The 64,207-nt window shown below is 32.0% G+C and overlaps 2 protein-coding genes and 1 pseudogene across 2 annotated transcripts; all 3 read right to left on the reverse strand.

Annotated features, from left to right (window-relative positions):
• Nucleotides 1-21,602: 21,602 nt before the first annotated feature.
• Nucleotides 21,603-25,936, reverse strand: LOC139840974 (cyclic dof factor 1-like; annotated as a pseudogene).
• Nucleotides 25,937-31,347: 5,411 nt separating this feature from the next.
• On the reverse strand, nucleotides 31,348-33,162 carry LOC139844668 (cyclic dof factor 1-like). The gene is made up of 2 exons (XM_071834895.1): nucleotides 32,916-33,162; nucleotides 31,348-32,347 (listed from the first exon to the last, which is right to left on the reverse strand). The coding sequence occupies exons 1-2, from the start codon at nucleotides 33,087-33,089 to the stop codon at nucleotides 31,403-31,405; spliced, it is 1,119 nt and encodes a 372-aa protein (XP_071690996.1). The 5' UTR covers nucleotides 33,090-33,162; the 3' UTR covers nucleotides 31,348-31,402.
• Nucleotides 33,163-34,223: 1,061 nt separating this feature from the next.
• On the reverse strand, nucleotides 34,224-35,201 carry LOC139840975 (uncharacterized). Its single transcript, XM_071831213.1, has one exon. The coding sequence runs from the start codon at nucleotides 35,199-35,201 to the stop codon at nucleotides 34,224-34,226; it is 978 nt and encodes a 325-aa protein (XP_071687314.1).
• Nucleotides 35,202-64,207: the final 29,006 nt, after the last annotated feature.

A 64,207-nucleotide genomic window follows, 5' to 3' on the forward strand; every position in this document is an offset into this window, starting at 1 on the left:
ATACCTATTTTCAAAACAAGATGCTAAATCAAGATTAATCCGTTGGATCTTACTCTTACAAGAGTTTGATATTGAAATCCGAGATAAAAGAGGAGCAGAAAATCTCGCCGCTGATCATCTTTCTCGTCTTGAAAATCCCGAATTAGAAGTTCTAAATGAATCTGCCATACAAGACAACTTTCCTGATGAATATCTATTGAAGATAGATTATAATGAAATTCCATGGTTTGCAGACTATGCAAACTACTTAGTTTGTGGATTCCTTGAAAAAGGATTATCGTACCAAAGACGAAAGAAATTCTTCAGTGATATAAAACACTATTTTTGGGAAGATCCACATTTGTTTAAAAGTTGTCCCGATGGAATAATACGACGATGTGTATTTGGAGATGAAGCTAGTAAAATATTAAACCATTGTCACACAGGACCAACAGGAGGGCATTATGGGCCTCAACTAACAGCAAGAAAAGTTTATGATGCTGGATTCTATTGGCCTACAATTTACAAAGACGCACACCTTCTTTGCAAATCCTGTGATGCTTGTCAAAGGGCCGGAAAAATAAGTCAACGTGATGAAATGCCACAAAATGTCATCCAAGTATGTGAAGTATTTGACATTTGGGGTATTGACTTTATGGGTCCATTTCCAAAATCTCATAATAATCTATATACAAACGTAGCCATTGATTATGTATCTAAATGGGCGGAAGCACAAGCTCTCCCAACTAACGATGCACGAGTTGTAGTCAACTTTTTAAAACGTCTTTTTGCAAGGTTCGGAACACCGAAAGCTTTAATAAGTGATCGGGGTACTCATTTCTGTAATAATCAACTTGAGAAAGTTCTTAAAAGATATGGAGTAACTCATAAAATCTCCACCGCATATCATCCACAAACAAGTGGACAAGTTGAAAATACCAACCGAGCATTAAAACGTATTCTAGAGAAAACCGTAGGATCAAATCCGAAGGAATGGTCCATTAAATTGGAGGATGCACTCTGGGCTTTTAGAACAGCCTACAAAACTCCAATTGGAACCACACCTTTTAGACTTGTTTATGGAAAAGCATGTCATCTTCCAGTAGAAATTGAACATAAAGCATTTTGGGCTTTGAAGACATGTAATCTTGATTTACATGAAGCCGGACGTCTACGATAAAGTCAACTAAACGAATTAGAAGAATTAAGACATGAAGCATACGAAAATTCGTTAATCTATAAAGAAAGAACGAAGATATGGCATGATAAAAGAATCAGAAGTTCAAAAGAATTTAAAGAAGGAGACAGAGTTCTTCTTTTCAATTCACGATTCAAGCTATTTCCTGGAAAATTGAAATCAAGATGGTCTGGACCATTCATAGTCAAAAGAGTTTTCCCATACGGAACAGTAGAATTAATAAATTCAAATGGGAATGAATTTAAAGTTAATGGTCACAGATTTAAACATTACATACATGGTCCGATGGAAGTCGACAACGAAGTTAATCACAATTTCGACACCACAGCTAACTAAGTGTGGGGAGAATCAAGTCTTTAAAGGATAATATGTATTTCTGTTAGAGTTAGATTGTCTGTTTTCGTGTAGTTCTCGAAAATGAAACCCGAATGGTCTTTCCCTAGCAGACCCTAAAGAACTAGTCTTCTCCCCCCATTCTGAATTTTTATTTTTTTTTAGGTTTTTACAAAATGAAGACTGCCTGTGAACTAAACCATGGTCTAATGCTACACGCTTTGATCACTAAACGTAATAATGACACACTTCCGAGTGAATTAGTATCAGTAATCAGAGAAAGAATGGACGGAGTTAGAAAAGAATCCAGATGCGAAGATAATAAGTTACAATTTGGTAAAGGAAAATCAAAATCCGCAGCAAAAAGAAGAGCACGACACCTAGAAAGATGTCACAAATGCGGAAAATGGTCACATGGAGGTAAATGTTCAAATAATCAAACCTATTCAAATACCGAATTTTTTACTTTATGTAGAGACAGACCGTTCATATGTTTAGAAGAAAAGACACTGAATGCTCGAGGTTACGCCTATGTCGCTATGGAAAACCAATTAAACCGACTATCTTATGAATGGGATAGATCATATAACTAAGAATACTATCTCACAGGTAAGTCTGTACAGTTTTTATTTTATTTTTTTTTATTTTTAATCTTTTGATAATAAACGCTAATTTGTTCGCTAAAAGTATTAAATTTGTATTGAATAAAATTAGGTTTGGCGACCGAAATTATTGATATCATTCAAAAAAATTTATTACATCACTGCGAAATTTAACGTTTATTCTTAAGGTATAAATATCTTTAATCAATCAACCCAAAATATTTCAAAAATTCGTCATGAGTTAAATTAGGTCTTGGAACCGAAATTACTTTACCGAAAAGAGGGGCGCATATTTTTGATAATATTTGATTGATTAAAGTGGGATAAAAAGCAAAAAAGATTTTTAATTTTATTTTTACCATGTTTTTAAAATTAATATATAAATCTTAAATTAATTTTGTAAACTTTGTAAAAACAATATATTTAAAATTGTAAATATTTGAAAAATTAATATAAGTTTGGTGTGAATTTATAATATGAATTTTTAAATTAAGTTTGGTGTTAATTTTTAATTTTTAAAATATGAATTTTTAATTTTATGCATTTCAACTTTTAAGTTTGGTGTGAATTTTTAATATTAATTTTGAATTTTATATTTAAATTGTGTGAATTTAAAAACAAAAATTTACTTTATCTCATTAAGTTAAAAATATGATTTTTAAAATTCGTCGTAAGTTGAAGACTAGGTCGTCGAACCGAAATTGCTTTACCCGAGGGAGGGACGAGAACTTTTATTATCATTATTTTTAATCTTATTGAATTAAAGTATGCCAAAAACATAAAAAAAAAACCCAAAAATCTTAGCTTTTAAAACAATCGCTACAAAAAGACAAATTTTAAAATTTTGTCGAGGGACGGACTAGGACATCGATTCGAAACGACCTCGTCCTAAATAACAAGAGAAACAAATTTTTAAAATTAATTAATATTTTTTTTATAAGTTAAAGATTTCTAAAAAAAAATAAAAAAATCCAATATGTTTGGAAACTTTGGTAAAATTTAATCATTTTTCTACGCAAATCACCCTCAATAATTTAAATTGTTACTGATTTCTTGCAAATGAGGGCATTGCAAGATCTTAAGTGTGGGAAGGGGTTAAATTCTTTCGGATTTTAAAATTTTTATCTTAAACACTGGGTTACCATTAAAAATACTAGTAAAGCAGTAGTTGTATTAGAATCTAGTGCTCTATGATAATAAAGAACAGCCCTAGTCTTATATACTGACTACCCAATTCTAGTAAAAATTTTCAAAATTTTAAATTAAATGAACTCAAAATCATGTTTATACATATTTATGAACGATAAAACTAGGTTTTAACACCGAAATTATTGTTACCTCGGAAAGGACATAAATTGAGAAACAAACCAAAATGTTAAAATTCATTTAAAATGGAATAGAGGACGATAAAAAGGAAAATAAAAGCCAAGTGTGGGAAAATTTACCAAGTTATCTTAAACATATGTCACATATATCTGTAACAAATAACTGAAAATACTTTTGCTTTGGACTAAACTAAACTGTTTTACCCGATGAAAGAAAAGAAGAGATGGATCTACACGATGAATCAATTCCATCATTAAAAGGAAGTAAAGTCTTCCGAAAAAAGAAACACGCTTCTTGATTTAGGTCAAGAAGTTGTCGTCCAGACCAGCTGTAGGTTGACGAAAAATCTAGAAAAGTCATCACTAAAATTAGCAGGAAATCCACGGACCACAGCATTAAACAGGGTCGCCAAGTGGTCAGATTTATCCTAACCATGAGAAGGATTTATCTCGTACAATGGGGGGGCACCATGCAAATTAGCTGGAAAAGACTAATGAATCAGATCCCCAGAAAGGATAATCTCCTTAAAAGATCAAAAATCAGCTTTTAAGACTGATATTACTCAATCCTTGAGATTGACCTTAAAGATTGAGAATTACAAACTCATGGAATTCAATGATATCTAAACTCGAGCTTGAACGAGAAAATATTTTGATCAAAATTACAAACCGATTTGTTTTCTGAAAACCCTATTTTCAATGCGTTCATTACCATTGAACGTGAAATCCTAGGAATTCACCTGGAATTCATTAGGTCACCTGAACTAAATCGGGTGTCAACCGTAAGAACGGTGGTTGCATAGTGGTCAAAGACAGGACCTTCTGCCAGACCGAAAAATTATAAGGGTGAACTTTACTATTGCTCCTACCAAGGATAATAATTGCGTCCGACACGTTATAGACCATAATTAAAAGCATGTCAGGGGACATTGCCTTAACAGTTGCTTGTTCAACGCTTTCCTTTACAACCGGACGGTAGTTTACCGAAAGGTAATATACGGGACAAGTAAACTGGACGTGTTGCTTTCCAAATACAAGGTTAGCAAGTGGGTGACACAAAACCATAAGTTTTGAGCTAAAATTTTCAAATCTGAAACCCACCAAACCCACAAAAATATTTTGCAAACACCGGTAAAGGGTTATTCCGGAAAACTTATCTAGGGTAAAAACTAGATTTAATTTTCAAAAGATCAAATGTTTTCATAAAGATCCAATTTCCTTAATGGATCTAAATTTTTATAGTCATGTGGGACTGTAAACTATATCGTTACTATCATTGTTTATACCGCCATATAGAAATCACTGATGTACAAAGTGTGAAGAATAAAGAAGTGATTCTTGTATTTCAAGACGATATTGCTTGAGGACAAGCAACGCTCAAGTGTGGGAATATTTGATAATGCTAAAAACGAACATATATTTCATAGCATTATTCCTCAAGAAAGACAAGCTTTTAGTTGCAATTGTTCTATTTACAAGTGATATTCGTTTAAATAATAAAAGGTGAAGACAAAAGACAGATTCGACGAATTGAAGACGCAAATGACCAAAAAGCTCAAAAGTACAAAATACAATCAAAGAGGTTCCAATTATTGATAATAAACGTCTCGAAATTATAAGAGTATAAGATTCAAAACGCAAAGTACAAGATATTAAATTGTACGCAAGGACGTTCGAAAATCCGGAACCGAGACCAGAGTCAACTCTCAACGCTCGACGCAACGGACTAAAAATTACAAGTCAACTATGCACATAAATATAATATAATATTTAAATAATTCTTATAATTATTTATATATTATATTAATATTTAAAACCGTCGGCAAGAAAGACTCCAAAAGGGACTGAGCTGTAATTTCAAACTCCGCGACTCGCGGAGTTTGAAGGCCAAAAATGCCGTGAGTCGCGGAGCCCCAAGTTTTGAAAATCCCTATAAAAGTAACCGAATTCTGAGCATTTTTAATCATCTTTTTTTCCTTCTTCTCTCAATATATACGTAATATATATTTATAATTTATATTTTAATTTTAATTTTAATTTTAAATTCTAATAATAAGGGTATGTTAGCGAATGTTGTAAGGGTGTAAGTCGAAATTCTGTCCGTGTAACGTTACGCTATTTTTAATCATTGTAAGTTATGTTCAACCTTTTTACATTAATTTCTCGTAGCTAAGTTATTATTATGCTTATTTAATCCGAAGTAATCATGATGTTGGGCTAATTACTAAAATTTGGATAATTGGGCTTTGTACCATAATTGGGGTTTGGACAAAAGAACGACACTTGTGGAAATTAGACTATGGGCTATTAATGGGCTTTATATTTGTTTAACTAAATGATAGTTTGTTAATGTTAATATAAAGATTTACAATTGGGCGTCCCTATAAATTACCATATACACTCGATCGAACACGATGGGCGGGGTATTTATTTGTACGAATAATCGTTCATTTAACCGGACACGGGAATGGATTAATAGCCACTAGAATAATTAAAACATGGGTGAAATTATGTACAAGGACACTTGGTATAATTGATAACAAAATATTAAAACCTTGGGTTACACTCAGTCGACATCCTAGTGTAATTATTAAACAAAGTATTAAAATCTTGTTACAGTTTAAGTCCCCAATTAGTTGGAATATTTAACTTCGGGTATAAGAATAATTTGACGAGGACACTCGCACTTTATATTTATGACTGATGGACTGTTATGGACAAAAACCAGACGGACATATTAAATAATCCAGGACAAAGGACAATTAACCCATGGGCATAAAACTAAAATCAACACGTCAAACATCATGATTACGGAAGTTTAAATAAGCATAATTCTTTTATTTCATATTTAATTTCCTTTATTTTATATTTAATTGCACTTCTAATTATCGCATTTTTATTATTCGCAATTTCATTATCGTTATTTACTTTACGCTTTAATTTAAGTCTTGTATTTATATTTATTATTTTACATTTGGTTTTAACTGCGACTAAAGTTTTAAAATCGACAAACCGGTCATTAAACGGTAAAAACCCCCCTTTATAATAATAATATTACTTATATATATATTTGTATTTTTATAAAAGTAAACTAATATAGCGTTAAGCTTTGTTTAAAAAGATTCCCTGTGGAACGAACCGGACTTACTAAAAACTACACTACTGTACGATTAGGTACACTGCCTATAAGTGTTGCAGCAAGGTTTAAGTATATCCATTCTCTAAATAAATAAATATCTTGTGTAAATTGTATCGTATTTAATAGTATTTCTTGTAAAAATAAGCTATTTTATATACACCTCGCACGACATCAGTAATGAATAGTAGGAACCTTTTTATGGTATAACTCATAAGGAGTTTTGCCATGTTTCTTCACAATCAAAGACCTGTTTTGAGTATAACAAGCTGTATTAACAGCTTCTGCCTAGAATCTGAGTGCAACATTTGATTGGCATAGCATAGTTCTGGCTGCTTCAATAAGTGTTCTATTTCTTCTTTCAGCAACTCCATTTTGTTGTGGAGTTCTAACAGCAGAGAAATTTTGACCAATTCCAGACTCTTCACAAAAGTCAATTAGAGTAACATTTTTGAACTCAGTGCCATGATCACTTCTCAATTGTTTAACAAGAACACCTTTTTGAACCTGCTCTCTCTTGATCAAATTTATGATTTCTTCAGGAGCATCACTTTTTGCAGCTAAGAAAATAACCCAAGTAAACCTAGAATACTCATCAACAATTACCAGAGTATATCTTTTCCCACCCAGACTACTAGTGTTCATTGGACTAAACAGATCCATGTGTAGCATATGAAGTGGATCACTAATAGTAGCTAGGGTTTTTGAGGGAAACTTTATTTTGGTCTGTTTACCCATAATACAAGCAGAACAAGGTTTATCTTTCTTGAAAGGTTGTTGAGGCAAACCTCTTACAAGCTTCTTTTTGGAAAGCTCATTAATGTTTTTGAAATTGAGATGAGATAACCTTTTGTGCCAGAGCCAATTAAGTTCAGGAACAGTCTGAGAGTACAAACATATTTCTATTCCAGCATCAACAGAATCTAAATCCAGCATATACACATTTTGAAATCTCCAGGCTACAAGTGTTGATCTTCCTTTATGATCATAAATAATACCAGCTTTCTTTCTTAATCTGATCTCACAATCTTCATCAGCAATTTGACTCACACTTAGCAGATTATGCTTCAACCCTTCAACTAAAGCAACTTTCTTAAATGAAACACTTCCAGCTTTAACAGTACCATAACCAATAGTCTTTGCAACTGAATTATCACCATATCTTACAGAAGGACCTTTTTCTTCAACAAACCCTACAAGATGCTCTTTGCATCCAGTCATGCGTCTTGAGCAACCACTATCCAAATACCACATGTTACCCTGTTACATAAGACACAAAACAAAAGAAAATGGTTAGTTTTTAAGGGGAACCCACTTTTCAGTAGGTTCAGTTGGAGTGCTCTTCACTCTCCAGACAAAAGCTTTGTTTTCAATCCAAATCAACTTGTCCTTAACTGTTTTCAAAACACTTTCACAAACTTTAGGTTTCCATACCTTTTCAATTTTCTCAGGAAAACAAGATGTTCTTTTAACTAAAGGTTTTTCTTGACTCTTGATTTTTTCATTGAGTTTTGAAATTTTTCTTTTGAGTTTTTGGATAGTCTTTGTTTGTTTTGACCTTCTTGACCGTATTGGATCTGGACAAGTGTCACTATCAGAGGATGATTCAGAATCACTTTTGCTACTTGACTCTTGGGTGTCAGACTCTAGGTCAGAACATACACTTTCACTTTTAGAGACTAAACTGTTAGAGTCTGAAGATTTTAAGAGTTCAGACTCTAGTGGATTTCTGCATTCTAGTATTATAGTCTCTGGGGGTTCAACAGGATCTAATGATCTTACAAATGCATTAGTTAAAATCTTTTTGTCACCATCAAATTTTACAAAAGTGTCAGGTAAAATGTCAGGTTTGAATACACTAGGATCAACTTCCACATTATTGTTTAATATGTAGTTTTCACCTAGTATAGCCTTAACATCATTTGGAATTTGTTTGGCAATAGCATCAGAATTCTTTTTGGAAGATGCACACCAAGATTTACAAATTGTTTCATAATATTTTGACCTTTTAATTGATCTTTCTAATTCAGTATTTAACCTTTTTGTTTCTTCCGTGTATGCCATTTTATAGGTGTCAAGTTCTGCCTCACATTCTTTTAATTCTTTAATTTTAGCATCTTTGTTTTCGATGATGTTTTTAAAATCAAAAATTTGTGTTCTTAACCTATCAATATCTTCTAAGCACCACTTAAAGTCAAGTAACAAATACTGAAACATTCTCACCTTTTCATTATCAAGATAGTTTACAAAATTTTGTACCTTATAGGCAGAAACTTTATTACAAGTAGAGTCTTTATCCATCTTTTCAATAGCTTTCAAATCTTCCTCAAACTTGCTAGAACCACTATCCCTTTCAGTTATAGCCATAAGACACTTATCCTCTTCCTCATCAGATGATGAATCTTCATCCTCCCATGCTTCTATGTACAAAGCCTTCTCCTGATCTTTGTTCTTTGACTTTTCTGCTTCACTCTTCAACTTCATGTACTTGAGCTTATACTTTCTTGCCTTGTCAACAGACTTGTTGGTATTTGAACCTCCTTCACTCTTAGACCAGCAATCTGCAGCTATGTGACCTATCTTGCCACACTTAAAACATTTAGCTTTCTTTGGATCAAAAGTACTCTTACCTTTACCCTTCTTATAACCAAACCTTTTCTGCTCAATCCTTTGAGTCAAAAGAGCCACATGCCCTTTCAGATCTTGAATCTCCTCATCTTCATCAGAATCACTATCATCATCAGAAGTTTCATCACTTTCAGATTCAACCTTGCTAGAATAACTGGAGAATATTTGCTTATTCTTCTTTGTGGTAGCCACCAATGCAGCTTCTGGATCTTTAACAACCTTCTTAGCATTAATCTTGTTCTTTAATTGTGTTTCTTCAAAATTTGATAGTATGCCAAATAGCTCACTTAATTCATAGTTGTCTATCTTCTCACTGATTACCATGGATGTAATCACAGACTCAAAATTTGAAGGTAACAATTCAATGAACTTTTGACACAATACCTGTTGTGTTTTCTCTACGCCAACACTTCCAAGATCATTAATTAGAACCTGAAATCTTGAATGGAGATCACTCAAAGATTCTTTAGGCTGAGCAGCAAAGTTTTCATAACATCTTATCAGATTCTTCTTCTTCTGAGTCTTAACAACTGTGACTCCTTCATAGTCATTAAGCAAAAGATCCCACATAGCTTTTGAAGTTTTGGCATGACTTATTGTAACGACCCGGAAATTTCCGACCAAATTTAAACCCTAATCTCTATATGTTTCCGACACGATAAGCAAAAACCCTAATGATGAGTCTAGAAAGTTTGAAATCTATGTTTGGATAACTAGTTACTCTTTTGACCATGCCTGACGATTCACGAACAATTGTTTTTAAATAACTAAATGTATTTAAATGTGTATATGTATATATACGTATTAAAATATATAAAAATTGATAAATGGTAAGTATCCTAGATATGTTGTTACATAATATATATAATTAGTGAAGATGACTAACAAGTTGAAATAATACGATATTAATTATAATTACGAGTTGAAAATATAGATATTTAAGTAGTATAATCATTACTTTCACTAACCTTAATAGTAATATTTATATTATTACTATTATTATATAAAGTTTTTATATATATATATATATATATATATATATATATATATATATATATATATATATATATATATATATATATATATATATATAGATAAGTAGATTTTGTTAATATTATTATTATCAATAAAATTAATGTTATTATAACTGATAATATTATTAGTATCATTAAGAATAAAGAATATCATTATTTAAGAAAAAAAAAAAAAAAACAATGTTAGATATATTATTAAAACCAATAGAAAATACATAATTGTATAACTATGAAAATGGATATATATGTATATATATATACAAATAAATATATAAGTATAGATATATATATATATATATATACTAATATACAATTAGATATAGAATATATACACCGATACGTACAGAGTACATATACATATACAGGTATATAAATATATCAACTCATTATACGTATACAAATAGATGTGAAAAGGTTTCAGTTGCAATCGTTGTCATACTATAGGGAAGGTTGAAATCTGTCAAAAATTAGTACTGATATATTCCAAACAATCAGAAGATAACAAAAGCAGTTAAAGAAATCGTACGACTATTTTTTTTTTATTTCATCTTTCTGTTCCTGCTGTTGGTTTTGTCGACTAGATTAGGATATAAATGAGGCGTCTCAATTCCTTTTCAGTATCATTATCAAATACCAACATAATAATTAAAATCCATTTGATGAAGCATAACAGAAGAAGCTGAACCAGTCGATATATATGTATTTTTTTTTCTGATATCTCTATTCTTAACCCGTCTTCTTTAAGTTTCGAAATCGAATCAATTTAAAAATTTATAAGTGTAGTTCTGTTAGGAACGTTCAAATAAATCTTTCTGCAAAATTTCATATATCAATTCTTTATATCAAGCTCTAATTTTCGAGTTGAAGTTCTAAATTGAAAAAGTCAAAACTTGTTTCTATGAACGAATTTGATGTCTCTGTTACGATTAAGATGCAATTGATGACGGAGAAAGTTTCTAAATGTGTTTTGAAAACTATTTTGTTTAGAAAACGTGGAGTATAACGGGCTAGATTTCAAAATCCCCATTCAAGTTCTTCGTATCCAACATGAACTAATACAGCGAGCTTCGAATTTTTTTATTTGTTATCTGTTAAACAAATACTGTTACATCAGTCCATTTCATTTAAATTGCAAACGAAACTAGAACTTTAATTTGTTATTTGGTTAATGGGTTGTCTCTGATCGATCCTGTGTTTGTTATAAAGAAGATGAAGAAGGAAGGAAAGATAAAACGGGTTATATAATTTTGAATTGGGTATTAATCAGAAAAACGAGCGCTGGTTCATTGGTATTGAGTGTTAGTGTGTTCACAAGGGGTCACTAGTTCGAGTCTTTGCTAGGGCGGATTGCTAATTTCTTTTTTTCAGCCTTTTATGCCTTTGAGGTAGTAATCAAATTCTTTTTATTAATATGAGTATTATTATTATCATTGCTATTATAAATTTTATTATTATTATTATTATTACAAATACTATTATCAAAGTATTATCAATATTATTATACAAGTATTATTAATATTAATATTAGTATTATTAATATTGATATTAGTATTATTAAAATTATGATTTTTATTAAAAATTTGCAATATTATTATTTTCATTATTAAAAATTAGTATTTTTAATGATAAAACAATCATTATTAATATTATCATAATTGTTACTATTATTATTGTAGTATTACTATAGTTATTATTTTAACAAAGGAATATATTTTTTAAACATATAATCTGATTACATTGATATTATATATAAAAAAAAAATATAGTTAACAAATTAATAAGACATATAATTCATTAAAATAACCAATATATCAGTAATAATAATACTATATAAATTTGTTCGATTACAATATGTTAATATATATATAAATGATATAGGTTCGTGAATCCGAGGCCAACCTTAAACTTGATCAGTGATGTTATATGTATTTTTACTACAAAATACAGTATGGTGAGTATATAGTCCCTTTTTGAACTTTAAATATTTTTGGGATGAGAATACATGCACTGTTTTTATAAATGATTTACGTTATGGACACAAGTGATTAAAAATGATATTCTGCGGATTGATGTGCTAGGTAATTTAGTTATATGTTATAATAGCATGTAAGCGCGAATCCTAAAGATAGATCTATCGGGTTTAACACCCCCATCCAGTAGGCTGCACTAGACATAAGAACTAGTGGGCGGATGTTTAGTACTTCGAGGATTATTTATACACTTGCGAGTGTACATATCCATCTTTGTGAAGATGACTTATTATATTATTGTTAAGGTTGGTTACTGAGGCCTCAACATAAGCAGAATGATTTTATACACTTGCGAGTGTATTAAATGTTTACATATGAAATCTTGTGGTCCATAGTTATAACGCTGCTAGCATCAAACCTATATATCTCACCAACTTTATGTTGACCTTTTAAAGCATGTTATTCTCAGGTATGAATTGAGTCTTCCGCTGTACAATAGCTCATATTAAGGACCTTACTTGGAGTCGATCATCGCGATGGAATCAACTGTTGAAAATTCCGTCCGGGAGGATTAGTCGCGGACGTTTCAGTTGGTATCAGAGCATTGGTCTTAGTGAACCAGGTCTCCCATTAGTGTGTCGAACTGGTGGTTGTTAGGATACATTAGTGAGTCTGGACTTTGACCGTGTCTGCATGTCAAAAAGTTTTGCTTATCATAACTAGTCGGAAACCATCTGCTTATCATCCTTAGGAAATTGCCTGCTTATCATTCATAAGTCTAGACACGTCTTACTGCATTTACTGCATCGATAGTGTATAGACAAAATTCATATCTTAGCGCATCTGTAGATTTTCCTGACATATGCCGTAAATTTCTCCGTAGTCTACAAAATCTTTAGTATTATATACATAGATACTCTATGAAGTTAGAATATCATCTTATAGTCGAAAATTATTTCACATCGAAGAACTATTCCATTCATCGACTTTCTTTTGGCATCGAACCTGAATGCATTTACCGGCGAACCTGTTCGAGAAACCATTTAACCTCTCATTTCTAGAAATATCCCGTTACAATTATATATTATCCTATATTTTTAATCTTACTCGCCCGCCCGTTTCATTCGTCAATCATCCCGACATGATATAAGAAGTTAACGAACTACGTGACCGAGTAATGGCTTTGGAGAATCTGGTGTGGAGACACCAGCAGCACCAGCAGCATAATCCTTACCACCATCATCAACGCCGACAATACTCTTATCACCCCAACCACAATCACGTTATAAATCTCAACGTCACGATCTGTACCTCGGATATCAACATCACACGCTTCAATATCATCATCTGTACTTCAAGTATACCCCTTGTTTTACATATCATTCTACATCGATTAATTTCGTTCTACGTATTGTTCTACCTCATTTATCTTCGTTTGACATGGCGATTATGTAATCCCTAATGTTCTAGAGATCATGTAATCTAGTACTAACGATAAATCAAATGAGTTTAATATTTTAGTGACTCATTAAATTCATAATTACATCCGAAGAAAATATATATGCAAGTATATTTTCATAAAGATTGTAATTAAAAATTCCTTCGTACAAACTATTAATGATGAAAATATTTTAACGGGTGGGTAGTACCCGAGGAATATTTAGAATTCACATTAATAAGTTACACTGTACATTCTTCGAATCTGATTCAACGATCATTTACCATCCTACTTACAATCACCGATAAAGGTATCCGTTCACCCCAGATTAACCATTTTCATTCAAATTTCATATTTGGATTTTTTTACCTATCCGAATCCAACAAGTGGCATAACGAAGAAAACATTGGACAAAATAAAATTTTGTTAGAAACAAACGGATTAACTAATTGGAATTTGGTTAGGATTCCACGCTAACTGTTCCGGCTAACTGTTCCCAGCTAACTGATTAACATTTAATTTATCGCAATTTACATTCTCGCAATTTTATTTATCGTCATTTAATTTCTGTTATTTACTTTTACGCACTATAAATAACGGGACACGTATGCAAGGTTTCGACTTATCATATCGACCCATCTATATATATATTTCGGAACAACCGTAGACACTCTATGTGTGAAGGTGGGAGTTGGCTATACAGGGTCGGAGTTGATTCCAAAATATATATATACTTTGAGTTGTGATCGACACCGAGACCGGTACACGGGTCACGATACGTATTAATTAATTCGAATATTATATATATTTAATTTATATACGAATTCATTGGACTGCTAACTTTGGATAATTAAAATGAATTAAAATGTTGATTACAACATATGAAACTAAAACTAATCTTCAAGTTTGCCACTTGATTCTATCCTAAACCTCATTTGTACCTCGACAATTACAATTTGCATTCAAATCTTTCATGATTCTTAAAAACACCTCGATTAAGAGAACCAGCCGCACCTCGTCTATGGAAGAAAGATTCATGCATACGGTTATGCACATGAAAAACTTTCAAAACTGAAGTTATAGTTAAAACCTATCCGTGTCAAATTCCATATCATTCCTTAGCAAAAACAATCATACGATTCCTTTTCAAGAAGCTAGTTTTGTCACAGCTCCACTTCGACTTCTCAGTAAGATTACTCTTAGTATAACCTCGATATTTATACCTTGTCCTTTCGCCGTCATTACCGGAGAACCTTTTATATTTCACAACATCATTAGCAGCAACTCATTATCTTTTTGGCAAAATCCGCAATCAGTATTTTGAAAATCTCATAGAAATTCTCCCGTTATACCTACAATGTCTAACCCTAAGAGTTACATATTTCGAATGTGAAGTTTACATATTTTGTAAAAACCGTAAACTACCTTAACAGTCAAAAGTTTACGATGAAGTAAAGTATGTTGGAAAAGCTCAGAAAAAGAGAAGGGTTGAATTTGAAAAACGGATTGAGCAAAGTATGAAGGAAACAGTGAACAAATCATGAAAACTAAACTCGACTTCAAAGGATCCAAATGATTCAGTGCTTACTGAAATCGTTAGTAAGAACCCTACTCCTTATTCTAAACCTTTTCGGATGATATTCTTCATCAACATTTTATCTTAGAGATTAAAAGATATTTCATATCTTCCGTTATGCATATTCTTCAAATTTCTGGAAATATTATTCCCATCTGAAATCATTTATCACTTCGTAACATCTGCGTTACAATATAAAAGAAACTGCATTAGTTTCTAAATTCTAAAACCTTCGAGTTTAAAATAGGAATGTTTTGAAGTAGTGTTGGGAACTGATGCATGAATTAGTATAATATAATGAAACTTGATCAACTTCATTATATTATAGTAAGCTATGTTAAGTTTCTAATGGTATATGATGATTCACAGTACCATCATCATGTGCCATGTTACACGGCTCTTACATTCTATCCAATTTCCAAACATATTAGGAACATATCACCTTGATAGTTCTATTTTTCCAAGATATTCTGGTAATTTGACAAATCAAAATCGTTCCATTACCATTGCTTCCTTAAGACCATCAACTATGTTCATTCCAAATCTCATACCTACGAATTCCGGACCATTGCTCGCTTGACTCGAGAATGGGAAGAAGAAACGAAGGGAGCATATTGACGAATGCCTTAAAGTAGGAATTAAGGAGAAAGGGGTGTGAGTTGTGGAAAATAAGGAAACGAAGGGGGTAGATTTATAGTGAAATATCCGACAAAGAAATCGAAACAGGTTACCGCATTAAATCAAAGAAGATCCTGATCGTCAAAGAACCAAATCCTATTATGTAAGATTTTATTTAAATCCCTTAAATCCCGGAAATCAATCATACCCACGTCATCGGTTAAGAATGAATCCATATTTACTCATTTCACTCTTTTGTGATAACTTCACTCGTGCGCTTCGTCTGATTGAATCGTTTAGTCTATATCTCTCAATAATGATAAAACTCTATTATTACCTCATATTCGTCATGAAAACATCCCTATTGTTATTTATGACAACCTCTACCAAATTTCGGGGACGAAATTTCTTTAACGGGTGGATACTGTAACGACCCGGAAATTTCCGACCAAATTTAAACCCTAATCTCTATATGTTTCCGACACGATAAGCAAAAACCCTAATGATGAGTCTAGAAAGTTTGAAATCTATGTTTGGATAACTAGTTACTCTTTTGACCATGCCTGACGATTCACGAACAATTGTTTTTAAATAACTAAATGTATTTAAATGTGTATATGTATATATACGTATTAAAATATATAAAAATTGATAAATGGTAAGTATCCTAGATATGTTGTTACATAATATATATAATTAGTGAAGATGACTAACAAGTTGAAATAATACGATATTAATTATAATTACGAGTTGAAAATATAGATATTTAAGTAGTATAATCATTACTTTCACTAACCTTAATAGTAATATTTATATTATTACTATTATTATATAAAGTTTATATATATATATATATATATATATATATATATATATATATATATATATATATATAAGTAGATTTTGTTAATATTATTATTATCAATAAAATTAATGTTATTATAACTGATAATATTATTAGTATCATTAAGAATAAAGAATATCATTATTTAAGAAAAAAAAAAAAAAAAAACAATGTTAGATATATTATTAAAACCAATAGAAAATACATAATTGTATAACTATGAAAATGGATATATATGTATATATATATACAAATAAATATATAAGTATAGATATATATATATATATATATATATATATATATATATATATATATATATATATATATATACTAATATACAATTAGATATAGAATATATACACCGATACGTACAGAGTACATATACATATACAGGTATATAAATATATCAACTCATTATACGTATACAAATAGATGTGAAAAGGGTTCAGTTGCAATCGTTGTCATACTATAGGGAAGGTTGAAATCTGTCAAAAATTAGTACTGATATATTCCAAACAATCAGAAGATAACAAAAGCAGTTAAAGAAATCGTACGACTATTTTTTTTTATTTCATCTTTCTGTTCCTGCTGTTGGTTTTGTCGACTAGATTAGGATATAAATGAGGCGTCTCAATTCCTTTTCAGTATCATTATCAAATACCAACATAATAATTAAAATCCATTTGATGAAGCATAACAGAAGAAGCTGAACCAGTCGATATATATGTATTTTTTTTTCTGTTATCTCTGTTCTTAACCCGTCTTCTTTAAGTTTCGAAATCGAATCAATTTAAAAATTTATAAGTGTAGTTCTGTTAGGAACGTTCAAATAAATCTTTCTGCAAAATTTCATATATCAATTCTTTATATCAAGCTCTAATTTTCGAGTTGAAGTTCTAAATTGAAAAAGTCAAAACTTGTTTCTATGAACGAATTTGATGTCTCTGTTACGATTAAGATGCAATTGATGACGGAGAAAGTTTCTAAATGTGTTTTGAAAACTATTTTGTTTAGAAAACGTGGAGTATAACGGGCTAGATTTCAAAATCCCCATTCAAGTTCTTCGTATCCAACATGAACTAATACAGCGAGCTTCGAATTTTTTTATTTGTTATCTGTTAAACAAATACTGTTACATCAGTCCATTTCATTTAAATTGCAAACGAAACTAGAACTTTAATTTGTTATTTGGTTAATGGGTTGTCTCTGATCGATCCTGTGTTTGTTATAAAGAAGATGAAGAAGGAAGGAAAGATAAAACGGGTTATATAATTTTGAATTGGGTATTAATCAGAAAAACGAGCGCTGGTTCATTGGTATTGAGTGTTAGTGTGTTCACAAGGGGTCACTAGTTCGAGTCTTTGCTAGGGCGGATTGCTAATTTCTTTTTTTCAGCCTTTTATGCCTTTGAGGTAGTAATCAAATTCTTTTTATTAATATGAGTATTATTATTATCATTGCTATTATAAATTTTATTATTATTATTATTATTACAAATACTATTATCAAAGTATTATCAATATTATTATACAAGTATTATTAATATTAATATTAGTATTATTAATATTGATATTAGTATTATTAAAATTATGATTTTTATTAAAAATTTGCAATATTATTATTTTCATTATTAAAAATTAGTATTTTTAATGATAAAACAATCATTATTAATATTATCATAATTGTTACTATTATTATTGTAGTATTACTATAGTTATTATTTTAACAAAGGAATATATTTTTTAAACATATAATCTGATTACATTGATATTATATATAAAAAAAAAATAAATATAGTTAACAAATTAATAAGACATATAATTCATTAAAATAACCAATATATCAGTAATAATAATACTATATAAATTTGTTCGATTACAATATGTTAATATATATATAAATGATATAGGTTCGTGAATCCGAGGCCAACCTTAAACTTGATCAGTGATGTTATATGTATTTTTACTACAAAATACAGTATGGTGAGTATATAGTCCCTTTTTGAACTTTAAATATTTTTGGGATGAGAATACATGCACTGTTTTTATAAATGATTTACGTTATGGACACAAGTGATTAAAAATGATATTCTGCGGATTGATGTGCTAGGTAATTTAGTTATATGTTATAATAGCATGTAAGCGCGAATCCTAAAGATAGATCTATCGGGTTTAACACCCCCATCCAGTAGGCTGCACTAGACATAAGAACTAGTGGGCGGATGTTTAGTACTTCGAGGATTATTTATACACTTGCGAGTGTACATATCCATCTTTGTGAAGATGACTTATTATATTATTGTTAAGGTTGGTTACTGAGGCCTCAACATAAGCAGAATGATTTTATACACTTGCGAGTGTATTAAATGTTTACATATGAAATCTTGTGTCCATAGTTATAACGCTGCTAGCATCAAACCTATATATCTCACCAACTTTATGTTGACCTTTTAAAGCATGTTATTCTCAGGTATGAATTGAGTCTTCCGCTGTACAATAGCTCATATTAAGGACCTTACTTGGAGTCGATCATCGCGATGGAATCAACTGTTGAAAATTCCGTCCGGGAGGATTAGTCGCGGACGTTTCACTTATCTTTCTAAGAATCGGAACAGTAACAGCATTGCCTATAATACTCCTTATCTTGCTATCAAGCTTAAATTTTATGGCTTGTGCTTCAGTCCATCTATCTCTTGGAGTTTCACGAAAATAAGCAGGTTGTGCAGCAACAGTATCTGTGGCAGGAACAGCTTCCACCATTGCACCAGGTATAATAGGTCCTGTTGTGAGGACTTGCTCAGCATCTTCATGAATGGAACCCAGAAACCAAAGAACTTTCAGTTTCTATGTTGCAAAGTCTGTGCCATCGAATATTGGCACACCTTTTCCAGCCATAACTGGGGTTGGAATGGTACTGGTAGACATCTTGATCAATATATGGATCATTTTAAAAGATTACCAAGTTGGATTTACACCTTTCCCGCTCTGATACCAGTTATTAGTTCACAGTATTTGATCTATGAACACGAGACTCTCAATTGAATAATAAATATGAATTATAAGAACAATAATTGAGAGAACACGATATGAAGATATATGAAAGATAATATTAATCGTGCAAAGATACATAGAATGAAAAGCACACGTCCCTATTTATACAGATCAAAACCAAATCTGGAGATTTGGTTTACTAAACAACTTTACTAATAATAAGGAAAAGATAAACTCTAAACTTAACAAATCTTCAAATCACTTCAAAAGTTTATCTTCTGGAGATAAGGCAGAATCAAAAACGTATCTTCTAAATATTTAAACATATCTCCAAAATCCTCCTTATCTTAGCCATCAAGAAAACCAAAAACGTTGACTTCACCAAACATCAGAGTCTGCAACTTCAGACTCTACAACTTCAGACTCTAAAAACCTGCAAAATATTTTTGACTCATCAGATTATTTTTCCAACATCGGGCTTTTTAAGTTGCAAATTCATTGCATCCGGTTCTATTTCAGTTGTTGCAGAATTATTGTCTTCGGCAGTGATGGAAGTATTAGGGTTTGTTATTAAGATCAATGTCTCACGAAAATATGTAATTTTATGTCTGCTAGTTTAATGTGCATGTTGGTATTTAAGTTTTAATTGATTCTGTATAATTATGTGCATTTGCATGATAGTTTGTATTTTATCTTAGTTGATGCATGCATGAATTCATACTATGATCTGGTGTGTTTTAGCATAAATTTTATAAAATACAAAAATATTTTTGGTTTTAATTTTTTTCTGGTTACTCATGTGAAATGAAATTGACGTGTCAGACTGAAGCTAAGTTTTTATTTGAAAAGCAAGTGTTTTTGCTGTTTGAAAGTTCAATGTGATTAAATGTTTAAACAATGTGAATTGAATGTTAAATGTTTGTGAAAAATATTGAGTCAAAATGTTTAAACGAGTGTGAGTTCGAATTGAAAGTTTTATATGACCAACATTTTGTCAAAGTTGATATACGTACGAGCCATGTTAACTGATATAAAGAGTTAAAGTTGGAGCTTCTGAAGTTCTGCTTAATATGAAGGAATGACGTACGTGAAAGAAAGCGACAAAGTTGCTTAATTAATCGTCACGATGTTTATAATGTTAATTTTCTAAAGAAACGGAATTATATCTAACGTGCTCATGATTATATATGTTATCGTACTTTATAATATTTACATGTGCAGGTTATGAAGCTTTAGAAAGAAATAGAAGTTACTGTGGGGTTATTTACGGGTCAAACTATGTCAAATCTTAAAATTCCGCTGCGTTTATGTAGATTTGAAGAGATTAAAGAACCTGAAGTCACAACAGTCATAAGTAAGGGTTAATTTGATATCTGCTAAGCTTTGAAGATCGTTGAGTATATCTCTCCGGATATCTAAAGAGATTTTACTCAAAGTTCCAACAAGTTGTATTTCTTGGTAATTGTATCGAATTGCGATTATCATTGGAATATGACAAAGATAAAGATGAAGTGAGAAGATATGTTCCATATAAGGTAGTTTATTGGTGCATAAAGGGTAATCAAGTGAAGCTAGATGTAACGCCACATTCTAGGGAGGGCATCTTGATCCTCAATGGAGTACGGTGGTGTTTATGTCCGAGATAAGAAGAAATGTTGATAGAACTAGGTCCTAGAGGGAGTTCGTTGGTGCATATAAGTCCCTAGTTCGTATCAACCAGAGCAAGTGAATACAGTCGACCGATTGGGGAGACAGTCGATCGACTTTTGGGCCAGTCGACTGACTATCAACCTGATACTATAAATACAGGCTGCCTTATACCATTTGTAGTTGATGCTCATTCCATCAACCCTAATCTGCAACCAGTCGTTCTTTCATCATCTGCTAGCATCCAAAACCCACCAAGTCGAATCAAGACTCTAGGCATCGTTCTAATCCGTAAGCCTCTGCGATCGCCCCGACTCATGGAAATTCACTCTGGACACATCCGGCACCTTCAAAACATCAACAATGTCAAAATTGATTAACGCATTAAAATATGGCATTCACTCAAAAAGTATAACACTACCTCGCAATAAATTCGTCCCTCAAAAGGTCTTCATATTCTCATGTAGAGTCATCCAACAAAAAATCCCGGTTAGATGCGAACTCGACAAAAAAGGAATTGACTTACACACCATCTTATGCCCTTTATGCGATCAACATACTGAAACCATTGATCATGCGCTGATAAATTGCCACAAAGTGACCTCAATTTGGTTACAAATACTAGATTGGTGGAATCAAAATAATACATCAATATCCAACATCAACGATGCCTTCATCTCCGACCAAGGTCTCTCATATAACTCCATCGGTTCCTCCCTATGGCAAGCTACTAAATGGATTACTTGCTACATCATATGGAAACATAGGAATCTAAAAGTCTTCACAAGAAAAGAATGGAACCCCGCTTTGATCATTTGAGAAATTCAAACGCAAAGTTTTAGTTGGATCTCAAACCGAGCGCGAAAAAAACTCCAATTGAATGGCATCAATGGCTCATCAACCCTTCATCATATGATGTCTCGTCTACAAACCGTACGGGCATCGGTTAACACGTCATCTTGATAAATCCGGCAGTCTTGTAGTTTCTAATTGGCTCATGAGGGTTAGATTAAATTGGTTGGTTGTTCATCAACTTTGTCGCCGCTTGATCGGCACGGTTGTCTCCTCCTTCCCTGTTTGTAATCTCAAGTTCGTTCCCTCATTGTGTTGATTAGTCTACGATGCTCCTGATTATTACCACTTAGATTAGATTCCTTCTTCTTAACATATCAGAAACCGAAAGACTGTCAACATCTTAAATACACGCTAACTCCTTCCGTTACAAACATATCAGAAGTCAAAGTCCCATATCGAGAATTCACTAATGTAGGGATATAATCACTTGAGAACCTTCTTCTATCACCAATTCATTTTAGAGCACTAGGGAACTCATGAGTTGATATGTTCGACTTCTTGTTGCCTTAAAGCGATCTTACATCATGCCCTAACTAGTATCTGGGTTGGTTTGAGTCATTAATAAGTATGTGGATCCAAGTTTCCTAAAAATTTGATTACAATTAAGTCTTGTTGGTTTGTACTTGTATTATGTACAACTTCAATACCAAAAAACAAGTAGCTAAATTGCACAAACCATAATAGAATGACAGTTGTAAACTTTTTAAGAGATCTTAGGGTTTTTAGGTTTACACATAAGATTCTATTTCAATGAAATGTTGCCTTTCTACATCATATATAGCTACACAACTTGATATGTGCTTGTCTAAAGAGAGCTATGGACAGATGGACATGTGACAACGAAAATTACGTCAGGGATATTTTTGCTAACATGCGGTTCAGATCGACCTATCGATGATTTCTAAAACTGAATAAAAGTTACTTTACCTACCAAGACTAGAATTGAATAAAGGCAAGTGAAGGGGTCCATTACAATAAAGTACAGATATGAGGAAGGAAAAATAGAGGTTAGAATAGAATGTGGGAAAAGCAAATAAAAGCAACAAGTGTCCATTTACAAAGAAGTAGAGATATGGCATTTTGGGTCCATAAAACAACTCACGTTAACAGAAAATGTGGCTTGAAATTGTGGACGATTTGAACATAACTTTCTTGTTTTTGGATGGTCAATTACTATTGAACACACATTTCTTCTTATTATGACACGCCCACCATATTTATCAAGATAAATATAATGCATATTTAAATTTATACTTATATACTTATTTACAATTCATTTGCCATGTTAGTGGACACTGGACTTGATCTGCGGTCTTGTAATTAAGAAGTTCCAATAAGTAATAGTTATGCATGTTTCTACTAAAAGAGAGCAAATTCGAACAAACTTTCTTCAACGATTCATCGAAAATAAATTACGTAGCAAAACATAGTATAGTATAAACTTATGAAAACAGAGTTAGATAAAGAATCTAAAACCCAATTTGATAAAAGCAAAGTCATCACAACTATGATTATTAAAAACACTCCAATCCCCTGACTACAATTTATAAAAGCAAAACAACCTTTACCGGTAAGAAAAGAAGATTTGGAATTTCACAACAATATTTTACAAAAGTAAAGTCACACAAACATGGATAAAGAAATCACTCCTAAGTGCGTCAAGGATTTTAAAATTGAATTTAACTTTAAAGTGAACTTTACTTGCCTACAATTGAATAAGAACATAAACTGTTAAAACAATTGTGAGCCACGGAAAAAAAGGTTCAAATATAAGAAGAGGGATTAATATAAAACTCTAAAAAGTCCAAGAAAGGTCCATTACCAAAGAAGTAAAGATATGGCATTTTGGGTCCACAATACAGCTCACATTATGATAATGTGGCTAAAAATTGCCGAGGAAATGAAAATATCTTGCATGTTTTTGGGTGGCCAATCCTCATAGAACACACATTTAGGGTGGCCATTCAGAGTTTTATATCAATATCAATATATTTGATTTAATACTCTATTATGGTATATTATCAAGGGAAATTAAACAATTTGCCATTTTTTGAAGTATATAACAAATACTCCACGATCTACCCAAATAAAAATTGTGAAAATGCCCCACAAAATCGCAAACTGCAGATTGCGGCCTGCTCTTTGCGGTTTGCGTATGTTCGAGGAAATTTTAACTTTGTCACGCAAAAAATAAAAAAAAATAAAAAAAATAAAAAAAAAACGCAAACCATAAATACAAGCTGGCAACCTCTAAAGATAAGATATCAGACACAAAAAGCAAAAAACCAAACCTTTGCAGTTTGCGGTATACATAGGTCGAAGTAAATAATTTCCTCGAACATCAAAACATAACCAGGACACCGGCCGCAAAATGCATTTACTTACTACAGGATCATTTTAGCATACTTATGAACCATTTCACTAAAGAAACTCTTTATGTAATAGTAAAAGAAGTTGATCTGGTGGTCTGCATTTCTGCTCAATTGTATCAAATTAATTGATGGATCTTGATTCAAAGAGTCTGTACCAATTTGTACCTCATTCATGTTTGGATCTTTATAATTTTATTCCTGTTTTCGCAAAAAGAAAAAGACAATATAGCCATACATTGCCTAGATTCTTTTTTTCCAAGTGAAGTTGCTAATTGAAATGAAGAACCTGTTGTGACAAAATTCATTGCTATTATTTATTCATACCACCATAGGAGTGGATATACAGCTACTTCTTAGGGCAAAAAACTTATGTATTAAACATATCAGAAACCGAAAGATTGTACTACTAAAATTCTTTCTGTTACATTGTACTACTTCTATCTAAAACAAATAACACCTATCTTAAACAATGTTACAAAAGAGAAACCAAACCTCTATAATCTGTACAAAACTCTGAAGAACCGAGTGATTAGCTCAAGATCGATAAACGATTATATATACACTCTTTCTTGAAAGCATAATGACCTAGAAAACGCAGCAGGATTCGCCTGCAAAACTAAATGTTGCTTGATATTTTCATCTTTTGGTTGAAAGGCCTTAAACATCCCTCGATTACTAATATTTTTGTTCTTGATTCCAAGTGTTGACCAAATAGAACTCTTTGCAGCTTCATCAGGATCATCAATTCTAAGAGTCTTTGGAGTCAAAATCGAATTTTTCTTTCTCGATGGCTCTTCAGAACCATCTGGTTTTACCATTTCCCCGTCTCTTGAACGTTTTCCCCATACAAACGAGTCCATATCGATTTGTGAAGGTGATGATGATACAGGTAACCAAGGAATATAATTCCAATAAGGCGAAGGGTATATTGACATTGGAACAGTAATATTAGCTGAATTCAACGGATTATAAGACCAAGTAACACCTGGTACACAAGGTACAAAATGAGAACGAAATCCATTTTCATCTTGCGGTTTCTCAACTACTGAATTAGATGTTGTTATTGTAGATCCACTTCAGCAATCGTCAACGTTCTCTTTATCGATACAAGAAACTGCAGTATCAACATGTGGTAAATCGGACCCAAATGAAATGAGTCTGGGAAGGACATTGTGATCAATCTGAGATGTTGGATTCTTGTTTTTTCGGCGACCCGATCCAATAGCCATGCTCCTCATAGTGCCGCCTGCAGTCCAGTACCGTTGACAACTCTTACAATAGTGACGAGGCTGCTTGACGTTGTAATTGTTATAATAACAGAATTTTGTATCCATGCTATTACAACGAGGACACGGAAGAAGCTTATCGGGCTTTTTAAGTTGCAAATTCATTGCATCCTGTTCTGTTTCAGTTGTTGCAGAATTATTGTCTTCAGCAGTGATGGAAGTATTAGGGTTTGTTATTAAGATCAATGTCTCACGAAAATATGTAATTTTATGTCTGCTAGTTTAATGTGCATGTTGGTATTTAAGTTTTAATTGATTCTGTATAATTATGTGCATTTGCATGATAGTTTGTATTTTATCTTAGTTGATGCATGCATGAATTCATACTATGAACCGGTGTGTTTTAGCATAAATTTTATAAAATACAAAAATATTTTCGGTTTTAATTTTTTTCTGGTTACTCATGTGAAATGAAATTGACGTGTCAGACTAAAGCTAAGTTTTTGTTTGAAAAGCAAGTGTTTTTGTTGTTTGAAAGTTCAATGTGTTTAAGTGTTTAAACAATGTGAATTGAATGTTAAATGTTTGTGAAAAATGTTGAGTCAAAATGGTTAAACGAGTGTGAGTTCGAATTGAAAGTTTTATATGACCAACATTTTGTCAAAGTTGATATACGTACGAGCCATGTTAACTGATATAAAGAGTTAAAGTTGGAGCTTCTGAAGTTCTGCTTAATATGAAGGAATGGCGTACGTGAAAGAAAGCGATAAAGTTGCTTAATTAATCGTCTCGATGTTTATAATGTTAATTTTCTAAAGAAACGGAATTATATCTAACGTGCTCATGATTATATATGTTATCGTACTTTATAATATTTACATGTGCAGGTTATGAAGCTTTAGAAAGAAATATAAGTTACTGTGGGGTTATTTACGGGTCAAACTATGTCAAATCTTAAAATTCCGCTGCGTTTATGTGGATTTGAAGAGATTAAAGAACCTGAAGTCACAACAGTCATAAGTAAGGGTTAATTTGATATCTGTTGAGCTTTGAAGATCGTTGAGTATATCTCTCCGGATATCTAAAGAGATTTTACTCAAAGTTCCAACAAGTTGTATTTCTTGGTAATTGTATCGAATTGCGATTATCATTGGAATATGACAAAGATAAAGATGAAGTGAGAAGATATGTTCCATATAAGGGAGTTTATTGGTGCATAAAGGGTAATCAAGTGAAGCTAGATGTAACGCCACATTCTAGGGAGGGCATCTTGATCCTCAATGGAGTACGGTGGTGTTTTTGTCCGAGATAAGAAGAAATGTTGATAGAACTAGGTCCTAGAGGGAGTTCGTTGGTGCATATAAGTCCCTAGTTCGTATCAACCAGAGCAAGTGAAGACAGTCGACCGATTGGGGAGACAGTCGATCGAATTTTGGGCCAGTCGACTGACTATCAGCCTGATACTATAAATACAGGCTGCCTTATACCATTTGTAGTTGATGCTCATTCCATCAACCCTAATCTGCAACCAGTCGTTCTTTCATCATCTGCTAGCATCCAAAACCCACCAAGTCGAATCAAGACTCTAGGCATCGTTCTAATCCGTAAGCCTCTGCGATCGCCCCGACTCATGGAAATTCACTCTGGACACATCCGGCACCTTCAAAACATCAACAATGTCAAAATTGATTAACGCATTAAAATATGGCATTCACTCAAAAAGTATAACACTACCTCGCAATAAATTCGTCCCTCAAAAGGTCTTCATATTCTCATGGAGAGTCATCCAACAAAAAATCCCAGTTAGATGCGCACTCGACAAAAAAGGAATTGACTTACACACCATCTTATGCCCTTTATGCGATCAACATACTGAAACCATTGATCATGCGCTGATAAATTGCCACAAAGTGACCTCAATTTGGTTACAAATACTAGATTGGTGGAATCAAAATAATACATCAATATCCAACATCAACGATGCCTTCATCTCCGACCAAGGTCTCTCATATAACTCCATCGGTTCCTCTCTATGGCAAGCTACTAAATGGATTACTTGCTACATCATATGGAAACATAGGAATCTAAAAGTCTTCACAAGAAAAGAATGGAACCCCGCTTTGATCATTTGAGAAATTCAAACGCAAAGTTTTAGTTGGATCTCAAACCGAGCGCGAAAAAAACTCCAATTGAATGGCATCAATGGCTCATCAACCCTTCATCATATGATGTCTCGTCTACAAACCGTACGGGCATCGGTTAACACGTCATCTTGATAAATCCGGCAGTCTTGTAGTTTCTAATTGGCTCATGAGGGTTAGATTAAATTGGTTGGTTGTTCATCAACTTTGTCACCGCTTGATCGGCACGGTTGTCTCCTCCTTCCCTACTTGTAATCTCAAGTTCGTTCCCTCATTGTGTTGATTAGTCTACGATGCTCCTGATTATTACCACTTAGATTAGATTCCTTCTTCTTAAGATTTCATGTTTCTGTTTATAATATTGTATAGATGTGTGTAGGGAATGTAATGTTATAATCCGGGTTATAATAATAATTCTTTTTGCTTTTAAAAAAAAAATCGTTCTAATCCGATCCAAAACGATATGGTTCGACTCATTCAATCCCAAACGTCAAGGATTCACTGTAAACCTTCGATCCCAAGATCTAAACGGCTCCAACACTATTGGGTCAGATTGTTATTACTTATATATTTCAGAAAAAATGTCAAATTGCTTATTTTGCCTTAACAATATACTGTAATAGATTATATAATATATTGATTTATTGATATTGATATAAACTCTTAATGGGGCATTACGATATCATAAAAATGTGTGTTCTATGAGGACTGGCCACCCAAAAACATGCAAGATATTTTCATCTCCTCCGCAATTTTAAGCCACATTTTCATAATGTGAGTTGTATTGTGGACCAAAATGCCTATCTTGGACGTTTTAGTTTTTTATATTATTCCCCCATATATATTTGAACCTTTTTTCCCCTTGGCTCACAATTGTTTCAATATCATGCAGTTTCTGTTGTTATTCAATTGTAGGCAAGTAAAGTTCACGTCACTTCAAAGTTTTATTCATCTTAAGAATCCGTGGATTGCTCCATCAATGTGAGCCGCAACATCAGCAAAAAGTATCACTACACTTTTTCTTTATTTGACACGTGGATATGACTAATTAGAAAAGCTATTTTTATTTAATTAAATAATTACTCTTATCTACTAATCTACATACAAAGCAAACCAAAAGTTGTATTAAAATCTCTAAAAGCTTACAATGCCAAATTCTCATGTTTATGCAAAGTTTGCTTCTTGTTTGGTATTGCTATTGTACAGTAGAAACTACAAGTCAATAAAAGTCAATGGTCAATTTCTTTTGAAATAGGTAACAATTTGGGTATCTTCCATATCTATTCTTCATGTTTCTCAGATACTTCATACAAGTAGCAGTTCAGGTTGCATCCGGTAAAATAGATTTTGGACAACTTTCTACGTGAATGACCCGTTCCCCAATTAGCTTGAAAGTGGCTGATATTCAGCTATAAAGTGATTGAACTAAGTTGTCATTATGAACACCAACCCGAAGTTAATTACGATTTTTAAAGATTGTTAGATATAATCAAGTCAAGTGTCCATGTCTGATAGTAAATGAATCATAATCATAAATTAACTAAAAATATACTCCGATATATAATTATTTATCTTGATAACTTATGGTGGGCATGTCATAATCAGAAGAAATGTGTGTTCAATGATAATTGGCCATCTAAAACCAAAGAATGATATGTTCAAATCCTCTACAATTTCAAGCCACAATTTCTGTAAATATATGAGTTGTTTTATCATTTATGGACCCAAAATGCCATATCTCTACTATTTGAAAAAGACACTTTTGCCTCTACTTGCTTTTCCCACATTCTACTCTAACCTCTATTTCCCCTTCCACATATCTATATTTCATTGTAAATGGACCCTTCTCCCTTCACTTGCCTTTATTCAATTCTAGATAAGTAAAGTTCACTTCTTTTTGAAGTTTTATTCAGTTTTAGAATCCATGTTTGCAAAAATATCTCTGAACTATTTTCTGTTGTCACGTGTCCATCTGTCTATGGCTCTTTAGGCAGGCACATATCAACCACTATAGCCATAGATGACGTAGAAAAGCCACATTTCATTGAAATGGAATCTTATGGCGGAGCTTGAACAATGGTTTTGGAGGGGTCAAACATGACATATTATATCGAGATACCAAATGATTTTAGTGAAGAACAAAACAACCTTTATTGGTAAGAAAAGAAGATTTGGAATTTCACCACAATATTTGACAAAAATAAAGTCACACAAACATTTTTTTTCAAGCTCCGCCATAAGAAAAAAAAAAAAAAAAAAAAAAAAAATTGATAAAGAAATCACTCATAAGTGCGCCACACAGATTCTAAAATTGAATATAACTTTAAAGTGAAGTGAACTTTACTTGCCTACAAAATTGAATAACAACAGAAACTGCTATTAAAACAATTGTGAGCCAAGGAAAAAAAGGTTTAAATATAAGGGGGACTGATATAAAACTCTAAAAAGTCCAAGAAAGGTCCATTACCAAAGAAGTAAAGATATGGCATTTTGGGTCCACAATACAGCCCTCACACTACGAAAATGTGGCTTAAAATTGCCGAGGAAATGAAAATATCTTGTTTGTTTTTGGGTGGCCAGTCCTCATAGAACACACATTTAGGGTGGCCATTCACAGTTTTATATCAAAATATTTGATTTAATACTCTATTAGTAGTATATTATCAAAGGGAAATTAAACAATTTTTTATTTTTTAAAGTATATAACAAGTACTCCGTAACAATTTACCCTAATAAAAATTTTGAAAATGCCCCATAAAATTGCAAACTGCAAATTGCGTGAGGTTTACGTATGTTGGACAAAATTTCAACTTCGATACGCGTATATATATACACAAACCGCAAAGACAAACCGGCAATTCTCTAAAGATAAGATATCAACAGAAAAAGCAAAAAGCAAACCTTTGCGTTTTGCGGTATACACAGGTCGAAGTAAATAATTTCCTCGAACATCAAAACATAACCAGGACACCGGCCGCAATTTGCGGTTTACTTACTATGGGATCAATTTAGCATACTTATGATCCAATTCAATAGAGAAAATTCAAGTGCTCACTTGTTAATATCAAATTAATTGATGGATGTTGATCCAAAGAGTCTGTATCAATTTGTACCAAATTCATCTTTATATCTCTCATAATTTAATTTCTGTTTTTAGCATACTTATGAACCATTGCCTAGATTTTATTTTTCTAAGTTGCTAATTGAAATGAAGAACCTGTTGTGACAAAATTCATTGCTATTATTCATACCACCATAGGAGTGGATATACAGGCATACAGCTACTTCTTAGGGCAAAAAGCTTATGTATTAAACATATCAGAAACCGAAAGATTACATCCTAAAAATCGTTCCGTTACATTAATTGCACTATTTCTATGTAAAACAAGTAACACCTATCTTTAAAAAATGTTACAAAAGAGAAACCAAACCTCTATAATCTGTACAAAACTTTTAATAACCGAGTGATCAGCTCAAGATCGATAAGCGATTATACATACGCTCTTTCTTGAAAGCATAATGACCTAGAAAACGCAGCAGGATTTGCCTGCAAAACTAAATGTTGCTTGTTTTTTTCATCTTTTGCTTGAAACACCTTAAACATCCCTCTAGTACTAATATTTTCGTTCTTGATTCCAAGTGTTGACCAAATGGAACTCTTTGCAGCTTCATCAGGATCATCAATTCTAAGAGTCTTGGGAATCAAAACCGAATTTTTCTTTCTCGAAACCTCTTCAGAACCATTCGGTGTTACCGTTTCCCCGTCTCTTGAACGTTTTCCCAATACAAACGAGTCCATATCGATTTGTGTAGATGATGATGATGATACAGGTAACCAAGGAATATAATTCCAATAAGGCGAAGGGTATATTGACATTGGAACAGGAATATTAGCTGAATTCAACGGATTATAAGACCAAGTAACACCTGGTATACAAGGTACAAAATGAGAACGAAATCCATTTTCATCTTGCGGTTTCTCGACTACTGAATTAGATGTTGTTATTGTAGATCCACTTGAGCATTCGTCAACGTTCTCTTTATCTGTACAAGAAACTGCAGTATCAACACGTGGTAAATTGGACCCAAATGAAACGAGTCTGGGAAGGACATTGTGATCAATCTGAGATGTTGGATTCTTGTTTTTTCGGCGACCCGATCCAATAGCCATGCTCCTCATAGTGCCGCCTGCAGTCCAGTACCGTTGGCAACTCTTACAATAGTGACGAGGCTGCTTGACGTTGTAATTGTTATAGTAACAGAATTTCGTGTCCATGCTATTACAACGAGGACACGGAAGAAGCTTATCGGGCTTTTTAAGTTGCAAATTCATTGCATCCTGTTCTGTTTCAGTTGTTGCAGAATTATTGTCTTCATTAGTGATAGATGTATTAGGTTTTGCGTCTTCCTTCTGATAAGACTCACACTCTTGATTCTGTATATGCAAAACATATTTATAATTAAATAAGCATAATTATAAGCATTAAACATTAAAGGAAAACACAGAAACGGTGGTAATTCATAAATTAGAAACTGCAGGACATACAATTTATCATGAATTCGCAAGGTTATGAATACGAAATAATAATATACTAATACTAATACTAATTGGTGTAATTAGTAATTACTATGAATGATTCGAAAAAAGACAGTAATTTTACTATAAAGTACAGCTCTTAGCTAGCAGCTAGTCCGAAACTGACACCAAAAAATTTGGGCTAAATCAATTTCTTCGATTGAAAACACAATAATAATCAATCGATTTAAAAACTTAAAGCAAAATGAAGCCATAACATATAAAAATCTATTTAATTCCATAATCAACAAATACTGAAAGATGAATTACATTACATGAACATAAAATGATATCACATAAGTTGAGTTTCATGAAAATTAATTAACGCAATCGTGTTCAGAAACATACATGTTATAAATCGATCGAGTGTATATATGGATTTAATTATATATGAACTATATATATAAAACAAACGTAGTATACATACCTTTTCTGAGTGTTGATTATTGTATGTGCTATCTTGTTGGAAGGCATGAACGGTATCGTAACCTGCAGCCTGTTGTTTGTGATGACGACATTCTCCGGTGGAGGTGACGGTAGGATTAATTTTCGTTTGGCACCTTATGCTCTTGCCAAACAGTCTGATGCCGGTAGCTTCCATCAATTGTAAAATTTATGATCACAGGTGGTTGCCGACCGGTAATATATTAGATTCAAATGTGAAAGTACAAATAAAGTGTAAAAAGGTGCAAGTAGCGAGTGTTGTTGGCAGATGGTAGCAGTATGGAAGGACCAGGGCCTCTCTTTTATAAGCAAGTAAATAAAACTAAACAATTACGGAGTACAAATATTATTATTAATTAATTAATTGATTAATTAATTAATTAATTATTAATTAAAATTAAATTAAATTAAATTAAAATACCCGCTAACAACAACCAAAAAGTTGGTCGTTTCATTCCCAACCATTTGTGTTTTGGCCCAGGAAGGCTTTTGTCATATAGCCAATAATTTAGGCTAAAATTTGTAACCTTTTTTCCATGTAAATGTTATAATTTGAGGGACTAAACTTTACCTCTACAATTTATTATAATAATAACTAAATAAACTCACCCAAATTTTTTTAACGGGATTTATCTTTTTTCCCGTCGCGAGTTAGGTTTCTCCGTCACCATCGTTCAACTCGGAATAATTTTACTAAAAAACGCAACTAATTATTTTCAAAACGGAGCTTTTTTATTTTGGATAAATTATACTTCGTATGTGTATATATATATAATTTTATCAAATGGATGACTAGAGTAAGTAGTAAGTTCATGAGTTTGTAAGGGAAAATACTTGGGTTCGAGTACTCCTAAAATTTTCTTTCTTTTTACGTAGTCATTTTGTACATAAATATCGTCAGATACTAAAAACGAGTATCAAACAACGTATATCTAAATGAAACCGCTGCAACGCGCGGTCCAAACTTTCTCTAGTTGACACTACTCGCAATTAGATTACATTACATAAATTAAGAAAACATATATAACAATTAATTATATAGTTTTGGTTTTTTGTGCCAAAAAATAATATTTAATTAATATTAATATATGCGGAGTATACAGTAAACTTTTATTTTAATTAGTTTTTATTATAAATCATTTTTTTTTTTTTTTTTTTTTTTTTTGAAAACCAAGCGAAATTTTATAGATTAATAAGATAGTACAATGTTCGGATGAATATCATCCATAAGCACACGAAGATGATTACACACTACAAAGGTTTGCAAAGATAGCAAACCCGAAAAAAAGAATTAAATTGTAAGATACACACTCGGGTTGTTTAACCAATCGAACCAATCTAGTTTCTTTCCTTTCGATCTATGCGATATCCATTCGAAGGATTTGGATTGTATTTCATTTAGAGCAATCGGAGTATTCCACATTTTACCGTGGAAAACCCTATTATTACGATTTTTCCAAATGAAATAAACACAAACCCATTCGACGGCTTGCCAAATTAGCCTTCCGAGGTTTGACATTTGGGATGGAGCAATACCACGTAGAATTTCGTTAGTACTAAGGTTTGAGAAATTGCCCAAACCCCACCACTTAAAAATACGGTTCCACACGTCCAAGGAGTGTTTGCAAAAGATTAATGCGTGATCAATGGTCTCTAAATCGTCATCACAAAGAGGGCATCTAACGCTATGAAGGTCAATGCCCCGTTTGTCGAGTTCGAGTTTGACGAGAATGCGTTTTTTGATAACTCTCCATGTGAAAATTTCCAACTTTTTTGGTACCAAGTTGTTTCGGATTGTTTCATAATTATTGGTTCCAATTGCTAGAAGGGACTCGTCTATGATGCTTGATAATATTTTCACAGTAAATCGCTCATTTCCAGACATGATCCACAACCATTTATCTTTGGTTTCGCTGCTCAGACTTGTACCTGACAACAATTCAGTTAATGAATCAAGTTTACCCATGGTTCTGCCGCAAGGAGTTCTTATCCAGTTCCAGTTGTACGTCATAGTTGCGTTGCAAATCTGAAGTCGATCGCTAACCATAGCATTCTGCACACATTCCAGCATATATAATCTTGGGTACTTGTCGCAAAGTTTGCTGCTTCCAATCCACACTTCTTTCCAAAAAGCTGTTGAAGATCCATCGCCCAATGTTTTCACGAAAGAATTGCTAAAGGGAATATTCATCTCATCAATTTCCTTTCCTGCCAAAATAATGTTAGTCCAAGTGCCAAGAGATGAGGAGTGAGGTGAGTCACTTCTCATCAACAAGCCACCACACGAGCCATGAATACTACGGATGATTTTGACCCAAAGTGAGTTGGTTTCAGTTTTGAACCTCCACCACCACTTTTCAAGTAACGCAAGATTTTTACTTTTAAGAGAACCAATATTTAACCCCCCCCCTTTCCCATAAGAAGTAATAACGTTATCCCATTTGACCCAATTAATTTTTGAACCCGAATCCCCCCGCCCCAAAAAAAGGAGCGTCTTACACTCTCAAGGATTTTTAGCACGCTAGGCGGGGCACGAAAGAGATAGAAGTAATACAATGGAAGACTAGTAAGAACCGATTTAATAAGAACCACCCGTCCACCAAATGACATCGAGCGCATTCTCCACTTCGATAATCTATTTTTAAACTTTTCTATCACCGCAGTCCAATCTTTTGACCGTTTCATTTTACATCCAATAGGCAACCTGAAATGACCCGTCCTAATCCATCCGGACGAAGTCCATATCGATTATAAACGATTCACAACAGTTGATTACATCGCGAGGTACTTGACCTCTATATGATACATTTTACAAACATTGCATTCGTTTTTAAAAGACAAACTTTCATTTACATCGAAAGTTGACGGCATGCATACCCTTTCATAATATATCCATCTATAATTGACTTAATAATAAGCTTAATGAACTCGACGACTCGAATGCAACGTCTTTTGAAATATGTCATGAATGACTCCAAGTAATGTCTCTAATATGCGCAAATGCACAGCGGAAGATTTCTTTCATACCTGAGAATAAACATGCTTTAAAGTGTCAAGCAAAAGGTTGGTGAGTTCATGTAGTGACCCGAACTTTTTCATGTTAATATATATATTAAATGAAATTGTTATTTACATGATTAAGTGTTTCCAACATGTTAAGCAATCAAACTTGTTAAGACTTGATTAATTGAAATAGGTTTCATATAGACAATTGACCACCCAAGTTGACCGGTGATTCACGAACGTTAAAACTTGTAAAAACTATATGATGACATATATATGGATATATATATATAGTTAACATGATATTATGATAAGTAAACATATCATTAAGTATATTAACAATGAACTACATATGTTAAAACAAGACTACTAACTTAATGATTTTGAAACGAGACATATATGTAACGATTATCGTTGTAACGACATTTAATGTATATGTATCATATTAAGAGATATTCATACATCATAATATCATGATAATATAATAATTTAAAATCTCATTTGATATTATAAACATTGGGTTAACAACATTTAACAAGATCGTTAACCTAAAGGTTTCAAAACAACACTTACATGTAACGACTAACGATGACTTAACGACTCAGTTAAAATGTATATACATGTAGTATTTTAATATGTATTCATACACTTTTGAAAGACTTCAATACACTTATCAAAATACTTCTACTTAACAAAAATGCTTACAATTACATCCTCGTTCAGTTTCATCAACAATTCTACTCGTATGCACCCATATTCGTACTCGTACAATACACAGCTTTTAGATGTATGTACTATTGGTATATACACTCCAATGATCAGCTCTTAGCAGCCCATGTGAGTCACCTAACACATGTGGGAACCATCATTTGGCAAATAGCATGAAATATCTCATAAAATTACAAAAATATGAGTAATCATTCATGACTTATTTACATGAAAACAAAATTACATATCCTTTATATCTAATCCATACACCAACGACCAAAAACACCTACAAACACTTTCATTCTTCAATTTTCTTCATCTAATTGATCTCTCTCAAGTTCTATCTTTAAGTTCTAAGTGTTCTTCATAAATTCTACAAGTTCTAGTTTCATAAAATCAAGAATACTTCCAAGTTTGCTAGCTTACTTCCAATCTTGTAGAGTGATCATCCAACCTCAAGAAATCTTTCTTATTTACAGTAAGATATCTTTATAATACAAGGTAATACTCATATTCAAACTTTGATTCAATTTCTATAACTATAACAATCTTATTTCGAGTGGAAATCTTACTTGAACTTGTTTTCGTGTCATGATTCTACTTCAAGAACTTTCAAGCCATCCAAGATCCTTTGAAGCTAGATCCATTTGTCTCTTTTCCAGTAGGTTTATCCACAAAACTTGAGGTAGTAATGATGTTCATAACATCATTCGATTCATACATATAAAGCTATCTTATTCGAAGGTTTAAACTTGAAATCACTAGAACATAGTTTAGTTAATTCTAAACTTGTTCGCAAACAAAAGTTAATCCTTCTAACTTGAATTTTAAAATTAACTAAACACATGTTCTATATCTATATGATATGCTAACTTAATGATTTAAAACCTGGAAACACGAAAAAACACCGTAAAACTGGACATACGCCGTCGTAGTAACACCGCGGGCTGTTTTGGGTTTGATAATTAAAAACTATGATAAACTTTGATTTAAAAGTTGTTCTTCTGGAAAAATTATTTTTCTTATGAACATGAAACTATATCCAAAAATCATGGTTAAACTCAAAGTGGAAGTATGTTTTTCAAAATGGTCATCAAGACGTCATTCTTTCGACTGAAATGACTACCTCTTACAAAAATGACTTGTAACTTATATTTTTGACTATAAACCTATACTTTTTCTGTTTAGATTCATAAAATAGAGTTCAATATGAAACCATAACAATTTGATTCACTCAAAACGGATTTAAAATGAAGAAGTTATGGGTAAAACAAGATTGGATTTTTTTATTTTATTTTTGTAGCTACGGGAAATATTAACAATACTATACAAATCATATACTAGCTAACTTATATTGTATTATGAAATATCCCATTTAAATTGATTATAAACGTTCCATATTAATTGATTTTGTTGCGAGGTTTTGACCTCTATATGAGACGTTTTTCAAAGACTGCATTCATTTTTAAAACAACCATAACCTTTATTTTATCAATAAAGGTTTTAAAAAAAAAAACATTACGTAGATTATCAAATAATGATAATCTAAAATATACTGTTTACACACGACCATTACATAATGGTTTACAATAGTAATATATTACATCGATATATGTTTCTTGAATGCAGTTTTTACACAATATCATACAAACATGGACTCCAAATCTTGTCCTTAGTTTAGTATGCAACAGCGGAAGCTCTTAGTATTCACCTGAGAATAAACATGCTTTAAACATCAACAAAAATGTTGGTGAGTTATAGGTTTAACCTATATATATCAAATCGTAACAATAGACCACAAGATTTCATATTTCAATACACATCCCATACATAGAGGTAAAAATCATTCATATGGTGAACACCTGGTAACCGACATTAACAAGATGCATATATAAGAATATCCCCATCATTCCGGGACACCCTTCGGATATGATATAAATTTCGAAGTACTAAAGCATCTGGTACTTTGGATGGGGTTTGTTAGGCCCAATAGATCTATCTTTAGGATTCGCGTCAATTAGGGTGTCTGTTCCCTAATTCTTAGATTACCAGACTTAATAAAAAGGGGCATATTCAATTTCGATAATTCAACCATAGAATGTAGTTTCACGTACTTGTGCAATTTTGTAAATCATTTATAAAACCTGCATGTATTCTCATCCCAAAAATATTAGATTTTAAAAGTGGGACTATAACTCACTTTCACAGAATTTTACTTCGTCGGGAAGTAAGATTTGGCCATTGGTCGATTCACGAACCTATAACAAATATGTACATATATATTAAAGTATATTCAAAATATATTTACAACACTTTTAATACATTTTGATGTTTTAAGTTTATTAAGTCATCTGTCCTCGTTAGTAACCTACAACTAGTTGTCCAACGTTAGATGTACAAAAAAAATTGATATATATTATCTTGAATCAATCCACGACCCAGTGTATACACGTCTCAGGGTAGATCACAACTCAAAGTATATATATTTTTGGAATCAACCTCAACCCTGTATAGCTAACTCCCTCATTACTGCATATAGAGTGTCTATGGTTGTTCCAAATAATATATACACATGGGTCGATATGATATGTCAAAACATTTGCATACGTGTCTATGGTATCTCAAGATTACATAATATATTAGAATACATGTATAATATAATATAAGTTAGCTAGGATATGATTAATATAGATTTGTTACCAATTTTCACGTTGCTACAACAAGAAAAATTATCTAATTTTGTTTTACCCATAACTTCTTCATTTTAAATCCGTTTTGAGTGAATCAAATTGCTATGGTTTCATATTGAACTCTATTTTATGAATCTAAATAGAAAAAGTATAGTTTTATAGTCAGAAATATAAGTTACATGTCGTTTTTGTAAAGGTAGTCATTTCAGTCGAAAGAACGACGTCTAGATGACCATTTTAGAAAACATACTTCCACTTTGAGTTTAACCATGATTTTTGGATATAGTTTCATGTTCATAAGAAAAATCATTTTCCCAGAAGAACAACTTTTAAATTAAAGTTTATCATAGTTTTTAATTAACTAACCCAAAACAGCCCGCGGTGTTACTACGACGGCGTATGTCCGGTTTTACAGTGTTCTTCGTGTTTTCAGGTTTTAAATCATTAAGTTAGCATATCATATAGATATAGAACATGTGTTTAGTTGATTTTAAAAGTCAAGTTAGAAGGATTAACTTTTGTTTACGAACAAGTTTAGAATTAACTAAACTATGTTCTTGTGATTACAAGTTTAAACCTTCGAATAAGATAGCTTTATATGTATGAATCAAATGATTTTATGAACATCATTACTACCTCAAGTTTTCTGGATAAAGCTACTAGAAATGAGAAAAATGAATCTAGCTTCAAAGGATCCTTGGATGGCTTGAAAGTTCTTGAAGCAGAATCATGACACGAAAAACAAGTTCAAGTAAGATTTCCACTCGAAATAAGATTGTTATAGTTATAGAAATTGAATCAAAGTTTGAATATGAGTATTACCTTGTATTAGAAAGATATCTAACTGTAAATAAGAAAGATTTCTTGAGGTTGGATGATCACTCTACAAGATTGGAAGTAAGCTAGCAAACTTGGAAGTATTCTTGATTTTATGAAACTAGAACTTGTAGAATTTATGAAGAACACTTAGAACTTGAAGATAGAACTTGAGAGAGATCAATTAGATGAAAAAAAATTGAAGAATTAAAGTGTTTGTAGGTGTTTTTGGTCGTTGGTATATGGATTAGATATAAAGGATATGTAATTTTGTTTTCATGTAAATAAGTCATGAATGATTACTCATATTTTTGTAATTTTATGAGATATTTCATGCTAGTTGCCAAATGATGGTTCCCACATGTGTTGGAGTGAATATACCAATAGTACATACATCTAAAAGCTATGTATTGTACGAGTACGAATACGGGTGCATACAAGTAGAATTGTTGATGAAACTGAACGAGGATGTAATTGTAAGAATTTTTGTTAAGTAGAAGTATTTTGATAAGTGTATTGAAGTCTTTCAAAAGTGTATGAATACATATTAAAACACTACATGTATATACATTTTAACTGAGTCGTTAAGTCATCGTTAGTCGTTACATGTAAGTGTTGTTTTGAAACCTTTAGGTTAACGATCTTGTTAAATGTTGTTAACCCAATGTTTATAATATCAAATGAGATTTTAAATTATTATATTATCATGATATTATGATGTATGAATATCTCTTAATATGATATATATATACATTAAATGTCATTACAACGATAATCGTTACATATATGTCTCGTTTCAAAATCATTAAGTTAGTAGTCTCGCTTTTATGAAAGGACCCGTTCATATACATTATAAACGATTCACAATAGTTGATTACATTGCGAGGTATTTGACCTCTATATGATACATTTTACAAACATTGCATTCGTTTTTAAAAGACAATCTTTCTTTACATCGAAAATTGACAGGCATGCATACCATTTCATAATATCCACTATCCAACTATAAATTTATTTAATAATAATCTTTGATGAACTCAATGACTCGAATGCAACGTTCTTCGAAATATGCTATGAAAGACTCCAAGTAATATCTTTAAAATGAGCAAATGCACAGCGGAAGATTTCTTTAACACCTGAGAATAAACATGCTTTAAAGTGTCAACCAAAAGGTTGGTGAGTTCATTAGTTTATCATAATCATTTATTTCCATCATTTTAATAGACCACAAGAATTTCATTTCCAGTTCTCATAAATATACGTCCCATGCATAGAGACAAAAATAATCATTCATATGGTGAACACCTGGTAACCGACATTAACTAGATACATATAAGAATATCCCCTATCATTCCGGGATCCTCCTTCGGACATGATATAAATTTCAAAGTACTAAAGCATCTGGTACTTTGGATGGGGTTTGTTAGACCCAATAGATCTATCTTTAGGATTCGCGTCAATTAGGGTGTCTGTTCCCTAATTCTTAGATTACCAGACTTTAATAAAAAGGGGCATATTCGATTTCGATAATTCAACCATATAATGTAGTTTTGATTACTTGTGTTTATAAAAATTGCGCATGTATTCTCAGCCCAAAAATATAAAGGGTAAAAAGGTAAATGAAACTCACGCATATAAATATTGAAAAATAGTTATTAAAACATTGCATGTATTCTCAGCCCAAAAATATATATAAAAAGAAAATAATGAAACTCATGCATATAAATATTGTAAAACAGAAATTAAAGCATTTGCATGTATTCTCAGCCCAAAAACGTAAAGAGTAAAAGGGAGCAAATGAAACTCACCATACTGTATTTCGTAGTAAAAATACATATAACGTCATTGAACAAGTGCAAGGTTGGCCTCGGATTCACGAACCTAAATTAATTATATATATTTATGTGTTGGTCAATATTTGTCTAACAAATTAGGTCAAGTCATAGTGTACCACAATCCTAATGCTCGAGACTAATATGCAAAAGTCAACAAAAGTAAATTTGACTCAAAATAATTTCCAAAAATCTATACATGATTAATATATAGTTTAAATATCGTCGTTTTATATTTTTAAATATTTTTAAAAGATTTATTAGAGTAAATAATATAATTTATTTATTAATAAATAAAATTTTATATTAAATTTATATAATAAAATATACTTTTATATATATTAAGTAATAAAATTTATAGGGTTCATTTAATATCATAAAGATAATATGATAGGTATTATTAAAGTAAGTTATTACACGTAGTAAAATATGTTTGTATCACATATTTATTTGATAAAATAATATCTATAATGATAGTAAGTAAAAGTTGTATTATTTTGTAATAATAATTATTATTATAAAAATATCAATATTTATAATTACTAAGATGACATTATGATAAAACGATGATTCTAATTATGATAACTTTAATATTTATGATAATTTTAATATTATCTTTAAAATAATAATTCTATTTAAAATAATAATAATAATGATATTTTATAGTAACAATGACATTTCTATTAAAATGATAATTTTTGTTAAAATGATAGTTTTAATACTAACGATACTTTTAATAATAATAGTAATGATAAAAATAATAAGAACGATAATCTTATCTAAATCAATATCTTATAATATTTTAATTTCATCATGCTACTCTTACCCATTATTTCCTAATCGTTTCGTTTAATAGCTTTTAATCGTCTTTTATATCGTGTTCATAATAATGATAATAATAGTAATCAAAATAATTAGGTGTTACAAATATTTGTTTTAATTACACTAATATTAATAATGATAGTTACTATAACATTATTAACGATAATACTAATAATTATCTTAATGATAATATAGTAATAATAATAATAACAATAACAATAACCATTTTTAAATAATGATATATATATATATATATATATATATATATATTAATAATGATAATAATAATAATACCAATATTAATAATAATAATAATAATAATAATAATTGGATAATAATAATAATACTAATTATAACTTTAACGATAATAACGATAGTAATAAAAAAAATTAACAATTTTTAATGATAAATCCCTTTTATTGTTAAAGATAATAATAATGATAATAATAAGATAAAACTAGAACGACGATAAAAACGACGATAATAATAATCATTTTTAATAAAAATATCGAAAATTCAATTGATTATAACTTCTAATCCGTTCATCGAAACCATTCGATATCTAAAGGAAAAGTTCTTAATTTTTCGCTAGCTTTCCAAGGACATGCATATCTTATACCTTATCTCAACCGCAAGTGTAACTAATTTAAGATTCAACCTAACCTGTCTAAGGGCAAAATCAAAAGTACAAGCATGCATAATCCTAAATACTCGAGCACTAGTCAGGGATACACTATTAGTATGTAAAAGTTAAATTATGAGTACTCACGTATCAATATTGAGATTCAATATTGCAGGAAAGGTACGTGGACGCAACGGAAATGATAAACACTATATTGACCTCACGAGCATACCCATGAACCATACTCAATCACCTCCATAGCTATAACCCATAATTTACTTAATCCTATCCCATTTGAAAAACAATTTCGAAATCACTCGGACAGCACTCCATCGTAATATTTTATGTATACTAATAATATCTTGAAATAATACGGAGTAAATATATATATGTAAATCGATTGAGAGAGTTTAGAGAAAAATATTTTCAAGTTTCTATGAAATAATGAAACCTATTGAATTCTATTTATAATAGATTTTTGAATTATTAAAGTGAATTATTAAAGCATGAATTATTAAAATATGAATTATTAAAGTGAATTATTAAAGTATGAATTATTAAAGTAAATTATTAAAGTATGAATAATTAAAGTGAATTATTAAAGTTAAAGTAAAGTAAAAATAAAGTAAAGGTAAAGTTTAAGTATAGTAAAAGTATAAAACTATGTACGTATAATACGCGTATAAATATATATAATATTAATTTAAATCGTTATATATATTTAATAAAATAAAATATAAATATCTTTATCTTTATCATACTAGTTAAGTAATGAGTTATCAAAAGTGGTTCTAGATATTTATAAAAGTTATATACGTTTTAATAATAAAGTTCTTTTTAAACTGAAAACGTTTTTGTACGTTTGAAACTAAATAGATCAATCGAGTCTTTATGAGATTCAATCTTCCACTATCCTTTGTCTAGTTCTCAATGATTGGCAATTTGTTCTTATTTATAAATCACTTTACCATTTTTCGAATATTGTTAAAATAGAAAGATTTCTCAAATCAACGTGGGCCTTTCAACAGAGACTTGTAATCATAATTCAATATATCTGATAATTCAATCATTTGATCTTATCTTCTAATTCCATTGATAAACATTTTGAAACAGATACAATCATATAAAGTATTTAATCTAATATTTTGTTTACGTTTCAAGTTATAATATATATACACATATACATATATAATCATATTCGTTTAATGGTTCGTGAATCGTTGGAACTTGGTCGAGGTTGAATGAATGTATGAACATAGTTTAAAATTCTTGAAATTTAACTTAACAAATATTGCTTATCGTGTCGGAAATATATAAAGATTAAAGTTTAAATTTGGTTGGAAATTTCCGGGTTGTCACAGTACCTACCCGTTAAAGAAATTTCGTCTCGAAATTTGAGTGGAAAGGTCGTGAATGATAATAAGTATGTTTTCATGATGCATACGGGCTGAAAATTAGAGTTTTATTATCAGCGAATAATTTGGATAAACAATCCATTTATATGAAGAGTACGAATGAAGCTAACATAGAAGAGTGAAATGAGTAAGTGTAGATTCATCTTATCATTTGACGTAGATATGATTGATTCCCAGATTTCAAGGAATTTGAAGAAAATCTTCTTAATAAGATTTGACTCTCCGATAATCAAGGGAATTAGGATCCGCTTTAAATGCGATCGTCCATTTTAATTGTTCTGTCGGAGATTTTCTTATAAATTCACCTCCTTCGTTTCCTTATAACTCACACCTTCTGTTGATGCATTTTATGCAAGTCCCTAGACATCTACCCACGTCCATTGTAGGTACAACAGTTTACAGGCCACCATGATTGCTCGTTATTATACTATCCGTGTTTGTATGTGGTTACAGGAACTGCAGGAACGAGATTTAGATGTTTAACTATGTTAGACTTAGTCAGACGTATGAGTGAAGCCTCACTAGTACGGCTGACAGGATCATACGCACGGTTGATGCTGAGCTAAGTCACAATTACAACCTAAATGAGAAGACACGAGTGAGTGATCACCCGTACGGCTGATGAAGCCAACTCGTACGTGTGATGAATGAATCGTATGGGTGAGTCAATAGCAGGGGTATATAAAGTCTTATGTTCTTCATTTTAGGTTAAGCCTCTCATTTGTTACACACACTCAGATCTAGTGAGCTCCTCCGATTCTCTATCAGTCCAAATCACCCAGGTGGTGAATAATAGCTCTAGGTGTTGATCTAATCACACTTGATTTAGTTGTGGTTTGACTAAATTAATCAAAAAAACTTAACCTATTCACTAGAGGGTTTGATTCACTTATTCCCATTGTGTGAGTTAAATATGTTGATTTCTAAGTTCCTAGTCATGTTTCATCACCTTCTATTCTTTCCCCCCCAACTCATATTTTAAAGTATTCATCAATATGCTCCATCCAGTTCTGATTCTCGATAAACTTCTAACTTTCATATCGGTCATTCTTCTTTTTCATCTACCGCTGGAAGAATCTATTTACTTCTACTATACTCTTGGGTTTATAGTGTTTCTAGTTCTCCCGTGTCTTTATATTGCTATATGCATCGATATATATGGTGTATAATTTCTGGTTTATCGTTGGGCTTTATATGTTCCCTTATATTTTAAAGTCTCTGCTTCTGTCTTCTATAATCATTATCATTCACAGTTAATGCTCTCTTTTATTTGCTGAAATTTATACCCCAATTTCTATTTTGGAGTTTTGTCCTTTCGTTTCTTCTTCTTGCGATTAAGCACCGCTTGTAATGGTCCAGAATTCACAGATATGAATTTCGGAATGAACATTGTTAATGTTCTAGGAAGGAAATTGTGATGGCACGATCTTGACTTGTCAAATTACTAGAATACCTTGGAAAAGGCCGAATCATCAAGAAATATTTTCTTGATATTTTAGAGGTTAAATAGAATACAAGAGTCGTATAACATGGCACGTGATGATGTTATGATCTGTGAATCATCACGTTCCATTTAGAAACTCAGCATGACTTACTGTAATATAATCACGTTGATCAAGTGTCATTATATTATACTAATTCATGCTTCAGTTCCCAACACTACTTCAAATTATTCCTATTTTAAACTTGAATGTTCCAGAATTTAGAAACTAAAATAGTTTCTTTTATGATGTAATACAGATAGCGCGAAGAGGTAAATGATTTCAAATAAGAAAAATTAAGAAAATATCTTTAGAAATATGGAGGATATTTATAATGAAAGATATGATGATATTTTATAATATCTAAGATCAGAGGATGATGAAGAATATTATTCACAAGGGTTTAGAGTCAGGAGTAAGGTATTTGATAATAATTTCAGTAGACACTGAATCATTTGGATTCTTTGAAGGCAGGTTTAGTCTTTGTGATTTGTCCATAGCCTCCTTCATGGTTTGCTTAATCCGTTTTCCAGTTCCAAACCTTCTCTTTTTCTAAGCTTTTCCAACACACTATCCTTTATTATCAAACTTTTGACTGTTAAGGTCGTTTACAGTTTTTGCTGCTTCATCAGCATTTTCCAAACTTCGGAGAACTAGTTCGCAGTTTAGGGTGTTTTCAGAAACTTCACATTCAAAGTATATAAGTCTAGGAGATAGACGTTATATATACACCTATAATCGTTGGCAGAGACATGCTGCAAGATTTCAAAATACTAGTTGCTGATTCCCAGTAATTGGCATGACAATTCTTGTTACAAGATGCGGATGAGTAAATGATGGGGTTTCGATAAATATAATGACTTTTCGGAAAGTCAAAGATCAGTGAAGTTGTTGGTAAGTTTATTTTTAATGTGGTGAGACATAAAAGGTTCTCCGGTAACGATGACGAAAGCGCAACGTCTATATCAAGGTTATAATAAGACTGTTTCAACTGAAAAGTCGAAGTTGACTTGCTAAAGCTGTGACAAAACTGACTAATTTGAAAAGGAATCGCAAAGTTATTTTTGCTAATAAATGCCAAAGGGTCTGATACGGATACGTGTTAAATTATGACTCTGGTTTTGAGAGCTTTTCAGATGCAAGACTGTGGTTAATATGTGGTTGGATCATCATCTCGATTATTCATTATTTGAAGTGTCTTCATGAATTTCGAAGGGTTTTGAACACAGATTGTAATCGTTAATATACATATGATGTTCTAACACAGTTTTGAAGTCAAAGTATAGCTTGTGAAAAATGTAAGGATCTAAGAGTGATGATTTCGGTCATATCTCAAGTTGAATTCTGAGATTTCAAAATCAGAATATGTAATTAAATTTTGAATGAGTATGGTTTTTTTGATTTCTATAAAAGAATATATATTGTTTGAGAAAATAGTGAGTATAGTTGATGATTGCTAAATCGGATTCAAAAAATGTAACATATTAATCGTGAATTTATATATCTCTCGGGTATTACCTACCCGTTAAAAAAATATATTTCACAATTAATATTTTGATTTTATCTAAATCAATATCTTATAATATTTTAATTTCATCATGATACTCTTACCCATTATTTCCTAACCGTTTCGTTTAATAGCTTTTAATCGTCTTTTATATCGTGTTCATAATAATGATAATAATAGTAATCAAAATAATTAGGTGTTACAAATATTTGTTTTAATTACACTAATATTAATAATGATAGTTACTATAACATTATTAACGATAATACTAATAATTATCTTAATGATAATATAGTAATAATAATAATAACATTAACAATAACCATTTTTGAATAATGATATATATATATATATATATATATATATATATATATTAATAATGATAATAATAATAATACCAATATTAATAATAATAATAATAATAATTGGATAATAATAATAATACTAATTATAACTTTAACGATAATAACGATAGTAATAAAAAAAATTAACAATTTTTAATGATAAATCCCTTTTATTGTTAAAGATAATAATAATGATAATAATAAGATAAAACTAGAACGACGATAAAAACGACGATAATAATAATCATTTTTAATAAAAATATCGAAAATTCAATTGATTATAACTTCTAATCCGTTCATCGAAACCATTCGATATCTAAAGGAAAAGTTCTTAATTTTTCGCTAGCTTTTCAAGGACATGCATATCTTATACCTTATCTCAACCGCAAGTGTAACTAATTTAAGATTCAACCTAACCTGTCTAAGGGCAAAATAAAAAGTACAAGCATGCATAATCCTAAATACTCGAGCACTAGTCAGGGATACACTATTAGTATGTAAAAGTTAAATTATGAGTACTCACGTATCAATATTGAGATTCAATATTGCAGGAAAGGTACGTGGACGCAACGGAAATGATAAACACTATATTGACCTCACGAGCATACCCATGAACCATACTCAATCACCTCCATAGCTATAACCCATAATTTACTTAATCCTATCCCATTCGAAAAACAATTTCAAAATCACTCGGACAGCACTCCATCGTAATATTTTATGTATACTAATAATATCTTGAAATAATACGGAGTAAATATATATATGTAAATCGATTGAGAGAGTTTAGAGAAAAATATTTTCAAGTTTCTATGAAATAATGAAACCTATTGAATTCTATTTATAATAGATTTTTGAATTATTAAAGTGAATTATTAAAGCATGAATTATTAAAGTATGAATTATTAAAGTGAATTATTAAAGTATGAATTATTAAAGTAAATTATTAAAGTATGAATTATTAAAGTGAATTATTAAAGTTAAAGTAAAGTAAAAATAAAGTAAAGGTAAAGTTTAAGTATAGTAAAAGTATAAAACTATGTACGTATAATACGCGTATAAATATATATAATATTAATTTAAATCGTTATATATATTTAATAAAATAAAATATAAATATCTTTATCTTTATCATACTAGTTAAGTAATGAGTTATCAAAAGTGGTTCTAGATATTTATAAAAGTTATATACGTTTTAATAATAAAGTTCTTTTTAAACTGAAAATGTTTTTGTACCTTTGAAACTAAATAGATCAATCGAGTCTTTATGAGATTCAATCTTCCACTATCCTTTGTCTAGTTCTCAATGATTGGCAATTTGTTCTTATTTATAAATCACTTTACCATTTTTCGAATATTGTTAAAATAGAAAGATTTCTCAAATCAACGTGGGCCTTTCAACAGAGACTTGTAATCATAATTCAATATATCTGATAATTCAATCATTTGATCTTATCTTCTAATTCCATTGATAAACATTTTGAAACAGATACAATCATATAAAGTATTTAATCTAATATTTTGTTTACATTTCAAGTTATAATATATATACACATATACATATATAATCATATTCGTTTAATGGTTCGTGAATCGTTGGAACTTGGTCGAGGTTGAATGAATGTATGAACATAGTTTAAAATTCTTGAAATTTAACTTAACAAATATTGCTTATCGTGTAGAAAACATATAAAGATTAAAGTTTAAATTTGGTTGGAAATTTCTGGGTTGTCACATTTTACATATGTAGTTCATTGTTAATATACTTAATGATATGTTTACTTATCATAATATCATGTTAACTATATATATATATATATATATATATATATATATATATATATATATATATATCCATATATATGTCATCATATAGTTTTTACAAGTTTTAACGTTCGTGAATCACCGGTCAACTTGGGTGGTCAATTGTCTATATGAAACCTATTTCAATTAATCAAGTCTTAACAAGTTTGATTGCTTAACATGTTGGAAACACTTAATCATGTAAATAAAAATTTAATTTATTATATATATAAACATGGAAAAGTTCGGGTCACTACAGTACCTACCCGTTAAATAAATTTCGTCCCGAAATTTTAAGCAGTTGGAGGTGTTGACGTATCTTCTGGAAATAAATGCGGGTATTTCTTCTTCATCTGATCTTCTCGTTCCCAAGTGAACTCGGGTCCTCTACGAGCATTCCATCGAACCTTAACAATTGGCATCTTGTTTTGCTTAAGTCTTTTAACCTCACGATCCATTATTTCGACGGGTTCTTCGATGAATTGAAGTTTTTCGTTGATTTGGATTTCATCTAACAGAATAGTGAGATCTTCTTTTAGCAAAACATTTTTTCAAATTCGAGACGTGGAAAGTGTTATGTACAGCCGCGAGTTGTTGAGGTAACTCAAGTCGGTAAGCTACTGGTCCGACACGATCAATAATCTTGAATGGTCTAATATACCTTGGATTTAATTTCCCTCGTTTACCAAATCGAACAACGCCTTTCCAAGGTGCAACTTTAAGCATGACCATCTCTCCAATTTCAAATTCTATATCTTTTCTTTTAATATCAGCATAGCTCTTTTGTCGACTTTGGGCGGTTTTTGTCATAACCCGACCTTAACCATAAGGACGAATACAATAACATATGATTTCATCGCGAGGTATTGACCTCTATATGCGACGTTTTTCAAAAACTGCATTCGTTTTTACAATACAAACCATAACTTTTATTACAAATACAAGGTTTAAACAAGATAATAATGATTATCGTTTAGCGATAATCTTAGACTTACAAACTTTACATGTGATAATAACAATACGACTTCCAACATATTTTACATTACAAATCCTCCGATATGCAGTTTTATTTTTGACACAAATATGCATACTCAAGATCTTGTTTAAATTTAACATGTTACAGCGGAAGCTTTTAGTTATCACCTGAGAATAAACATGCTTAAAACGTCAACATAAAGTTGGTGAGATATAGGTTTAATGCCGGCAGCGTTATAAATATAGACCACAAGATTTCATATATAAACGTTTTAATAAAAATATTCTAAGTTGTTGAGCACTTGATAACCATACTTAACATTTAATCAACGTCGCATATTCCCTTTATTATGAAATCTTACTACACCGTACCAAGTGTAGTCACCGAAACGAAGTAGTGTGCAACCGTTGAATACTGGTCGTCCAGTCTGGTTGGGGTTGTCAGGCCCGATAGATCTATCAACAGGATTCGCGTTTACAATACCGCATGTAAATAGTAGTTACCAAGTTACAGGGAGATATGCCAGTGGTACAACTCAACGTAGAATATATAATTTTAATCACTTGTGTCAATAACGTAAATCATAAAATGCATGTATTCTCATCCCGAAATATTTAGAGTTTAAAAGTGGGACTATATACTCACCTTTGCCTTGAAGGTATTTAACTCGACTTGGTCTCCGATAGATATCACGAACCTAACCATATATATAATATATCAACATATTTTCTTTTCAAGTAATCGTTACATATATATATACTTATAATACTTTTAATATTTTCTTAGCCCGTAGTTAGCAGTCTGTTGTTAATGGTCCACAATTAGTTGCTCAATAAAATAAATAAAGACCCCATCGTATTCGTATTGATCAGAATTAATCTCGACCCATGGTACCATGTTGTCAAATGACGTGTTGCGTACATAAAGTACCGTGTTGTCAGATGATGTGTTGCGTACAATCATGAGGTCTTATGATTAATCTTCTCGTGTTGTTTACGGGTGGTCCTGAAATATATAAAATCAAATCATAAGTAAATATATATTAAATATTATGTTAATTAGCCAATATATGATTAATCCGATTTTGTCATAATATGATATATTACAGGTTTTGAAGTGTTTTAAAAATCAAATTAGAAGGATCTATTTAGTTTGCGAACAGGTTTGAAATCATTCAAACTATGTTCTTGTTGTTAAAAATTTTATAACACAAAAAAAAGATAGCTATATAAATATGAATCGAATAAGATTATGAATAAGGTTACTACCTCAAGTTACTTGGATAAAGCTACTGGAAAAGATATAAAATAATCTTGATCAAACTTTCTTATAATGATTATAGGTTGTTCATGAAGCTAGTTCTTCATGAGTATTTGCTGAGATTGTGAAGAACACTTAGAGTTCCTAAGAGTGTGTTTTTGGTTAGAGAAAGATGGTTGTAAGAATGAAATGAAAAACCAAGGTGATGGTGATACTTATAGGACAGTCTGGTTGTTGAGGGAACAAGGACAAATTTTTGTGTTGAATTTTTGAGTAATAATGTATGCTAGCTTACAAATAAGATTTCCTCTTATCTAGGGCAGATCTAAGGCTTATAAGGATATTGATTTGATGTGTATTTACCAATAGTAGATACGTATAGATGATGGGTATGATACAGTAAAAGAAGCTCAAAATTGGGCTTTTATTTTGGGTCCAACCGGGCCAAAAATAAAATTTTAAGACCCCGCTTATCGGGGGAGCTGCCCCCGAACCCCCGTCATAATCAAGATAAGTTCAAACAAGTGTGCACTCCACACTTCCCCAAACTTGTTCGATATTTATCAAGATTATTTTGGTTACAAATTAATCCCATTACACTTAAATCATATTGGTGACATAAATCACAATACATTATAGATTGTAAGTATAAAGTGCTTCAAACGGCGACCTGCACTTTCTACCATAAAGTGCTTCAAACGGCGCCATCTCAATGCTTGAATGGTAGCTGTTGTTGTAGGAAAATTCTGCTAATGGTAGATGTCGATCCCAACTGTTTCCGAAATCAATAACACATGCTCGTAGCATGTCTTCAAGCGTTTGTATCGTCCTTTCGCTCTGCCCATCAGTTTGTGGATGATAGGCAGTACTCATGTCTAGACGAGTTCCTAATGCTTGCTGTAATGTCTGCCAGAATCTTGAAATAAATCTGCCATCCCTATCAGAGATAATAGAGATTGGTATTCCATGTCTGGAGACGACTTCCTTCAAATACAGTCGTGCTAACTTCTCCATCTTGTCATCTTCTCTTATTGGCAGGAAGTGTGCTGATTTGGTGAGACGATCAACTATTACCCAAATAGTATCAAAACCACTTGCAGTCCTTGGCAATTTAGTGATGAAATCCATGGTAACGTTTTCCCATTTCCATTTCGGGATTTTGGGTTGTTGAAGTAGACCTGATGGTTTCTGATGCTCAGCTTTGACCTTAGAACACGTCAAACATTCTCCTACGTATTTAGCAACATCGGCTTTCATACCCAGCCACCAAAAATGTTTCTTGAGATCCTTGTACATCTTCCCCGTTCCAGGATGTATTGAGTATCTGGTTTTATGAGCTTATCTAAGTACCATTTCTCTCATATCTCTAAATTTTGGTACCCAAATCCTTTCAGCCCTATACCGGGTTCCTTCTTCCCGAATATTAAGAAGCTTCTCCGATCCTTTGGGTATTTCATCCTTTAAATTTATCTCTTTTAAAACTCCTTGTTGCGCCACCTTTATTTGAGTAGTAAGGTTATTGTGAATCATTATATACATAGATTTTACTCGAATGGGTTCTCTGTCCTTCCTGCTCAAGGCGTCGGCTACCACATTTTCCTTCCCCGGGTGGTAACGAATCTCAAAGTCGTAATCATTCAACAATTCAATCCACCTACGCTGCCTCATATTCAGTTGTTTCTGATTAAATAAGTGTTGAAGACTTTCGTGGTCGGTATATATAATACTTTTGACCCCATATAAGTAGTGCCTCCAAGTCTTTAATGCAAAAACAACCGCGCCTAATTCCAAATCATGCGTCGTATAATTTTGTTCTTGAATCTTCAATTGTCTAGACGCATAAGCAATTACTTTCATTCGTTGCATTAATACACAACCGAGACCTTGCTTTGAGGCATCACAATATATCACAAAATCATCATTCCCTTCAGGTAATGACAATATAGGTGCCGTAGTTAACTTTTTCTTCAATAACTGAAATGCTTTCTCTTGTTCATCCTTCCATTCAAATTTCTTCCCTTTATGCGTTAATGCAGTCAAGGGTTTTGCTATTCTGGAAAAGTCTTGGATGAACCTTCTGTAGTAACCATCTAGTCCTAAAAACTGGCGTATGTGTTTCGGAGTTTTCGGGGTTTCCCACTTTTCAACAGTTTCTATCTTTACCGGATCCACCTTAATACCTTCTTTGTTCACTATGTGACCGAGGAATTGAACTTCTTCCAACCAAAATGCACACTTTGAAAACTTAGCGTACAATTCTTCCTTCCTCAATACTTCTAACACCTTTCTCAAATGTTCACCGTGTTCTTGGTCATTCTTTGAGTAAATAAGTATGTCATCAATGAAAACAATGACAAACTTGTCAAGGTATGGTCCACACACTCGGTTCATAAGGTCCATGAACACAGCTGGTGCATTAGTTAAACCAAACGGCATGACCATAAACTCATAATGACCGTAACGTGTTCGGAAAGCAGTCTTTGGAATATCATCTTCTTTCACCCGCATTTGATGATACCCGGAACGTAAGTCAATCTTTGAATAAACAGACGAGCCTTGTAGTTGATCAAATAAGTCATCGATTCTCGGTAGTGGGTAGCGGTTCTTGATGGTAAGTTTGTTCAACTCTCGGTAGTCGATACACAACCTGAATGTACCATCTTTCTTCTTGACAAACAAAATAGGAGCTCCCCACGGTGATGTGCTTGGTCGAATGAAACCACGCTCTAAAAGTTCTTGTAATTGGCTCAGAAGTTCCTTCATTTCACTAGGTGCGAGTCTGTATGGAGCACGAGCTATTGGTGCAGCTCTCGGTACAATGTCTATTTGAAATTTAACGGATCGGTGTGGAGGTAGTCCCGGTAATTCTTTCGGAAATACATCGGGAAATTCTTTTGTGACAGAAATATCATTGATGTTCTTTTCTTCGGAATTGACTTTCTCGACGTGTGCTAGCACAGCATAGCAACCTTTTCTTATTAGTTTTTGTGCCTTCAGGTTACTAATAAGATTTAACTTTGCGTTGCTCTTTTCTCCGTACACCATTAAGGGTTTTCCTTTTTCTCGTATAATGCGAATTGCATTTTTGTAACAAACGATCTCTGCTTTCACTTTTTTCAACCAGTCCATACCGATTATCACATCAAAACTCCCTAACTCTACTGGTATCAAGTCAATCTTAAATGTTTCGCTAACCAGTTTAATTTCTCGATTCCGACATATATTATCTGCTGAAATTAATTTACCATTTACTAATTCGAGTAAAAATTTACTATCCAAAGGCGTCAATGGGCAACTTAATTTAGCAAAAAAATTCTCTACTCATATTGCTTCTATCCGTACCCGAATCAAATAAAACATAAGCAGATTTATCGTCAATAAGAAACGTACCCGTAACAAGCTCCGGGTCTTCCTGTGCCTCTGCCGCATTAATATTGAAAACTCTTCCGCGGCCTTGTCCATTCGTGTTCTCCTGGTTCGGGCAATTTCTAATAATGTGGCCCGGTTTTCCACATTTATAATAAACTACATTGGCATAACTTGCTCCGACACTACTTGCTCCGCCATTACTCGTTCCGACACCATTTGTTCCTTTCGTTCTGTTAACCCCTGGTCCGTAGACCTCACACTTTGCCGCGCTATGACCATTTCTTTTACACTTGTTTCAAAATTTGGTGCAGAACCCCGAGTGATACTTTTCACACCTTTGGCATAGCTGCTTCTGATTGTTGTTGTTGTTGCGGTTGTTATTGTTGTTGGGATGATTGTTGTTGTTGTTGTTGTTGTTGTTGTTGTTGTTGTTGGGCCGTTTGTTGTAGTTGCGATTGATGTTGCGATTGTTGGGATAGTTGTTGCGATTATTGTTGTAATTGCTGTTGTTATTGTATTGGTGATTCTTATCACCGTTTTCCTCCCAATTTCTTTTGACTTGCTTCACATTGGCCTCTTCAGCCGCCTGTTCTTTAATTCTTTCCTCAATCTGGTTCACTAGTTTGTGAGCCATTCTACATGCCTGTTATATGGAGGTGGGCTCGTGTGAATTTATATCTTCTTGGATTCTTTCTGGTAATCCTTTCACAAACGCGTCGATCTTCTCTTCCTCATCTTCGAACGCACTCGGACACAATAGGCACAATTCTGTGAATCGTCTTTCGTACGTGGTAATATCAAATCCTTGGATTCGTTATCCTCTAAGTTCTGTCTTGAGCTTATTAACCTCGGTTCTGGGACGGTACTTCTCGTTCATCAAGTGCTTGAATGCTGACCACGGTAGTGCGTAAGCATCATCTTGTCCCACTTGCTCTAGATAGGTATTCCACCATGTTAATGCAGTACCTGTGAAGGTATGCGTAGCGTACTTCACTTTGTCCTCTTCAGTACACTTACTTATGGCAAACACCGATTCGACCTTCTCGGTCCACCGTTTCAATCCGATCGGTCCTTCGGTTCCATCAAATTCCAAAGGTTTGCAGGCAGTGAATTCTTTGTAGGTGCATCCTACACAATTTCTTGCGCCGTTAGCTGCATTGCTAGATTCGGAGTTATTGTTGGTATGTAGCGCAGCCTGTACTGCGGCTATGTTTGCAGCAAGAAAGGTACGAAATTCCTCTTCGCTCATATTCAAGGTTTGTCGAGTAGTCGATGCCATTTCCTTCAAATAGTCAAATGAAACAAGTTAATCATACAGAATATTAAGAGTAGTCAATAGTATCTCGTAGCATAATATGAACTCATTTATAAAAGCTTTTTCTTCATATTAGCGTTTTATAAGTTTAAATTCGGGTAGTACCTACCCGTTAAGTTCATACTTAGTAGCTAATATACAATTCAACTACTACAATTCTATATGAAAAACTGATTATAATAATATTTCGCGTTCAAACTTTTTCACAATATTTTACAAACTTAAAATTCCGCTTATTTTACATATAACATAAAATATAGCACACAATAACTTTGATACAAGATAGTTGTGAAGATAATTCTAGCTAGTACACAAGTCGTTCAACAAAGGCAATAAAGACATGTAATTCATACGTCCAGAAACAAGTCATGCATTCTGGTTTTACTAGGACTACTTCCCATCCTTGGTCTTGTGGAACATAACCGTTATGGCCATTGATAAGACAGCGTGTTGTAACGTCGTCAAAGGGACGAGGGTTACGTAATGTCCAACAGTCCCGTAACAATCTAAAAACCTTGTTTCTCACCCCAACTACTGAGTCCGTCACTTGTGGGAACGTTTTGTTTAATAGTTGTAGCCCGATGTTCTTGTTCTCACTTTGGTGAGAAGCGAACATTACTAACCCGTAAGCATATCATGCTTCTTTATGTTGCATGTTAGCCGCTTTTTCTAAATCACGAAGTCCTATATTCGGATATATTGAGTCAAAATAATTTCTTAACCCGTTGCATAAAATAGCATTTGGGTTCCCCGCAATATATGCGTCAAAGTAAACACATCGTAACTTATGGATTTCCCAATGTGATATCCCCCATCTTTCGAACGAAAGCCTTTTATAAACCAAGGCATTCTTGGAACGTTCTTCGAATGTCTTACAAACTGATCTAGCCTTAAATAGTTGTGTCGAGGAATTATGACCGACTCTAGACAAGATTTCATCAATCATGTCTCCGGGTAGGTCTCTTAAAATATTGGGTTGTCTATCCATTTTGTGTTTTTATACTGTAAAATAGACAAGAGTTAGATTCATAAAAAAAATACTTATTAATACAATCAATTTTTACATATATCATAAAGCATAAGCACACTATATTACATATATTACACAACACGAATACAACTATCTTATTCCGACTCGCTCATTTCTTCTTCTTCAGTTTTGGTTCGTTTTGCCAAGTTTCTAGGGATATATGATGTTCCCCTAATACGAGCCGTCGTTTTCCACATTGGTTTAGAAAAACCTGGTGGTTTAGAGGTTCCCGGGTTTTTGTCACAACTTAAGAAATACGGGTGTTGACGATACATATAAAGTTCATCGGGTTTGGAATCAAATTTCTCTATTTTTATGCCCTTTCCCTTGTTGTTCTCTTTTGCCTTATTAAATTGTGTTGGGGTAATTTCTATAACATCATCGGAATCCTTGTCGGGATCCGATTCATCGGAGAATTGGTAATCCTCCCAATACTTTGCTTCCTTGGCGGAAACACCATTGACCATAATTAACTTTGGTCGGTTGGTTGAGGATTTTCTTCTACTTAACCATTTTATTATTTCCCCCACTGGTTCTATTTCTTCTTCCGGTTCCGATTCTTCTTCCGGTTCTGGTTCTTCTTCCGGTTCCGACTCTTCTTCCGGTTCCTCTTCGGGAACTTGTGAATCAGTCCACGAATCATTCCAATTAACATTTGACTCTTCATTATTATTACGTGAGTCAATAGGACTTGTTCTAGAGGTAGACATCTATCACATAATATCAAACACGTTAAGAAGTTAATATATCACATAATATTCACATGTTAAAAATATATAGTTCCCAACAAAATTTGTTAAGCAATCATTTTTCAAGTAAACACGGTCGAAGTCCAGACTCACTAATGCATCCTAACAAACTCGATAAGACACACTAATGCAAAATTCTGGTTCTCTAAGACCAACACTCGGATACCAACTGAAATATCCCGTTCATATTGATTATAAACGTTCCATATTAATTGATTTCGTTGCGAGGTTTTGACCTCTATATGAGACGTTTTTCAAAGACTGCATTCATTTTTAAAACAACCATAACCTTTATTTTATCAATAAAGGTTTTAAAAAAAAACATTACGTAGATTATCAAATAATGATAATCTAAAATATACTGTTTACACACGACCATTACATAATGGTTTACAATAGAAATATATTACATCGATATATGTTTCTTGAATGCAGTTTTTACACAATATCATACAAACATAGACTCCAAATCTTGTCCTTATTTTAGTATGCAACAGCGGAAGCTCTTAGTATTCACCTAAGAATAAACATGCTTTAAACGTCAACAAAAATGTTGGTGAGTTATAGGTTTAACTTATATATATCAAATCGTAACAATAGACCACAAGATTTCATATTTCAATACACATCCCATACATAGAGATAAAAATCATTCATATGGTGAACACCTGGTAACCGACATTAACAAGATTCATATATAAGAATATCCCCATCATTCCGGGACACCCTTCGGATATGATATAAATTTCGAAGTACTAAAGCATCCGGTACTTTGAATGGGGTTTGTTAGGCCCAATAGATCTATCTTAAGGATTCGCGTCAATTAGGGTGTCTGTTCCCTAATTCTTAGATTACCAGACTTAATAAAAAAGGGGCATATTTGATTTCGATAATTCAACCATAGAATATAGTTTCATGTACTTGTGTCAATTTTGTAAATCATTTATAAAACCTGCATGTATTCTCATCCCAAAAATATTAGATTTTAAAAGTGGGACTATAACTCACTTTCACAGATTTTTATTTCGTCGGGAAGTAAGACTTGGCCACTGGTCGATTCACGAACCTATAACAAATATGTTCATATATATCAAAGTATATTCAAAATATATTTACAACACTTTTAATACATTTTGATGTTTTAAGTTTATTAAGTCAGTTGTCCTCGTTAGTAACCTACAACTAGTTGTCCAACATTAGATGTACAGAAAAAAATTGATATATATTATTTTGAATCAATCCACGACCCAGTGTATACACGTCTCATGCTAGATCACAACTCAAAGTATATATATATATATATATTTGGAATCAACCTCAACCCTGTATAGCTAACTCCCTCATTACTGCATATAGAGTGTCTATGGTTGTTCCAAATAATATATACACATGGGTCGATATGATATGTCAAAACATTTGCATACGTGTCTATGGTATCCCAAGATTACATAATATATTAGAATACATGTATAATATAATATAAGTTAGCTAGGATATGATTAATATAGATTTGTTACCAATTTTTACGTTGCTACAACAAGAAAAATTATCCAATCTTGTTTTACCCATAACTTCTTCATTTTAAATCCGTTTTGAGTGAATCAAATTGCTATTGTTTCATATTGAACTCTATTTTATGAATCTAAACAGAAAAAGTATAGGTTTATAGTCGGAAATATAAGTTACAAGTCATTTTTGTAAAGGTAGTCATTTCAGTCGAAAGAACGACGTCTAGATGACCATTTTAGAAAACATACTTCCACTTTGAGTTTAACCATGATTTTTGGATATAGTTTCATGTTCTTAAGAAAAATCATTTTCCCAGAAGAACAACTTTTAAATCAAAGTTTATCATAGTTTTTAATTAACTAACCCAAAACAGCCCGCGGTGTTACTACGACGGCGTATGTCCGGTTTTACAGTGTTCTTCGTGTTTTCAGGTTTTAAATCATTAAATTAGCATATCATATAGATATAGAACATGTGTTTAGTTGATTTTAAAATTCAAGTTAGAAGGATTAACTTTTGTTTGCGAACAAGTTTAGAATTAACTAAACTATGTTCTTGTGATTACAAGTTTAAACCTTCGAATAAGATAGCTTTATATGTATGAATCGAATGATGTTATGAACATCATTACTACCTCAAGTTTTCTGGATAAAGCTACTGAAAATGAGAAAAATGGATCTTGCTTCAAAGGATCCTTGGATGGCTTGAAAGTTCTTGAAGCAGAATCATGACACGAAAAACAAGTTCAAGTAAGATTTCCACTCGAAATAAGATTGTTATAGTTATAGAAATTGAATCAAAGTTTGAATATGAGTATTACTTTGTATTAGAAAGATATCTTACTGTAAATAAGAAAGATTTCTTGAGGTTGGATGATCACTCTACAAGATTGGAAGTAAGTTAGTAAACTTGGAAGTATTCTTGATTTTATGAAACTAGAACTTGTAGCATTTATGAAGAACACTTAGAACTTGAAGATAGAACTTGAGAGAGATCGATTAGATGAAGAAAATTGAAGAATGAAAGTATTTGTAGGTGTTTTTAGTCGTTGGTGTATGGATTAGATATAAAGGATATGTAATTTTGTTTTTATGTAAATAAGTCATGAATGATTACTCATATTTTTGTACTTTTATGAGATATTTCATGCTAGTTGCCAAATGATGGTTCCCACATGTGTTAAGTGACTCACATGGGCTGCTAAGAGCTGATCATTGGAGTGTATATACCAATAGTACATACATCTAAAAGCTGTGTATTGTACGAGTACGAATACGGGTGCATACGAGTAGAATTGTTGATGAAACTGAACGAGGATGTAATTGTAAGAATTTTTGTTAAGTAGAAGTATTTTGATAAGTGTCTTGAAGTCTTTCAAAAGTGTATGAATACATATTAAAACACTACATGTATATACATTTTAACTGAGTCGTTAAGTCATCGTTAGTCGTTACATGTAAGTGTTGTTTTGAAACCTTTATGTTAACGATCTTGTTAAATGTTGTTAACCCAATGTTTATAATATCAAATGAGATTTTAAATTATTATATTATCATGATATTATGATGTATGAATATCTCTTAATATGATATATATACATTAAATGTCATTACAACGATAATCGTTACATATATGTCTCGTTTCAAAATCATTAAGTTAGTAGTCTTGCTTTTACATATGTAGTTCATTGTTAATATACTTAATGATATGTTTACTTATCATAATATCATGTTAACTATATATATATATATATATATATATATATATATATATATATATATATATATATATATATATATATATATATATATATCCATATATATGTCATCATATAGTTTTTACAAGTTTTAACGTTCGTGAATCACCAGTCAATTTGGGTGGTCAATTGTCTATATGAAACCTATTTCAATTAATCAAGTCTTAACAAGTTTGATTGGTTAACATGTTGGAAACACTTAATCATGTAAATAACAATTTCATTTATTATATATATAAACATGGAAAAGTGCGGGTCACTACATATTATACATGTATTATAATATATTATGTATTCTTGGGATACCATAGACACGTATGCAAATGTTTTGACATATCATATCGACCCATCTATATATATTATTTGGAACAACCATAGACACTCCATTTGCAGTAATGTTGGAGTTAGCTATACAGGGTTGAGGTTGATTCCAAAAATATATATACTTTGAGTTGTGATCTAGCCTGAGACGTGTATACACTGGGTCGTGGATTGATTCAAGATAATATATATCGATTTATTTCTGTACATCTAACTGTGGACAATTAGTTGTAGGTTACTAACGAGGACAGCTGACTTAATAAACTTAAAACATCAAAATGTATCAAAAAGTGTTGTAAATATATTTTGAACATACTTTGATATATATGTACATATTTGTTATAGGTTCGTGAATCGACCAGTGGCCAAGTCTTACTTCCCGATGAAGTAAAAATCTGTGAAAGTGAGTTATAGTCCCACTTTTAAAATCTAATATTTTGGGATGAGAATACATGCAGTTTTATAAATGTTTTACGAAATAGACACAAGTAATTGAAACTACATTATATGGGTGAATGATCGAAGCTGAATATGCCCCTTTTGCTTGGTAGCCTAAGAATTAGTAAACCGATCTACTAATTGACGCGAATCCTAAAGATAGATCTATTGGGCCTAACGAACCCCATCCAAAGTACCGGATGCTTTAGTACTTTGAATTCGTTTTTATCATGTCCGAAGGATTTCCCGGAATGATAGGGGATATTCTTATATGCATATTGTTAATGTCGGTTACCAGGTGTTCATCATATGAATGAATTTTATCTCTATGTATGGGATGTATATTGAAATATGAAATCTTGTGGTCTATTATTATGATTTGATAATATATAGGTTAAACCTATAACTCACCAACATTTTTGTTGACGTTTTAAGCATGTTTATTCTCAGGTGATTATTAAGAGCTTCCGCTGTTGCGTACTAAAATAAGGACAAGATTTGGAGTCCATGCTTGTATGATATTATGAAAAAACTACATTCAAGAAACTTATTTTTGATGTAATATATTCTTATTGTAAACCATTATGTAATGGTCGTGTGTAAACGGTATATTTTAGATTATCATTATTTGATAATCTACGTAATGCTTTTTAAATCTTTATCGATAAAATAAAGGTTATGGTTGTTTTAAAAATGAATGCAGTCTTTGAAAAACGTCTCATATAGAGGTCAAAACCTCGCGACGAAATCAATTAATATGGAACGTTTATAATCAATATGAACGGGACATTTCAGTTGGTATCCGAGCGTTGGTCTTAGAGAACCAGAAAATTTGCATTAGTGTGTCTTATCGAGTTTGTTAGGATGCATTAGTGAGTCTGGACTTCGACCTTATTTTCTTTAAAAATGATTGCTTAACATTTTTGTTGGAAACTATATATTATTAACATGTAAATATTATGTGATATATTAATCTCTTAACATATTTGATATTGTGTGATAGATGTCTACCTCTAGCACAAATCCCATTGACTCAACTAATAATAACGAAGAGTCGAATATATATTGGCAAGATTCACAAGTTCCCGAAGAACCGGAAGAAGAGGAAACGGAACCGGAAGAAGAGGAACCGGAAGAAGAGGAACCAGAAGAAGAGGAACCGGAAGAAGAAGAGGTTCCGGAGGGGAGAATAGTAGGAACCACAGAAAACCGGTCAAATAAAAGAAAATCCTCAACCAATAGACCAAAGTTAATAATGGTCAATGGTGTTTCCGCTAAGGAAGCAAAATATTGGGAAAATTACCAATTTTCCGATGAATCAGATCCTAATGAGGATTCTGATGATGTTATAGAAATTACCCCGACCCAATTTAATGAGGCAAAAGAAAATAATAAGGGAAAAGGCATCAAAATAGAGAAATCTGATTCCGACCCCGATGAACTTTATATATACCGTCAACACCCGTATTTTCAATATCGTGACAATAACCCGGGAACCTCTAAACCACC

This window comes from Rutidosis leptorrhynchoides, chromosome 4 (genome assembly GCF_046630445.1).
Source record: "Rutidosis leptorrhynchoides isolate AG116_Rl617_1_P2 chromosome 4, CSIRO_AGI_Rlap_v1, whole genome shotgun sequence".
Classification (NCBI taxonomy): Eukaryota; Viridiplantae; Streptophyta; class Magnoliopsida; order Asterales; family Asteraceae; genus Rutidosis; species Rutidosis leptorrhynchoides.

What these genes read in the sequence shown, in the direction of transcription:
- LOC139844668 (XM_071834895.1), bottom strand. Translation starts at nt 33,089, where the DNA reads ATGGAAGCTACCGGCATCAGACTGTTTGGCAAGAGCATAAGGTGCCAA. An exon ending in ATAATCAACACTCAGAAAAG is followed by an intron (nt 32,348 to 32,915) that starts GTATGTATACTA and finishes TTGCATATACAG; the next exon opens with AATCAAGAGTGTGAGTCTTA.
- LOC139840975 (XM_071831213.1), bottom strand. Translation starts at nt 35,201, where the DNA reads ATGAGAAGTGACTCACCTCACTCCTCATCTCTTGGCACTTGGACTAAC.